General features: G+C 41.6%; 2 protein-coding genes across 2 annotated transcripts in view; both read left to right on the top strand.

The window, feature by feature from the left end:
* The first annotated feature begins 27,008 nt into the window (after window positions 1–27,008).
* On the top strand, window positions 27,009–50,146 carry LOC123590753 (cationic amino acid transporter 3-like). The gene is given in 4 exon segments (XM_045464212.1): window positions 27,009–27,093; window positions 47,375–47,440; window positions 47,928–48,731; window positions 48,733–50,146. Coding segments are annotated over 2 exon segments (1,770 nt in total). The 5' UTR covers window positions 27,009–27,093; window positions 47,375–47,440; window positions 47,928–48,186; the 3' UTR covers window positions 49,958–50,146.
* An 11,896-nt stretch (window positions 50,147–62,042) lies between these two features.
* LOC123590915 (cationic amino acid transporter 3-like) overlaps window positions 62,043–72,089 on the top strand; it is a 16,014-nt gene continuing 5,967 nt past the window's right edge. Inside the window, 1 exon segment of the mRNA XM_045464552.1 lies at window positions 62,043–62,516. The gene's annotated coding sequence lies outside the window, so the exon portion shown is untranslated.

Genomic DNA, 72,089 nt, shown 5'->3' with positions numbered 1-72,089 from the left:
TTTCAGGCTGTGGTATGGGGTAAAGGAGGTGGGAGGCCAGAAGAGAAAGGCTGGCTGTGCTTGGAGTGTGAGAGGTTGGGTAGCCTGGGCAGTCCGTGCCTCTGTCCTGCCAGGCACAGGGGGATGGCATCAGGGTCCCAGGTCTGAGGCTGGGTAGAGACTGTGTCCTGAAGCCTTCACACAGGACTTGCATTGGAAGCGCTCAGAGGCCCTGCTCTGACCAGGGAGGGACTTAAAGAGGTGGGGCCAGGAAGTGAGGTTGGCCAGACTGTGGAGGGTTCAGGCCTACTGTCTTCATACCCCCACCCTCAGGATTTGGGAATGATGTAACCAGGCTGCTATTCCTAACTCTAGGCTCCACCCATTCTGCCTAAGGGCCTTCGAGTCCCCAGAAGTCTCTGTGTGCCACCTCCTGAGGCTGGGATGACCAGAATCACAGTGAAGACTTCTGTCTCTGTCAATACTACCCAGACAGGTCCAAACCATGTCCTTGTATCTTAGAGGCCTTTGATAAAACCATATATGTATTCTGACTGAATTTCACACAAACTGAGGCTTCCATACCCCTTATGATGGGAAGTTCTTACTGAGTCTAACTCAAATCCTCTTGTTGTACTTCATGCCCTACAAGCCCAGACTGAGTTTTCGAAAATGGATCCCAGTGCCCCTCCCCCAAGCATGGAAGTAGTCATTCTGGATAGACAGACAAGTGAGTCAGAGTGTAGGGATATTGAGAAAATGTGGGGTGAAACTGGTGGATGACAGATGGGTCAGATCTTTCCTGGGAAGGAGGGCCATGATCAATAGGGCAGATTCAGAGAAGGGAATTTAGGGACCACCACTTTTCCCTGTTTCCCCTGTCACCCCATATAGTACCAGGGGAAACTGGAAACAGGCTGTGGTAGGAGGGACCAAGATTAAAATGGGAAAAGTGCTGGAGCACCTGCGTGGCTCAGTTGGTTAAGCACCCGACTCTTGGTTTCGGCTCAGCTGTTGATCTCATGGCTCATGGGTTTGAGGCCCACATTGGTCTCTGTGCTGTCAGTTTAGAGTCTGCTTGGGATTCTTTCTCTCTCTCCGTCTCTGTCTGGTCCTCCCCAAATTGTACTCTCCCTCTCAAAATAAATAAGTAAACTTAAAAAAAAAATGGGAAAAGTACTTCCTTGTCCGCAGCTTTGAGGAGCCTCTGGAAACACAGGACAAAGATCAAATGATGGATGAAGAGAAGTTCCTCTTGCAGCTCAGGAAGTAGGAGGAGAGGGGCAGGGACTGTGGGACTCTGAGGGGCAGAGGAGTGTATGTCCTGAGGGTGAGGGTGTGCACAGCACGGTGTTTGTGGTATACATGTCTGTGCTCCATGGTTAATAGTCCTGTGTGCACCAGCCATGTATGTAAACATATCACATGGGGAAGGGTTCAGCTTTGACCTAGGTTTTTTTATTTTTTGTTATTTATTTATTTATTTATTTATTTATTTATTTATTTATTTAGAGAGAGACAGAGAGAGAGAGAATGAGAGAGCCCACAAACAGCGGAGGAGCAGAGAGAGGGAGAGAGAGAATCCCAAGCAGGCTCCATGCTGTCAGCACAGAGCCCCATGTGAGGCTTGAGCCCATGAACTACAACATCATGAACCGCTATATCATGACCTGAGCCGAAATCAAGACTCAGACACGTAACCGACTGAGCCACCCAGTGCCCCTTGATGTGAGGGTTTTCTTGTTGTTGTTGCATTTTTTAAATTTTATTTTTTATTTTTTAAAATTTACATCCAGGGGCGCCTGGGTGGCGCAGTCGGTTAAGCGTCCGACTTCAGCCAGGTCACGATCTCGCGGTCCGGGAGTTCGAGCCCCGCGTCAGGCTCTGGGCTGATGGCTCAGAGCCTGGAGCCTGTTTCCGATTCTGTGTCTCCCTCTCTCTCTGCCCCTCCCCCATTCATGCTCTGTCTCTCTCTGTCCCAAAAATAAATAAACGTTGAAAAAAAATTTTTTTTAAAAATAAAATTTACATCCAAATTAGCATATAGTGCAACAGTGATTTCAGGAGTAGATTCCTTAGTGCCCCTTACTCATTTAGCCCATTCCCCCTGCCACAACCCCTCCAGTAACCCTGTTTGTTCTCCATATTTGTGAGTCTCTTCTGTTTTGTCCCCCTTCTTGTTTTTATATTGTTTCCCTCTCTTTATATTAATTTGTTTTGTCTCTTAAAGTCCTCATATGAGTGAAGGCATATGATTTTTGTCTTTCTCTGACTAAGTTCGCTTAGCATAATACCCTCCAGTTCCATCCACGTAGTTGCAAATGGCAAGATTTCATTCTTTTTGATTGCTGAGTAATACTCCATTGTATACAAATACTACCTATTCTTTATCCATTCATCCATCGATGGACATTTGGGTTTTTTCCATACTTTGGCTATTGTTGATGGTGCTGCTATAAACATGGGAGTGCATGTGTCCCTTCAAAACAGCACACTTGTATCCCGTGGATAAATGCCCAGTAGTGCAATTGCTGGGTCATAGAGTAGATCTATTTTTCATTCTTTGAGGAACCTCCGTACTGTTTTCCAGAGTGGCTTCACCAGCTTGCATTCCCACCAACAATGTGAAAGAGATCCTCTTTCTCCACATCCTCGCCAACATCTGTTGTTACCTGAGTGGTTAATGTTAGCAATTCTGACAGGTGTGAGGTGGTATCTCACTGTGGTTTTGATTTGTATTTCCCTGATGATGAGTGATGTTGAGCATTTTCTCATGTGTCAGTTGGCCATCTGGATGTCTTCCTTGGAGAAGGGTCTATTCATCTTTGTCCATTTCTTCACTGGATTCTTTGTTTTTTTGGGTGTTGAGTTTGATAACTTCTTTATAGACTTTGGATACTAACCCTTTATCTGATATGTCATTTGCAAATATCTTCTCCCATTCTGTCGGTTGCCTTTTTGTTTTGCCAATTGTTTCCCTCACTGTGCAGAAGCTTTTTATTTTGATGAGGTCCCAGCAGATTTTTGCTTTTGTATCCCTTGCCTCCGGAGACGTGTTGAGTAAAAAGTTGCTGTGGCCAAGGTAAAAGAGGTTTTTGTCTGCTTTCTCCTCAAGGATTTTGATGGCTTCCTGTCTTAGATTGAGGTCTCTCATCCATTTTGAGTTTATTTTTGTGTGTATGGTGTAAGAAAGTGGTCCAGGTTCATTCTTCTGCATGTCGTTGTCCAGTTTTCCCAGCACCACTTGCTGAAGAGACTGTCTTTATTCCACTGGATATTCTTTCCTGCTTTGTCAAAGATTAGTTGGCCATGCTTTTGTGAGTCTGTTTCTGGATCCTCTATTCTGTTCCCTTGATCTGAGTGTCTGTCCTTGTGCCAGTACCATACTGTCTTGATGATTACTGCTTTGTAGAATAGCTTGAAGTCTGGGATTGTGATGCCTCCTGCTTTGGTTTTCTTTTTCAAGATCGCTTTGGCTACTCTGGGTCTTTTCTGGTTCCATACAAATTTTAGGATTATTTGTTCTAGCTCTGTGAAGAATGCTGGTGTTACTTTGATAAGGATTACATTGAATATGTAGATTGCTTTGGGTAGTATTGACATTTTAACAATATTTGTTCTTCCTATCCAGGAGCATGGAATCTTTTTCCACTTTTTTTGTGTGTCTTCTTCCATTTCTTTCATAAGCTTTCTATAGTTTTCAGTGTATAGATTTTTCACCTCTTTGGTTAGATTTATTCCTAGGTATTTTATGGTTTTTTGTGCAACTGTAAATGGGATTGATTCCTTGATTTCTCTTTCTGTCACTTCATTGTTGGTGTATAGGAATGCAACCGATTTCTGTGCATTGATTTTACATCCTGCAACTTTGCTGAATTCATGAATCAATTCTAGCAGTTTTCTGGTGGCATCTTTTGGGTTTTCCATATAGAGTAACATTTCATCTGCAAAGATTGAAAGTGGGACCTCCTCCTGGCCAATTTGGATGCCTTTTATTTCTTTGTGTTGTCTGATTGCAGAGGCTAAGACTTCCAATACTATGTTGAATAACAGTGGTGAGAGTGGACATCCCTGTCTTGTTCCAGACCTTAGGAGGAAAGCTCTCACTTTTTCCCCTTTGAGCATGATATTAGCATTGGGTTGTTCACATATGGCTTTTATGAACTCGAGGTATGCTCCTTCTATCCCTACTTTCTTGAGGGTTTTTATCAAGAAAGGATGCTGTATTTTGTCAAATGCTTTCTCTGCATTTTTTGAGAGGATCATATGGTTCTTGTCCTTTCTTTTATTGATGTGATGAATCATGTTAATTGTTTTGCGGATATTGAACCAACCCTGCATCCCAGGTATAAATCCCACTTGGTCATGGTGAATAATTTTTTTAATGTATTGTTGGATCCGGTTGGCTAATACCTTGTTGAGGATTTTTGCATCCGTGTTAATCAGGGAAATTGGTCTGTAGTTCTCCTTTTTAGTGTGGTCTTTGTGTGGTTTTGGAATCAAGGTCATGCTGGCTTCATAGAATGAGTTTGGAAGTTTTCCTTCCATTTCTAATTTTTGGAACTGTTTTAAGATTATAGGTGTTAATTCTTCCTTAAATGTTTGGTAGAATTCCCCTGGAATGCCATCTGGCCCTGGACTCCAGTTTTTTTGGGAGATTTTTGACTACTAATCCAATTTCTTTACTGGTTATGGGTCTCTTCAAATTTTCAATTTATTTCTGTTTCAGTGGTAGTGTATATGTTTCTAGGAATTTGTCCATTTATTCCAGATTACCCATTTTACTGGCATATAATTGCTCATAATATTCTCTTATTATTACTTTTATTTCTGCTGTGTTGGTTGTTATCTCTCTTCTTTCATTCTTGATTTTAATTATTTGAGTCCTTTCCTTTCTCTTTTTGATCAAACTGGCCTAGTTGTTTGTCAATTTTGTTAATTCTCTCAAAGAACCAGCTTCTGGTTTCATTGATCTGTTCTACTGGTTTTTTGGTTTCTATAGCATTGATTTCTGCTCTATTCTTCATTATTTCCTGTCTTCTGCTGGTTTTGAGTATTTTTTGCTGTTCGTTGTCCAGCTTTTTAACATGTAAGGTAGTTTGTGTACCTGAGATCTTTCTTCCTTCTTTAGGAAGGCCTGGATTGCTATATAATTTCCTCTTATGAGCACCTTTGTTGTGTCCCAGAGGTTTTGGGTTGTGATGTTATCATTTTCATCGAATTTCATATACTTTTTAATTTCCTCTTTAACTGCTTGGTTAGCCCATTCATTCTTTAGTAAGATGTTCTTAGTCTCCAAGTATTTGTTACCTTTCCAAATTTTCTCTTGTGGTTGGTTTCAAGTTTCATAGTATTGTGGTCTGAAAATATCCATGGTATGATATTGATCTTTTTGTACTTAGGGCTAATTTGTGTCCCAGTATATGGTCTATCCTGGAGAATGATCCATGTGCACTGGAGAAGAATGTATATCCTGCTGCTTTAGGATGAAATGTTCTGAAGACAGCTGGTCCAGTGTGTCATTCAAAGCCATTGTTTCCTTGTTGATTTTTTTAATATGAAATTTATTGTCACATTGGTTTCCATACAACACCCAGTGCTCATCCCAACAGGTACCCTCCTCAATACCCATCACCCACCCCCCATCAACCCTCAGTGTGTTCTCAGTTTTTAAGAGTCTCTCCTTATTGATTTTCTGATTAGATGGTCTGTCCATTGCTGTGATTGGGGTGTTGAAGTCTCCTATTATTATGGTATTACTATCGATGAGTTTCTTTATGTTTGTGATTAATTAATTTATATATTTGGATGTTACCACATTTGGCGCATAAATGTTTACGATTGTTAGGTCTTCTTGGTGGATCGACCCCTTGATTATAATATAATGCCCTTCTGCATCTCTTGATACAGTCTTTATTTTAAAGTCTAGATTGTCTGATATAAGTATGGCCACTCCAGCTTTCTTTTGTTGACCATTAGCGTGATAGATGTTTCTCCATCCCTTTATTTTCAATCTGAAAGTGTCTTTAGGCCTAAAATGGGTCTCTTGTAAACAGCATATAGATGGATCTTGCTTTCTTAGCCATTCTGTTACCCTATGTGTTTTGATTGGAGCATTGAATCCATTGACATTTAGAGTGAGTACTGAAAGATATGAATTTATTGCCATTACGATGCTTGTAGAATTGGAGTTTCTGGTGGTGTTCTCTGGTCCTCTGGTCCTTTCTAATCTTTGTTAGAAAGATACATATATATATATACATACATATAGATATATATACATACATATATACATACACACATTTATATGTATATACATGTATATATGTATGTATGTGCATATATATGTGTGTATATATGTATATGTGTGTATATACATGTATATATGTATATATATATATGTATATTTGTATATACGTTACATGTGTATACACACACACACAGATATATATATATATATATATATATATATATATATATATATTTCATCTTTTCTCCCCTCAGAGAGTCCCTCTTCAAATTTCTTGCAGGGCTGGTTTAGTGGTCACAAACTCCTTTAATTTTTGTTTGTGTGGGAAACTTTTTATCTCTCCTTCTATTTGAATGACAGTCTTGCTGGATAAGCAATTCTTGGCTGCATATTTTTCTGATTCAGCACACTAAATATATCCTGCCACTCCTTTCTGGCCTGCCAAGTTTCTATGGATAGGTCTGCTGCAAACCTGATCTGTCTTCCCCTGTATGTTAGGGACTTTTTGTCCCTTGCTGCTTTCCTGATTCTCTCCTTGCCTGAGTATTTTGTGAATTTGACTATGATAAGCCTTATGGTCGGGTTTATTGAGTCTAATGGGGGTCCTCTGTGTTTCCTGGATTTCAATGTCTGTGTCTTTCCCCAGGTTAGGAAAGTTTTCTGCTATGATTTGCTCACATAACCCTTCTACCCCTATTTGTGTCTCTTCCTCTTCTGGGACCCCTATGATTCTGATGTTGTTCCCTTTTAGTGAGTCACAGATTTCTCTAATTCTTAAATTGTGCTCTTTTGCCTTAATTTCCTTCTTTTTTCTGCTTCATTATTCTCTATATGTTTGTCCTCTATATCGCTGATTCTCTCTTCTGACTCATCCATCCTTGTCGCTGCTGCATCCATCCATGATTGCAGCTCAGAGCATTTTTAATTTCATTCTGACTATTTTTTACTTCTTTTATCTCTGCAGAAAGGGATTGTGATTTACTTTCAACTCCAGCTAGTATTCTTATTGTGATTCTAAATTCTGGTTCAGACATCTTACTTGTGTCTGTGTTGGTTAAATCCCTGGCTGTCATTTCTTCATTTTCTTTCTTTTGGGGTGAATTCCATCATTTTGTCATTTTGAGGAGAGAAAAGGAATTAATGTAGAAAAATTGATATTAAAAAATTAAAATTAATAAAAATATTAAAATTAAAAATTAAAATCTTACACACACAGAAAATCGAATAGATGATGTTAGATCCTAGGTATGTTATGGTCTGTGTGTTGAAAGTGGTTTGACAGATTAGAGGGGAAAAAAAGGGGGGTAGAAAAAAAAGGAAATCGTTTGAGAATTTGAAAACATGAATAAACTGAAGTAGACTAAAATGAGATGAGGAGGGTAAAGTAGAATTTGAAAAAAATATACACAAAATTAAATAATATAGTAGAAAAATATTAAAGAATAATACTTTTAATAAAAATTAAAAATAAATATGAATTTTTGTTTTTCTGTATTTAAGAAAAAAGAAATGAAAAAGAAAAAATATAAAAAAAGAAAGAAAAAAAGAAAAAAGAGAAAATCATTTGAAAATTTGAAAAAGTGAATACACTCTAGTAGACTAAAATAGAATGATGGAAGTAAAATATAATTTGAAAAAAAATTACATAAATGCAAAAAATATAGTAAAAAATTAAGTAAAATATTTTAATAGAAATTGAAAGTAAAAATGAAGTTTTTCTTTTTCTGCATTCAAGAAAAAGAGAAAAAAAAACAAAGAAAAAATAAAAAAGGAAATTGTTTGAAAAGTTGAAAAGGTGAATACATTGAGGTAGACTAAAATAAAATGATGCAAGTAAAATAGAATTTGAAAAAAAATTGCACAAAAGTAAAAAAAATAGTAATAAAAATTAAACAAAAATGTTTTTATTAAAAATAGAAAATAAATATGAATTTTTCTCTTTCTGTATTCAAGAAAAAGAAGTGTGAAAGAGAAAAAGAAAAAAGAAAGAATGAAAGAAAATTGAATAGATGAACCTGCTAACAGATTGAAGTAGGATTGAAATTTCGTTTCCCCTAGAAGTCAGTCTATGTAGTGCTTTCAAATCCATAAGCTAAGCTGGCAGTGAGACTTGTGTTCTTTAACAGCGAAGTTGGCCCAGTTGGGCGGGGCTCAGTGTAACAGCTCTGCTCTCCACTAGATGGCGCTGCTAGCCAACGGGGTGGATTGTTGCAGTGCTTGTAGGTGTGTATGCGCATGCGTGGGAGTGGGCGGGGCGGGGGGGGGGATGGTGCCACCCAGCTATCCAGTCTGTTCTCCCAGATCAGCAATCGTGCATCCGTCCTGTCTTCAGCTTTCATCCATTCCCCCACTTTTTCACTCTCCGTAACCAGGGCTTAGGCAGTACCTCTCTCCAGAGTTTTACCTCAGATGCGGTGTATTCCCCCGGCCCCTTACTTCTGAAGGACTGTGGCTTTGACCCATTCCGCCCCTCCGTGGGAGGGTCTCACCAAGCAATGGCCCAATGAGCAATGGCCGAATGTCGGCTGCACCCAGAAACGCTTGCTGGACCCTGCTGGTTCCCCGAGACTGTGGCCAGGTACCAGCCCACTCAGAAAAAGTTTGTGAGATAGTGTAGCAGCAGCATTTCAGGGATTATGGGAAATCACAACACACATCTGGCACCAGGTTTCACCCTTAACGACCTTGTTCCAACACCAGCGAATGTGGCTGCCTTCTGGGGTCTGCTGGGACCAGGTGGCTTCAACAGTCTCTACCAAATGTCCGTCCAGCAGTGGAACTGCTTTTCCCTGTGTGACCTGAGAATCTCCCGGACCCCATTCTGTTCCTGGGGATTCGCCTTTCCCACCAGAACACCACCAGGTATCGAGCTGTGGAGTTGCAGCCTTTGCTCTCCCCTTGTTTACACTCTTAATGGAATTTAAACCCTCTCCTTTCTCCCCTTTTAATTTAGTCCCTGCGTCTGTTTCCAATTTTCCACTTTCTCTCCAGCTGCTTTTGGGGAGGGGTGCTTTTCCTGTATTCTCCCCCCACCCAGTCTCTGTCCTCTCTCCTCCCGCAAAAGCCGTTCCCTACCATCAGTGGCTTCTTGCTCCCCAAATTCACCTCTCCGCGCCACGTACCTGCTGAATTCTGTGGTTCAGGTTGTGCAGATTGTTGTGTTAATCCTCCAATCAGTTTTCTAGGTGTGTAGGATGGTTTAGTGTTGGTCTGGCTGTATTTCATGGACACAAGGCACGCAGAAAACTTCCATGCTGTTCTGCTATCTTGGGTCCTCTCTTGATGTGAGTTTTTTAAACCAAGTGCTGTGAGCTGGCTTCCCCCTGGTATCTATGAAGTATGCTTTTTTAGGAGTAGCAGCACCAATTGGAAGACCCCTGGATTAGGAATCAAGAAAACATAGTTCCAATTCTGGTTCTAGTTATCAGCTGGGACCTTGTGAAGCATCACTTGTGTGAGCTGGCATGTCACCTGCTGTGCAACCATAAAGGAAAAGCCATTCTGTTTGCCATCAGCCCAAATACTGGGGACCAATAAAATGAAGGGAACTGGAGTGGGTGATGGCATTTTAGGAGCCAAAGGTAATAAAGCATGCCAGTGGTAAATGCTGAAGGAGGGTTTTCTGAATTAGAAAATCATGAGAATTTGCTGGTACCAAGGATTACCCAGCCTGGGCAGCCCTGCCCTATCTCAGGACCCAGGGCCCAGGGCTGGCTCTGCTTGGAGAGCTGTTCTATGCTGCCCTCTTGTGGCCATCAAGCCCTTCGCAAGTCCTGCTGAGAAGGTTCCCCTCAAGTGCTCAAGGCCCTGTTCCTTGCCACCTGGTGGAAATTACATATGAATCAGGAGAAGTGATCTTTAGTCCTCCAAGAGTGCCTTTCCCCCTCATGTACCCTGGTTTCTGGGGGCATTCACAACCTCTTAAAGGCTGGGGAAGTCTTCCTGAGATTTCAGCCTCTTTACTATTGCCAGATTTTTAACTTTGGCTTTTGGGGATATGTGGTAGAGACAAGTAGCTGAGATCAAGATATTGAGCAGAAAGCAATTTCTCTTCCTCCCTGGGTTCCATCTATAACCTTAGCTACACAGGGTCATTGGGAGTTTTCAAAGAAAGACAATATGGTCTAGTGACATTTCTGGAGAAAATGGGTCTGGAGCAGACCAGGAATTATGTGTCTAGGCCTCTGAGAATTTTCACCTGAGCCCAGTCCCTCAGTCTCAGCAGGGAGATGGATTGGCAGGAGCCAGGAGGCAAGAGATAGGGATGCTGGAGGGAGATGACGTATTTGACAGATGCTGATGGGACTCCTTATCTGCTAGCTCTGGAGTCCCCTCCCACCCACCAGGCTGCCCTTGACCCTCCCGTTCTAGTGCTCAGTGCTCATTAGTGACTGCCTGTCTTGGGGGAGACATCCAGGGAGCAAAGTTGCATTGGGTGGGTAAGGGGGTGAGGAGGAGGGAGGGACATAAGGTAAGTGATGGGGAAAGAGGGGTTGGAATGACTGGGATTGTCTCTGTGATCCCATGATCACTGGGGTGCTTGGAAGGCTTGGCAGGGGAAACTGTCCTGGGGACAGATACTGACTTGCTGGGGGTGAGTGAGTGGGTGTGGGGCTGGGAAGGAATACTGAAAGGGATTGAGTTCCATTGATTTAGGCACTTATTTTGGGAAATCTGGTAAAATATGATCCAAGGACTTTATTGAGTATTCTTATGTACAAGGAAGTTACAGGTGTCATAGGGGATTTTAGAGGGACACACATTTTCTGTTCCCCTTCCCTTATTTGAAGACCATCCACATCTCCTTCCTGGACTCATTGCCCCACATGTGCCTGTATGAGGGGTGCAAGGAGCAGCTGGGCAGTTCTCACCTGGGATGCAGAGGCAAAGCTCTCAGTATTTCTGTTCTACACACACCCTCCCCCCCCTAGGCAAAGCATCTGCAATGGGCCTCCTGCCTCTCCTCATTCCTCTTCTCACAGAATGTTCCAGACTCATAGATACCTGGCCTATGGGGACCTTAAGTGCCCTCCCAGAATTTCCAGTGGCTTATAGTGGATAAACTGGGGAGGGTGAAGGCCAACTGTCAGGGAGGTGAGGCGAATCTCAAGTTCTGGAGAATATTTGATGAGGAGCAGAGGGCTGTATTCAGAGCCTGTGCTGCATCCTAATTTTCCAGCCTTTCATCTTTCACATGAAGGGCTGCATACACAGTCCTCTCTGCTCCCTCTGAATAGCTCACCCTAGGAGCTGCAGGGCAGCACTGGGAGGCAGAGGAGAGGGCAGACAGACACAGGGACAGGGAGAGGGACAGCAAGGCCCAATAAATTCAAGGCAGGACTGACAGAGTGGGACCAAGAAGGCAGAGACAGTCTGGGCACCCTGGAAAGTCCAAGAGACCAAGACACAGAGTCAAGAGAGGTAGACAGTCCAAAGTGGAATAGAGAGATAGGGAGATAAACTCAGAGACAGGAGAGAGGAAGAGAGGAACATCCAGGGAGCAGATTGAAAGATCCAAGACAGACACAGAGAGACACCCAGAGGCCAGAGATAGTGGAAATACACATGGTCACAGATACATGAGTAGGCCCAGGCTCAGGAGGTGGGAAAGCCATGAACCCAGATCCAAAGACAGATCCATGTACATGGGGCCAGGGCTGAGGCGATAGAGAAGTGCACAGAGAGGGAGGGAGAGGGAGACACAGAAGGGAAAGGAGGTGGGGGCCAGAGGGGGAGGCAGTGAGAAAGGGAAGGTAGAGGTTGAAGAGAGTGGGATACAGACTCTGAGTCAAGGTCTCTTCTGCCGGTGTGTGTGTGTGTGTGTGTGTGTGTGTGTGTGTGTGTGTGACAGGAACACAACAATTTAGAGATCCATACAATATGACCTAGTCCTGTGGTGCTGAAGGAGACCCCACACCTTCCCTCTGCAAGATTGCTCTGAGCAGTGGAGGTGGAGGGGGGAGAACAGAAACAAGATGTGAGTTAGAGAAAGACTGAGATGGAGAAGAATTGGCAGAGCCCTGACTGAGGTCAGAGGCAGAGAAACTGAAAGTGGAACGGGGAGTAGAGAAGTGGGCAGAAGACAGAGGGAGACAGATCAGGAGAAGGAATGTGATGGAGGCTGGTGTATAGAGACACAGGGAAAGGGAAGGAACCTCTCACTGCATGAGGGAGAGAGGGGCAGGGAGAGAGAGGCTGTTGAGAAGCAGATGAGGGGAAAGGGGGAGAAAGCAGGGCACCTGTCTTCCCAGAGAGGCTGGGTTTGGATGAAACAACCCTGTGGGAGGTGGGGAGGTGGGCAGTGAGTGCTTTTTAGGGTGACCTTCTCTCTCTCATGTTTTAAGTACAGTGAACCTATTCCACACAAGCATCTTCTTCACGGGAGCACTTACAACTGCTGCTACAGGTGCCTGGTCACCTGGTATCCTCTGCGGGGATTGGCTTCACAGCCTGCAGCACAGCCCTGAGCATCCTCACCAGAGACACATGTTTGTCCTTGGGGTGGATCTGATTTTTCAGAATTGCCAAGTTTTCTCCGGGGCTGGAGAATAAGGTGAGGACCCAGCTGGGAAGCCATATTCTAGTTAAAAACCAGGTGAATGTGGGAAGACAGAGTGGAGGATATGCCCTCCCCCAAAATGGCTCTGAAAGGTCATTGTGAAGGAGACACTTGCAGCATGTGACAGAGGGAGACATTCCTGGTGGCTGCTGGAGCCCAGATTAATGTTCCTGTCCATTTGTGAAGTGCTTCCAGGAACATTCCCAGCTTGGTACTGGAGGGTGAGAACTGCATTTGCCTGAAATACTGGGTCTAGTGGTCCTGCCCTTTAGGAGCTTACAGTTCCCTCCCTGCCAACTGATATGCAAAGTTACCTAATGACAGTCAGCACAGACCAACAAATGCAAAGGACAAAGACAAATTCAGAATCAAGGCCAGTTAGTTCATCAGGGAAGGCTGCCTGGAGGAGGGGACTCTAGAGTGGGGTATAGAAGGAGAAACCTAACAGGACATTGGACAGAGGGGGAAAAGAGGAAGAGAACTTCTCTCTGTTGATTCTGAAGCAGGATGAGCAAACCATAAGGCAAGTAGAAGATTGTATTGGTGGTCTGGAATAAATTGGATTGGGAACCAGCATGAAAGGGAGTGGAGAGGCACAGATCTCATGGCTAGGCTAGAGGTTCTGAATTTGCTGGGAGAGGTGTTGGGGCACCCTGGAGGGTGCCCTAAGATGTGTATTGGCACAATGGCGTGGAGGAGTACCCAAGTTTGTATGTCTTCTGTGTGTGTGTGTGTGTGTGTGTGTGTGTGTGTGTGTGTGTGTATGTGTGTGTTGGGGGGTGGGGGCAAGATATACATCAGGTCACTTTGTGCCTAGTGGCTTTGTGTCCCAGGTGCCTGTCTTTCCATCTGTGTGGGTGTTTCGTATGTCTGAGTGCCTTTGTTCATTTGTGTGTCTCCTTACGGTAACATGTGAATGGTATGTCAGGTGCATCTTGTGTATTTTATTTGGCTGCACGCAGTGGAGGGAAGCATGTGTGCATGGGGGTATGTTGTGTATGTGTTTGTGTGTGTGCATGTGTCTGCAGGAGATGGGGGAGCCCTGGCTGCCCAAGCATCACCTTCTGTCTCTTTCCTTCCACTGGTTCCATCCATCCCTGCTGAAGTCCTGACAAGGCAAACAACAAAATGGGAAACAGTGATGTCCAGAGAGGCCAGAAAATTGTACACCAGGTACAGAGTTCCCCTGGGGGGAGAGGGGGCTCAAGAAGACCCAGGTGGCCAACAGGCAGACAAAGAGTCCTGCAGGCACAGGCTGCTCCTTGGAGCAGGTGCACTCACATGCACACACACTCTCAGGTACCCACAGGCCTGCCAGGCACAGAAGGACATACACACATTCATGATGTCCCTCTCCCCACCCTCCACCAAGCACTGTGGCCCTGCCTTTCATCACCTCCAAAAGCCTCCCAGTGTTTAGGGATATGGGGCTGGGGGTGCTCACTGGGATTTAGAAGCCAATTGCTCCTTTCTTGGAAGGGTGTGTGTGTGTGTGTGTGTGTGTGTGTGTGCACGCCCACCCTCACCTTCAAGCCTTCCCACATCCTCACCTTCCCCAGTGCTCTTCGAGGCTGACTCCTGCTCCCCCGCTCTGAGCACTGTCTCTAACCCTGTGTCTCAGTCCCACATCCATCCCACAGGGTCTCTGCTCCCTGCTCTTGCTTTTCATCCTTTTACATGGACTTTACCTTTGTCACCCATGCCTCTACTGTAACTCTCTACCTAGTGCCCTAGACTCTATAGCAGAGTTCCTTCTGTGACCACCCTTCTGCTCTGTCTACACCTGCCTTGGCCTCCCCCCACAGGTCCTCTGTCCACCCTACTGCATTCTGCCCATGGTTGCCACTACCTACAATTCTGGTCAGAGGCTTGGGTGTGTCCCTGCCCAGGTTCTTCCTTAGATTGCCCTTTTTCATGTTGGTTTCAGGTGTGATCTCTGGGCTTTGCCTCCACTCCTTCCATGGGGGCTCTTCTGCCCCCTCCAGAGTTCCATTTTGGTCTGTTTCCTCCTCCCCCTTCCTGTTGTGTAGCTGCCTGCATTGCCTTCTGACTCCCAGTCTCTGCCAGGACTCCCCTGGTTGGTGGGGGGCTGTGGTAAAGCAGGAGGTCCTGGGCTGAGCTGGAATCCCAGCCCTGTTCCTCCCCATTAGCCTCTTCACCTGGACTCACTCACCTGTAAAAGGTGGGAAATAATTGCAGGGGCAACAGGAAATAATTCCTGGGACTGTAAGGAGAATTAGCGCTGTGGTCAGGATGCAACATACTTGGCACATAGTAGGCACTCAGTAAACATTAGCTTTTGTTATTTGTCCTTCCTCAGTCTGCTCCCCTGTCGCCTTAGCCTGGAGTCAAAAAGATATTAAGAAGAGAGAAAAGAAAAATTGATAGACAGTATAAACCAAATCCAACTAAATATCAGGAATTTTGTATGGTTCAGCCTAACAAGTGCTCTAAGTTCTGAACACAGGAAATGTCCATGAGTGTGGACAAGAAGGGAGGGTGGGTACTGGACTGAACCCAGAACACAGGAAGCCATGTGAATTGTGGACTGGACCAAGCAAAGTCAATCCCAGGGAGGATGGAGGCTGCCCAAAGTCCAGCCTGCATTTACCTGTGGTGGTAGTGCTGGCCACCCTCTGTCCCTGCAGTCATGGGCTTTGTCTGCTGGGGCTGCAGGGGATCTGGGAGTACATCTCCCCCAATAGTCTTAACTCCAGACAGAACCTGGACTTCTGAAGCCTCAGACTCACATCTTCCTCTCTACTCCCTGCATATCAGGTACACACACACACACACACACAGGGCCCCTGATATTTCTTTTTTTTTTTTTTTAAATGAGTTCTTTAAAGCCTATATTTATTTATTTTTTTAATTTATTATTATTTTTTTAAATTTACATCCCATTTAGTTAGCATATAGTGCAACAATGATTTCAGGAGTGAATGCCTTAATGCTCCTTAACCATTTAGCCCACCCCCCCCCCACAACCTCTCCAGTAGCCCTCTGTTTATTCTCCATATCTAAGAGTCTCTTATGTTTTGTCCCCCTCCCTGTTTTTATATTATTTTTGCTACCCTTCCCTTATGTTCATCTGTTCTGTGTCTTAAAGTCCTCATATGAGTGAAGTCATATGATATTTGTCTTTCTCTGACTAATTCTGCTTAGCATAATAACTTCAAGTTCTATCCACGTAGTTGCAAATGGCAATATTTCATTCTTTTTGATTGCTAAGTAATACTCCATTATATATATATATATGTATATATGTATATATATATATATATATATATACATATGTGTGTGTATATATATATATATACACATGTGTGTGTATATACATATATATATATATATATATATATATATATATATATATATACCACATATTCTTTATCCATTTATCCATTGATGGACATTTGGGCTCTTTCCATACTTTGGCTATTGTCGATAGTGCTGCCATAAACATTGGGGTGCATGTGCCCCTTCAAAACAGCATACCTGGATCCCTTGGATAAATACCTAGTTATGCAATTGCTGGGTCATAAGGTAGTTCTATTTTTATTTTTTTTTTTGAGGAACCTCCATACTGTTTTCCAGAGTGGCTGCACCAGCTTGCATTCCCACCAACAATGAAAAAGAGATCCTCTTTCTCTGTATCCTCGCCAACATCTTTTGTTGCCTGAGTTGTTAACATTAGCCATTCTGACAGGTGTGAGATGGTATCTCATTGTGGTTTTGATTTGTCTTTCCCATTCATCTTTGATGATGAGTGATGTTGAGCATTTTTTTCATGTGTCGGTTGGCCATCTGGATGCCTTCTTTGAAGAAGTGTCTACTCATATCTTTTGCCCATTTCTTCACTGGATTATTTGTTTTTTGGGTGTTAAGTTTGGTAATTTCTGTATAGATTTTGGATATTAACCCTTTATCTGATATGTCATTTGAAAATATCTTCTCCTATTCCATCAGTTGCCTTTTAGTTTTGCTGATTGTTTCCTTCGCTGTGCAGAAGCTTTTGATTTTGATGAGGTCCCAATAGTTAATTTTTGCTTTTGTTTCTCTTGCCTCCAGAGACATGTTGAGTAAGAAGTTTCTGTGGCCAAGGTCAAAGAAGTTTTTGCCTGCTTTCTCCTCGAGGGTTTGATGGCTTTCTGTCTTACGTTTAGGTCTTTCATCAATTTTGAGTTTATTTTTATGTATGGTGTAAGAAAGTGGTCCGGGTCTATAGTTCTCCTTTTTAGTGGAGTCTTTGTCTGGTTTTGGAATCAAGGTAATGCTGACTTCATAGAAAGAGTTTGGAAGTTTTTCTTCCATTTCTATTTTTTGGAACAGCTTCAGGAGAATAGGTATTAACTCTTCCTTAAATGTTTGGTAGAATTCCCCTGGAAAGCCATCTGTCCCCGGACTCTTGTTTTTGGTCAGGGTTTTGATTACTAATCGATTTCTTTACTGGTTATGGGTCTGCTCAAATTTTCTTTCTTCCTGTTTCAGTTTTGGTAGTGTATATGTTTCTAGGAAGTTGTCCATTTCTTCCAGATTCCCCATTTTACTGGCATATAATTGCTCATAATATTCTCTTATTATTGTTTGTGTTTCTGCTGTGTTGGTAGTGAACTCTCCTGTTTCATTCTTGATTTTACTCATTTGTGTCCTTTCCTTTTACTTTTTGATCAAACTGGCTAGAGGTTTATCAATTTTGTTAACTCTTTCACAGAACTAGGTTCTGGTTTCATTGATCTGTTCTATTTGTTGTTGTTGTTGTTGTTGTTGTTGTTTATTTGTTTTGATAGCATTGATTTCTGCTCTACTCTTTATTATTTCCTGTCTTCTTCTGGTTTGGGGTATTATTTGATGTTCTTTTTCCAGCTCCTTAACGTGTAAGGTTAGGTTGTGTATCTGAGACCTTTCTTCCTTGTTTTGGAAGGTCTGGATTGCTATATACTTCCCTCTTATGACCACCCTTGCTGTATCCCAGAGGTTTTGGAATGTGGTATTATCATTTTCATTGGATTCCATGTTCTTTTTCATTTCCTCTTTAACTTCTCGGTTAGCCCATTCATTCTTTAGTAGGATGTTTTTTAGTCTCCAAGTATTTGTTATCTTTTCAAATTTTTTCTGGTAGTTGATTTTGAGTTTCATAGCATTGTGGTCTGAAAATATGCAGGGTATTATCTTGACTTTTTGTACTTTCTGAGGGCTGATTTATTTCCCAGTATGTGATATATTCTGGAGAACGTTCCATGTGCACTGGAGAAGAGTATGTATTCCTCTGCTTTTGGATGAAATGTTCTGAATATGTCTGTTAAGTCCATTTGGTCCAGTGTGTCATTAAAAGCCACTGTTACCTTGTTGATTTTCTGTTTAGCTGATCTGTCCATTGTTGTAATTGAGGTGTTGAAGTCCTCTACTTTTATACTATTACTGTCGATAAGTTTCTTTATGTGTGTGATTAATTGATTTATATGTTTGGGTGCCATCACATTTGGAGCATAAATGTTTACAATTGTTAGGTCTTCTTGGTGGATAGACCCTTTAATTATGATATAATGCCCTTCCACATCTCTTGATACAGTCTTTATTTTAAAGTCTGGATTGTCTGATATATGTATGGCCACTCCAGCTTTCTTTTGTTGACCATTAAGCATGATAGATGGTTCTCCATCCCCTTACTTTCAATCTGAAGGTGTCTTTAGGTCTGAAGTGGGTCTCTTGTAAACAGCATATAGATGGATCTTATTTTCTTACCATTCTGTTTCCCTATGTCTTTTGATTGGAGCATTTAGTCCATTGACATTTACAGTGAGTACTGAAAAATATGAATTTATTGCCATTATGTTGCTTGTTGAGTTGGAATGTCTGGTTGTGTTCTCTGGTTTTTTTCTAGTCTTTGTTGCTTTTGGTATGTATGTATGTATGTATGTATGTATGTATGTATGTATTTTCATCTTTTCTCCCCTCAGAGAGTCCCTCTTAAATTTTTTTGAAGGGATGGTTTAGTGGTCGCAAACTCCTTTAATTTTTGTTTGGGAAATTTTTATCTCTCCTTCTGTTTTTAATGACAGCCTTGCTGGATAAAGAATTCTTGGCTGCATATTTTTCTGATTCAGCACATTGAATATATCCTGCCACTCATTTCTGGCCTGCCATGTTTCTGTGGCTAGGTCTGCTGCAAATCTCATCTGTCTTCCCTTGTAGTTTAAAGATTTTTTTTTCCCTTGCTGCTCTCATGATTCTTTCCTTGCCTGAGTATTTTGTGAATTTGGCTATGATGTGCCTTGTTGATGGTCGGGTTTTGTTGGTCTAATTGGGGTCCTCTTTGCTCCCTGGATTTCGATATCTGTGTCTTTCCCTGGGTTATGAAAGTTTTCCATTATGATTTGCTCACATAACCCTTCTACCCCTATTTCTCTCTCTTCCTCTTCTGGGACCCCTATGATTCTGATGTTGTTCCTTTTTAATGAGTCACTGATTTTTCTAATTCTTAAATCATGCTCTTTTGCCTTAATCTCCCTATTTTTCTCTGCTTCATTATTCTCCATAAATTTGTCCTGTATATTGCTGATTTGCTGCAGTGGCTCTTCCATCTTTGCCGCCATGACATCCATTCGAGATTGTAGCTCAGTTATAGCATTTTTTATTTCATCATGAATACATTTACTTTTTTTAATCTACACAAAAAGGGATTCTAATCTATTTTTGACCTCAGCTAGTATTCTTATTATCATGATTCTAAATTCTGGTTCAGACATCTTGCTTGCATCTGTGTTGGTTAAGTCCTTGGCTGTTGTTTCTTCCTGCTCTTTCTTTTGGGGTAAATTCCTTTGTTTCATCATTTTGAAGGGAGAAAAGGAATCAATGAGGTAAAACCAATTAAAATTAAAAACTTAAAAACAACACACACACACACACACACACACATCAAATAAATGATGGTAGATCCTAGATGTGTTTGGTCTGGGCGTTGAAAGGAGCTTGATAGATTAGAGAACAAAAGGGGGGAAAAAGGAAAATGAAAATTTGAAAAATAAATGAATGCAATTAAGTAGAATAATATGGAATAATGGAAGTAAAATAGAATTTGAAAAATTGACAAAAACAGTAAAAATTAAGGAGAAATATTTTTAATAAAAACTGAAAATAAAAATATTTTTTTCTATTTCTGTATTCAAGAAAAAGAAAAGAAAAAAAATGAAGAGAGGGACCACTGAACAGACTGAAATACGATTGTATTGCATTGTTTTCCCCTAGACGTCAAACTATGAAGCACTTTATAGTCCATAAATGAAGCAGATGGAGAGACTTATGGTGTTCCTGAAGTGTGAGGTTGACCCCATTGTGCAGGTCTTAGTGTAATTGGCTCCATTCTCTAAGAGATGGCGCTGCTTAGCTTATTGGGGTGGATTGTTGTGGTGCTTGTAGGTGCACATGGCATGCATGAGAGGGGTGAAAATGGAGTCACCCAGCTACCCATTCTCTAGTATCAGAACTCTGTTCTCCCAATCAGCAATCGGACACCCATCCTTTGTCTCTGGCTTTTGTCCACTCCCCACTTTTACACTGTCCATGACCAAGCAGTCAGACTCCCAGGCAGCACTTCCCTCCTGAGTTTTTTTTCAGAAGCAGCTGTTTTTCCCGCCCCCTTACTTCTGAGGGACTGTGGCTTTGACCCATTCTGTCCCTCTGTAGGAGTGTCTCACAGAGCAATGGCCAAGTGCTGGCTGCACCTAGGAACTTTCACAGGCCCATGCTGCTGCGAATCCCGAGACTGTGGCTGGTGCCAGCCACTCCAGAAAAAGTTTACATGATCATGTAGCAGCAACATTTCAGGGATTATGGAAAATCACAAGACACATCTGTCACCAGGCTTCCCCCTTAATGTCCTTGTTCCAGCACCAGCTGATGTGGTTGTTCTCTGGGGTTTGCTGTCATCTTTGCCTGTGGGGTAGCTACCCAGCCTCTACCAAATGTCCTCCCAGCAGAGGAGCCACCACCTCTCCCTGTGTGACCCAAGGACCCCTCGGACCTCACTTTCTGCTCCTGGGGATACACCCTTCCCTCCAGAGCACACCATGTAATGAGGTGTGGTGTTTCAGACTCTGTGCTCCCCTGTTTATAGAGTCTTAATGGAATTTAAACCTTTTCCTTTCTCCTTTCTCCATTTTTAGTTCAATCCCTGCAGCTATTTCCACTTTTCCACTTTCTCTCCAGCTGCTTTTGGGGGGGGGGTGCTTTCCCCATACTCTCCCCCATCTCCATCCTCTCTCCACAAAAAACAACACTCTGCCCTCTGTGGTTTCTCTCTCCCCCAGTTCACCTCTCTGTATCACATGCCTGCTGAGTTCTGTGGTTCAGGTTGTGCAGATTGTTGAGTTTATCATCAAATTGGTTTTCCAGATGTGCAGGATGGTTTATTATTGATCTGGCTGTGTTTCATGGGTGTGAGACACACACAAAAAAACTTCCATGCAGTTGCGCCATCTTGGCTCCTTCAGGGGCCCTGGGATCTCTAAAGGAAAGCACTGCCCCGCTAAAGATGGATTCCCTCCAGCTGCCTGCTTTCCTGACACTAAACCTCACAGTACAGTTTAGGTTCAAATGATGTCCCTTGGGTTTCTTTCTTAGTTCCCCACAGTCCCACAGGGGCTGTGGACCACCCTGGAGGCTGTGAAGTGGGTAGAGGGCTGGGCTCCTCCCCACCCCTCTGGCCCTCTCTGGTCTGACAGCTTCATCCTTTTCTATGTGGCCTTCATTCTGTTGCTCTATGTCCTGTCCTCTACACTTGGCTCTTGGGTTCCTAGGGCCTGAAGTCACCCTTTCCTCCATCTTCTTGACCTATTTCTAAGTCTCTTATGCAACCCCCATCCCTACCAGTGGTGTCTTCAGCCCCTACACTAATGAACCCTCTCCCCTCACACACACTGATCTCAGAGGCTCCCTAACTGTCTTCCCCCTGTTATGGGGAGATAAATTGCCTATATTTTGTAGATATACCTATATTTTTAGGGGATGCAGGATCCCAGGCTTGGTCCCTGTCTTGTGCATAAATTGTACAGATCACAAAAAAAAAAAAAAAATACAGTGAGTCACACACTCTACCCTTTATGTGTGCTGCACACTGAGTTGAAACCCAGATGGAGGAGCAGAGTCCTGTCCTGTGGGAGGCCCTGGGCAGCTAGTAAGATGAGGCTGAGAGCCAAGACAGAGAGGTCCAGTGCTCTGGGCTGGGAAGCTAGGCTGATGTCTCTGACCTCATAGACTGTGAGGATGGCTGAGTCTGGACTGCATGGGCTAGTGAGCCATGGTAGGGAGAGACAGTTGCCAGGGCCTAGACAGTGGGGACAGAGGCTCCTGGGGGTCAGGAGACAGAAAGAGGGAGAGGGAGACAGGATTGGGGGTGGGGAGGGGTAATGGGAATACTGAAGTCTTTGAGACCTTTATCCTGGCTATCCCCTTACCCACCCCTTCCATGGACTGAATTCTGTGTTTTAAAGCTTAAAAGTCTTCAATAAATGACCTGGTTTAGTCTTTCATCTTCAGAGGGTAAAGCATGACTTCCCCATTTCCAAGATGAGGCCTCAATTTGGCCAAGCTCTCCTGGGCAGAACATGTTGATAAGGGCCCCAGGAGGCAGGTCTTTTGCCCTCTGGGGAGTAACTTCTCCCTCACACAACAGGTCCCAATCCTGGGTGCTTCCCAGTGCAGAGCCTGCAGGAGGGGGTACCACAGTACAGTTATTTGATTCTTTGATCCTCCCTTACCAGTTCTGTGACTTGAGGCAAGTTATTTAACCTCTCTGTGCCTTAGTTTCCATATTTGTAAAATAGCAGCTCTGATACCTGCTTCTGTAGCCTGTTATTGAGGATAAAAATAAATTTATGCCAAAGACCTGTGTACATTTATATTTATAAATTTGAATTCATTAGGCATTTTAAACCATCATCATCTTCATCTTTGATGTCTTCTTAGTGTATTCTCTCCACACTTGCTGAACACAGCAGCCTCTTGTCTGCCTAGTATTTTGCACGCCCCCATCCTCAAAATCTGGCATTTCCTTTCCTCTGATCTTGTTTTGTGTTCTCAATCTCTATTTCTATCCTCCTTTCCATAGGTACCTCAGTACTGGTAGAATCTGACATACTCTATCAATCTATATGCATTTTTCTCTGCCAGGATTTCTTGTCTTGTGTGTCTTTCTTCTCACATCCCAGAATAAAGGGCCTTGTGTTCTCTTTCCTTGGGATGCTTTGCTTCCCTCTGTGCTGAGTCACAGTGTGAGTCCAAAGAATAGACACTACAGGGAGCAGAAAGATTGTGATAAAACAGGAGAGGGAGGTCTTGGGGGTATATAACAGCAATCTAGGCATCTGCATGTGTGGTTCCTACCTATAGGCTGTGTGATCCTTCTTCAGAGTGTTTTCCATGACTGGGGGAGGGAAACAATCATCTCCCTCCAGGAACTAAGGGTTAGAAGGGAATTAATTTCCTAATGTTTAGGGAGACTATATTTTGTTCCCTGATTGGGAAACACCATCTGGAGGTAAATACCACAGAAAAAGGAATACCAGTCAAGAGACGGTTTTCCTTATACTGGATACTGTGTGTGTGTGTGTGTGTCTGTGTGTGTGTGTGTGTGTGTGTGCGCGCGCGCACACATGTGTTTCTCTGGTTCTAGTATTTTCCAACCCTAGGTCTAAGGAAATACTTTCCAAATTGTCTTGTAAATTTCTTTGCTGAAATTAAGACCATCTCTCTAGTGGAGGAAGTTTTTAAAGTCCAGTTTCTGGTTCAATGTGTTCTATAGAAGATGTGTGTCCATGGGTGAGGTGGAAGGTAAAGGGTAGAACTTGGAGAAGAAATATAATTACCCATTTCTGGGCTTTCATTAAATGGAAACCCTGGGTATTTTGAACTTTATTAAACTTATAAGTGTCCATGTGGTGGAATGGACCTGGTAGATTTTGCTCCCTGGTCTTTTCTCTGCAGGATTCTCCAGAAGTTTCCCTCTCAACCCTCCCTCCTGCTGCTAAAGAGCCTTCTTGGACTCTAGTTATAATCAGATATCTGGGACCTTCAAATATGGCTGTCAGGGATGGTGACTGGGAGAACAACTCCCCTTTAGATTGCTTGAGTTAATGTTGTTAGGGTCTCCCCTGGCCCTGAGAGGAGATGGAGGACCCAGTCTTTGCAGAGCCCCAAGAAAGCCTGGGGAAAAAGGCAGAGGCCAGCCTGCCATGCTAAGTCTTGCATCTTCACACAGTTGGATGGTTGTTCATCACTTGTCTCTTATAACCTAGATTCAGCATGTACATTGGCCTCAAAGTCTCTATTATCTGCCTGAGTTTCTTCTTTTGTGGATTTCATGTGTATGTTTGTGGGAGCCCTTTAGTTCAGAGCTGCTTGAAGACATTGATCCTGACTGCTCAGAAGTGTCTACATTGTTGACTCCACATTAATGGACGGTCTCGAATATCTTATTTTGCTTATACTGTGCATGGTGCTTATTTAGTTCTCAATACAGACATTGTCCCAGTCCTTAACCTCTCCTCACTTTTCTCCATGGGATCCATGACTAGTCTGTCCCCAGCACTTACTCCAGAGCTTGTCAGCATGACTTGCATGCCTGCCTCTGTTTCTCCTTCTCATTGGCTCAAACTCTCCATTTCTATGGTTGTGCCAGGCTGCACTTATTCTGAGAAATTCAGGGCTGAGCTTCAGGCCTCTTTTGATTGCAATATATATATATATATATATATATATATATATATATATATACACACATACATACATACATACACATATACATATATATATAGTATATATATATATATATATATATATATACACATATATGTGTGTGTGTGTATATATATTTGTGGAGAGGGTAAGGGAGGCAGTTTTCACATCCATGTAGGGACCTCTGGGATCCCCAGGTTGGCATTGGGAGGGAACCTGGGGCAGTGATGGCAGCAGCTTCACCCTCTCAGCTTTCTGGGCACAGCCACCACCCAGCAGCACCTGAGAGGGGACTGGGCTAAGCAGGGATCAGGTGCAGTGGAAGAGGATCATAAAGCAAATATACATCCCTTCCCTGGCCTGGCTCCCTTCTCCTGCTTCACACTTGCCTCCTTCTCACTCTTTGTCATTTTCCCTCCTCAATCCTTCTTGCAGCCCTGTCTTCTTCCTTCCTACTTTGCCTCCTTTACCTTCACCTCTGTCAGGCAAATCTGTCTGTCTGTGGGCCTTTCTCTTTGACTCCATATAGTTTGTGCTGAGATTTACCAAGACTGAGTCTGCCCTTAGCTTTCCTTCTGGCTGTTTCCCTCCCTGCTTCCCTCTATCAGTCTCTGAAGGTGTCTCTTCCATCACATCTTTGTGAGTTTTACCCTGTGTGCCTTTCAGTTTCTCCACCCACATCTCCTCCTATCTGTCTCCTTTTGCTGTCTCTCCATCCATGTTTTCTCTCTTGCCCTCTAATCCATCTCTCTTCCTTGCTTCTCTTATCTCTGTGTCTTTCATCCTCTTCCCCTGTCTCTGACTCACACCCCTGTCTCTTCTCCTCTTCCCTCCTCTAACCCCTCAAAGTTCAGACACTTCATGTGAAATCACCTGGATGGGCTCTAACTTCTAGGTTCCCCATTTTGTCCCCCCCCCCCCAGGAGACACTTATGGCACCAACTCTGCATGCTCTGCACTCCCTCAGCCCTGGACAAGTTGTCTTACTTCTCTGGTGATTGTCTAGGGCCCTGGTATTTCCCCTAGCCTCTACTGAGGAGGCAGTGTGTAGCATAGGGAGAAAGTTGAAAGGATTGTGTTTGTGACCAGATGCAAGGACAAAGAGACCCTCTTCTTATACCCTTCTTTCCCTCAAAGCAGATGCACATCTGGGAAAAATCGCAGTTTGGGGCAGGGGAAGACAGCCTAATATTGTAACAGACACAAATCAAATACCCAGGTGCCCCTCCCCTACTGTTCTGTCATGACAGCCATCCTTCCAAATCCTGCCTGTCTCCTTTGCCTCTAGGAATCTTGGCTCTGTAGTCTGGCTGGGCCACTCATCCACCACATAGTATAGCACCTGGAACAAAGGAGGTGCTCAATTAGCACCCTTGGTCTTGCCTACTGGAGATGTGTTAGGGCAGGGCCAATGTGATTTGTAGTTTTTTTCTCAGTTGGAGACTCATCGTGAGATCTGGAACAATTTTTTCTGATTCAGTTTTAATGATCTGTCTTAGTATATTTAATGTAGACTTTAGGGACCTGAAGTTACTCTTTTTGCCCCTCCTTCCACTTCCACCCAATTCTTTAAGGAACCTAATTTAGGGTTTAAAGACATCTCAACACTGTCAAGTAGAGGAATCAGTGCCCCTTTTCCTTGACATCCATGCCTTCTTGGTACCATCACTTTTGCATTCATCCTTTGTTCTCTAAGTAGGCCCCATCTTCTCCATCTCTGACAAACATGCCTCTGTTTGAAGGTTACCATCCTGGAAAGGAGGTGGCACCTTCCTTCGGTCACTGTTTCAGGGTCTTGGAAGCACTATGTTATGATTGTCTAGAGCAAGAAGCTCTGTAGCTTGGAACTATATATTTTTCTTTACTTTTTCCAGCACAATACTCAATGCATGTTCAGTTAGAATGTGCTATGAATGACGAATGAGTGACTCAGGAAGTCCTTCATGATGAAGCATAAGCCAATTCCTTTTAGTTTTATTCCTGGAGTTTTGAGACATGTGGGTGAGGGTGCTGGGATGGATGGTGCTGGTAGAGGAACATAGTGAGAGATTGTTGGAGAGGTGGCTGGGGAATGTGACTCTATCATTGTTTATAGGGGTGCTCTTTAGCTGCTCCTGGAACTGGCCTCCAAATCCCACAGGCTGGGCTCCACCTGGCTCCTCACACTCTTCTCCTGCCAATTAGGACCTTCTCTATACCTAGAACCCTGGGAAACTTATTTACTTCTAAATTCACATCTTGCTGCAAATAAAGTCTCCAGCAAAGTCCAATTTGAGCCCTCAGTCCACCTCCTCACCCAGACAGCATCCCACTAGTCTTCCATTGCCCAGCTCCAGCTTTCCTCCAGGATTCCATCTGAGGTACCTCCTTCACCCTTTCCCACCCTTCCCAGGCTGTGACCTCCCCCATGGCCCTGTCTCCTTATGGCCCCGCGTCCCCATAGGCCCCACCTTCTTGAGGGCACCCTCCAAGTTCCACTCTTCGTTCTGACTCTCCTTGGCCAAGCTCCTTCCCTGTATCTGGATTTGACTTGCTTTTTCTTCTCCTATCTTATCCTCCAAAAAGCCTATGGGTAAGTAATTTCTCCTATTTGTAGAGTTGGCAGGAAAGCTGAGACAGAGCTAGAGAGGAAGAAGGCTGAGCTTGGAGTGCTGCTGGGTGTCCAAGTGCTCTGGGGTTTGAGCAGAGATTATTTCATGGCTAGATTGTGAATTGGGGGTGCACACTAGAGGCCTTGTGAGTTTGGGAAGAGCAGGCAGGTTTGCTGGGGTCAGAGTGATTTGGAGGCCTACACTCTCTTCTCTTCCAGACCGAAAATGTCTCAGCTCTGCTGAATAAGATATGAGTTAAGGGAGGTTATTTCTTGGTGCTTTTCCTCCAGGGTCCTTCTCACCTCTTTGCCCTGCCCTTCTTCTTGGCTTTCTTTTCTGACCTGGTTCAGAGCTTGCTTTATTCATCTTAGTCTTTCCCACAGGGCCTAGCACGTAATATGCTAGACATGTTCTTTGAATGAAGATTCTTCCACCTGTCTCTGCTACGTCCTTCATGTTTTCCCACACTTTGCCACTTGAAGTTCTGAAAATGTCTGTGTCATATCTTTTTAGGGAAGACATTGGTGTGGACTTTGTAGAATGGCAGGTCCAGTATGATAAGGTGCTCCCCCTGACCATAATGATTTGAGGTACTTCCTCCATGCTCAAAGAGACATATCTATTTTTACAGCTGCAGAAGGTATCTCACTCCCTTTATCATTTAATTTTTAAATAGGGTGTGTTGGGGATTGCTTGTAGGGTAGGTCAGGCTGTAAAAGCAATAATTACCATGTTTCCCTAGGGTTTGTCTTCCCAATGGTCTTTAAAACACTTTATGAAGGATTCTCTGAGGTCCCAAATGTATTGTAAAGGAGCCAGTGTTAAGTTAGCCTTGAAACTTGATGGCTTTGTTCTTTCTCTTAGAATCTATCAAATTTATGCTCATGATAGGCATATTTATTGATTGATAAAGCCTTGAAGGATAAGCCTAAAATAGGTATGGCTCTCTGGGTCTCCAAAAGGTAATTTGATATTATTGAAAAACGTATTTGCAACTCTTTAATTTTAAAGGCCCTTGGAGTATTAAATTGTTGTTCATTCTCCCTGCCACTGCACTGCCATGTACACCGTACCCCAACACCAGAAGTCCAGACAGCACTCATCCATGTGTGACACCTATTTTATTGCTTATAGGTGGCAAATGTTTATTTCTGGGTTGTCTTTCTCTGCCCTCTACATTTCCTGGGCAAATTTTCTCCATTGTCAATTGATATGTGGAAGTGCCTCTAGAAGACAGATTCATTTTTTTCTTTACCAAACACATCCAAATTGATAAATATAATTTTTGGATTATATTCTTTTGGTTCGTCCTTGTCCCTTGTTTTTTTATTATCACAGAAATCATAAAGCCAATTGTAAGCTAGAAAGAACTACGGAAGAGGGATATACAGTATCCCTTAAATAGTGGTGGTAGAGTCTCTTTGTTATAATTTGTGTTGCTTGAGCTGAGTTGAGGCAGATGATCTTCGTGGAAAAGCCATATTGATCTATATTTAGCTAAGAACTCAGGAGTTAGAAACATAATACAACTTTCATATGAACCAGATTATCTGCTGTCTTTACTACAACAAAACAAAACAAAACAAAAACAAAACAAAACAAAGCAAAACAAAGCAATGAACTTGATAAGGGAGATGGTGAAGGTGTGGAACAATTACCTAGGGCTGTGAGAGGAACCAAGCAAAATCTGGTGAAAGAAGACAGAGAGGAGAAGACATGTAAGTCCTTACATGGAGGACAGGACACATTTAAGACATGAAGGAAGATAACCAGGGAGATAGTCTTTCCTAAGCCACCTTGTGTGCCCTGTATTATTGAGGATGTATATTGGGAGGAGGTACATAGAAAAAGGAGCCATGGGCTCTGACCACTCACAAATGCTTTTCTAAATGTGGATATAGAATATAGTGATAAATGGGACACTAGATGGCTTTCTGGATTCTGTGCATAAAAGGAAGGAAGGATTTGAGGGGGAGGGGGGAAGCTGTTTAACAAGGCTTTTTTTTGGAAAAAAATGAGTGTGGATCGCTCCTTATTGTAGGTAAATGTCATCCTACATTATACTTGTAGTTTGGAAAATAAAATGGACAGGAAGATGGGTTTCCTTCTACTGCTTTCTCCTGAGGACTTCTTTAGGTATTCTGTGTTGACAGGATTGAGGGTTGAGAAAAAAAGGATATAGAATTGTAGAGAGAAATGGAGAAGAAATGAATTTTTACTTTTGACATCAACGTATCACATTGCTTTCTAATCCCTTAATTTTACTCCCTCCCTGGATTTTCCCAGCTCTCTTTAATGATTCCTGTTTGGAAATTGTAATTCTGATTCTTCCTGGTATCTGATAAAGTTTCTGAAGATCTCTGGAATGAGAAGCTCAGGTTTTTTCTGATTTACCAGGTTGATCATCTTGTTTTGGTGTGATAGAACTGTTAAGAATTTCCAAAACTGGATTCTGACTAAAACTTAAGATTTGGAGCAATTATCACTACTCTGATTTTAATGTCCTGTCTCAGTGTAGTTATTATAGACTTTGTCACTTTAGAGACATGCCACTACCCTTGAATCCTTCCCTCCACCTCTACTCCAGTCTTTAAGGAACCTAATTTAGGGTTTAGAGGCATTTCAGCACTACTAAGAGAAGGCAGTAGTTCCCCTTTTCTTTGAGACCCATTCCTTCTTGGGCCATCACTTGTGCATTCAGCCCTCAGTCTCTAAGTAGGCCCCATCTTCTCCATCTCTGAGAAGTCTTGCCTCTGTTTGAAGATTATCATTCTGGTAAAGAGGTGGTACCTTCCTTTGGTCATGTTTCAGGGTCTTGGAAGCCCTACATTTTGAATGTCTAGAGCAGCAAGCTCTCTAGGCAGAGAGTACATCTTTTTCTTTACTTTCTCCAGCAGAATTTCAATGCATATTCAGTTGGAATTTTCTATGAATGCTGAATGCCTGTTTTAGTAAATCCCTTGTGGTAAAGTTTAAGCCAAATCCCCTTTAGTTTTACTTCTGGAGTTATGGGAAACATGGGTGAGGGAGCTGGAATGAATAGTGGTGGTAGAGGAACCCAGTAGGAGTTTCTGGGAGAGGCAGGTGACTGGTGGTGCTTCTATGCTTGTTTAAAGAGCTATTCAGTGGGCTTTTTAACTGGATCTGTAACTGGCCTCCAAATCACCACAGGCTGGGCTCCACCTGGCTCCCCACACTCCCTTTGTGCCAACCAGGACCAGGGGAAGATTGTTGACTTCTAAATGAACAACATCTTGCTGTCCACAAAGTCTCCAACAAAGTCTCATTTAGGTCCTCAGTCCACTTGCTCACCCATGCAAGGACACACTGGTCTTCCATTGCCCACTTCTAGTTTTCTTCCTAGTTTCCCTCTAAGCCACCTCCCTCCCCTTTCCCACCATTCCCATGCCCTGCATCCTTGAAGGCTCCAACTCCTAGAAGGCCTGCTTCTCCCAAGGGCCCGAATCCCTGAGGGTCCCCTGCTAACCTCCACTCTAAGCCCTGACTCTACTTGGCTAAGCCCTTTCCTCTCACTGGGTTTTGATTGCACTTTCTTCTCATGTTTCTCTCTTCATTGGCAGAAATAGCCCATGGGTAAGTGGTTTCTCTTGTTTATAGAGTTGGCAAGAGAACAGACAGAACCAGAGAGGAAGAAGGCTGTGATGGAGTGCTGCTGGCTAACTTTATGGTGTTTGAGCAGAGGGTATTTAATGGCACTGGAGCTAGACTTTGGATTAGGGAGTGCAGATTAGAGGCTTGTGAGTTTGGGAAGAGCAGGCAAGTTTTCTGGGGTCAGAGGAATTTGAGTCCTGCACTCTGTTCTCCTCCAGACCAGAAAGGTTCTCAGCTCTGTTGAGGAAAATATGAACTAGGGGAGGTTTTTCCTTGGTGCTTCTCCTCCAGAGTCCTTCCCGCATCTTTGTCCTGCTGTCCTTCCTGGTCTTTTCTTTCTGACCTGGTGCAGAGCTTGCCTTACTCATCTTTGTCTTTCCCACAGGGTCCAGCACTTAGTATGCTTAGACACATTGTTTGAATGAATGAAAATTCTTCCACCTGGCTCTACTGCTTCCATGTTTTGCCACACTTTCTCACTGGAGATTCTAAAGTCTCTGTGTCCTATCTTCTTAGGGAGGACACTGGTGTGGACTTCAGGACAGCAGGTCAAGTTTGATAAGGTGGTCCCCTGTCACCATGATGATTTGAGGGGCTTCTTCCTCCATGCTCAAAGAGACATATATCTATTTTTACAGCTGCTGAATGTATCTCCCTACGTGTACTATCTAACTTAAAAAGTTGTGGTGAGTATTGATTATAGGTCAGGACAGGCTGTAAGAAGAAAGATTACCAAAATCCCCTGGGGTGTGGCTGCCTAGAAGTCTTTAAAACATTTTATGAAGGCTTCTCTGAGGTCCCAAGTATTTTATAAATGAGTCAGTTCTCTCAAGGTTTGAATAAACCTTGAAATCTGATGGCTTTGTTATTAATCTATAAATTTTATGTTCATGATAGATGTTTATGTTTATTTATCAATAAAGGTTTAGAGGAGAAGCCTGGAATGGGTATGCCTTCCTGGATCTCTAAGAGGCAATTTGCTCTTATCACAAAACATATTTCCAACTTTTTAATTTAAAGGCTGTTATAGTCTTAAATGGTTGTCTGCTCAACACTCCCTACCCCCAACAGGCATGTACGCTGTGGGCAGTAGCCCAACACTAGAAGCCCAGACTACCCTATACATACACAACACCTGTTTAATTGATTATATGTAGCAAATGTTTATGTCTATGTTGTTTTTCTCTTGCCCTCCAGCAGTTCTTGGGCAACTTCTGTCCATTATCAATTGACATGTGTTATTACCTCCCAAAGGCAGATTAATTTTAACCTTAGTTTAAGCAAAATCATGTGGAAAAGCAAATTTCCTTTACCAGTATATTCCACATTGATAAAATATGAGTTTTGGATTATATTCTTTTGATTTATCTTTGTCCTTTTTTCTTTTGTTATTACAGAAATCACAAAGCATCCTGGGGATTAGAAAGAACAAGGGGATAGGGATAAAGGGTGTCCCTTAAAAAAAGTGGTGGCAGAGGCTTTTTGTTATACACTATGATGCATGAGCTGGGGTGAGGCAGAGGGGTTTTGGTGGAGAAGTGATATGGATTTATATTTGGATAAGAACACAGGACTTTGAGGCATGATGCAACTTTCATATGATCTGATTTCTTTCCTACAAAAAGAAAACAAACAAACAAACAAAAAAAACCCGATTAATTTTCCTAAGGAGCAAGAAGCAGAATGGAGCAGCTCCCTGGTGAATGAGAGGAAGCAAGCATGGGGTGTTGTAAGAAGACAGAGAGAAGGAGTTAGCTGAGAACATCCATGGGGAGGATAGAAGGACACAGTTAACGATATGAAGGAAGGTAGCTGAGAGATAGTTGTCCTTTCCTAAGCCACCTTGTATGCTGTGTATTACTGAGGGTGTACATTGGGAGGAGGTACATGGAAGAAGGAGCAATGGGCTCCCACCACTAACAACTGCTGGTCTAAAAGAGGACACGGGGTTTGGTGATAATGGGGCCACTGAATGGATTTCTGGATTCTGTTGAGAAGGAAAGAAAGGATTTGGGTGTAAATACAGATGTTAAGCAAGGCTTCTTGGGAAAAAAAAGTTTGGATTGGTTCTCATTGTAGACAAAGACTGTCCTACATTACAGTTGTAATTTGGAAAATAGAGTGGACAGCCAGTTGGATTTCCTTCTACTGCTCTCTCCTGAGGACTTTATTAGGTGTTTTGTGTTGACTGGATTCAGGGTTGAGAAAAGGAGTAGGGAACCATAGGGGGAAGTAGAGAAGAAATAGATTTTTACCATTAAAATCAATATATCACATAACTTTATAATCTCTTAATTGCACACCCTTCCTGGGTTTTCCCAGCTCTCTTTATGATTCTGTTTTTGGAAATTCTATTTCTGATTGTTCCTGCAGCCCATCTAATTTCTGAAGACCTCTAGAAGTAGAAACTAAGTCTTTTCTGATTTCTCAAGTTCATCATCTATGTTGTTTTGGTGTGATGGAAATATTAAGAAACTCCAAAACTGGATTCTAACTGAAATTAAACCTGTAACTGTGTCAAACCATGAATGAGAAACATTGTATTTAACTCTGTCTTCTCTGAAGTTACCCAGAGAGACTCAGAAAAGTCTCTTTGTTCACAACCATCGCAGAATGGTAGTAGATGATATGGAGTCTATACAGCCTCTGGAGAAGCTCTGGTTATCTGCTTTTTACTCAAATAATGGTTCAATGTTACTAGTGTGGTGTGTGCATGAAGCAGTGACTTCATACATATTGTGGGAAGGAAGCAAAAATGCTTTGTTTTCCATCTACATAGATTTTTTTCTATATCTACATAGATTTTGGTCTACATTTGGATGGATGGATTTGGTCTACATACAGTTGGTATGGAGTGTGTTAGTTTGCAGCAGGATGGGTTTTCAGTGACTTGGAATTCATGGTCTGCCAGACTGGAATGAATTTCAGGCGTGGATCTGGGGGTGGTAGGGTAGGTGGGTGAGTTGGACGAGATGGATGTGTTTCTGCTTGGTCTAAAGAGCATACAGTTTGGAGGTTGCCATCCCTTCAAGTTTAAGTCTGGATTGCACCTTGTATGATTGGCTTGCAGAATTCGGGTTTCTAGCTGTATTCAGAGACCATGAAAGAGGTTCTACCCTATGGAACTTTTATCCTACAAACTTAGAGAATGGTTTCTTCCAAGTAACATGCAAACAGAATATAGTGCAAAGTAAGATTATAGGTGGGAGGATGCCTGGCAGGTGATCCATTTGGTGAGGTTGTTCTCAGGAGATTCTTGAGAGATAAGTTTGGATATTTATTTTCTTTAGCATGAGTTGAGTTTGGTTACTTCAGCTTCTTTCCAACATTTCAGGGAAGCTATCTGAGCTGTACTTCTCTTTCCCCAGGGAATAACTTACACCTTTGTGGTTTTTCTCTCTTTTCCTTTTCAGCACAGAAAAAAACGCTGAGAATTATTATTATATTAGTAGTAGTAGTAGTAGTAGTAGTAGTAGTAGTAGTAGTGGTAGTATTACTATTATTATATCTCAGTATCTATATCTGTATTAATATCTGTAGCAATTATTTAACTGGATCTGTTAAATCCAGTTAAAGCTGGGCAAATTGGATTTACTGGCTCAGGGTGTGGTGGAGTTTGTTTTATATTTTTTTCATGGGGGTCATGGAAAGAAGGCCTAAAAGAGGCTGTATTTATAGGATCATGGTTAAAGCAAAACATGTAGCTTGAAATGATAGTTTCCCAGTGAAAAGTTATGCATAATGCCAAGATAGACTAATTCCCACCTCTTTCATGAGGCCTCTCAGGCTGACTCACAGTGCACACAAGATACTCACTTTCTTGCCAACACTGGAAAATGAGGTCCTTACTATTCTTACCTTCTATTGACTAGGAAGCCATCTGGGATCTTGACATGCCCTTGCCTCAACTGTTCGTTATGATTTAGGAATACTCTTCCTGGTTCATAATTTATGTATCTTTACATATTTTAGAAAGTTGGAGTTGTTTATGAAAAGCTCTTAATTATTCATTCCCAGAGAGGAGAATTCTCTATTCGCCACCACTGTCTTTCACTTTGTGTAACTAAGTGCATGATCATTTGGGGATAATAATGTTGGTATGATAGTTTAGGGGGAAGAAAAATGTTGCTTTTGCTTGAGTTCTTTTGCAGAAAGAATTACTGTGGTGCCTGAATTATCTAATTTGGAAATTACCTTTGTAGTGATTTATGCTTAATTGAAATCTGATCTTTAATAGATTGAATCCAGTCTTTCTCACTTAGAAAACTTGTGATTTCTATTTTATTTTATTTTATTTTATTTTATTTTATTTTATTTTATTTTATTTTATTTATTTTATTTTATTTTAAAGTTTATTTATTTTGAAGGAGAAAGAGCACAAGCAGAGGAGGAAAAGAGACAGAGAGGGAAAGAGAGAGAATCTCAAGCAGGCTCCACACTGTTAGTGCAGAGCCTGAAGCTGAACTCAAACTTATGAACCATGAGATTATGACCTGACCTGAAATCAAGAGTTGGAGGCTTAACCAACTGAGCCCCACAGGCACCCCCCCCCACTTTCTCATTTTAGGCATAATCCAAACTACCCAGAAGCCATCTATGTAGCCGTTTACAGAGAGTACACCAACAATGGTAGCAAAGAGAGAAAATTATTTTATGTGGGAGCTTACAACATAAAGGCATTTGATGGGTACTTCCCCATCCTCCTGAAAAAAGTGAAATCCTATTCTCCATACCTCTCAGTCTACTGCCTTTTGCCGCACTCCTCCCTTCTGGAGGCCAGCCTTAAATATAGTTGTGCATTTTGAGTATTGTGTCATGTTGCCTAATGCCAAAGCATTAGGTGACTTATTTTCCAAACAAATTAAATCAATGAAAGTAATAAAACCGTGTGTTTTCTGTCTTGTTCAGTTGTCACATGTCAAGGGGATGGCACTGGAGCAAATCATAAATGTCATAGGTACTGTGCTTTGTCTGAGCTGACTTGGGTTACTTCCTTTGTACTTTCACTTGTTGTGGTGAAATGGACTTGGGCTTCAGTTCTTGTGTCAGATCTCTGACATCACCAACTGATATGTAGAGCCTGGGGTACTTCCTTGGCTGTGGCCAGTTAATATTCTCAGTTTCAGCTGGGGAAGGAAAGGCAAGCTGGAAGTATCATCAGGCAGAACCTTTGCTCCTTGGCTCCACCTCATCACCTACTACTCCTACTCTCTTCCCTAACTGGGTGCCCTCCCAGTAGAGAATTATAGTTCAGAGAGTTATGCCACTGGATATTAATGAGGGGAGAGAAGGGCAAGGAGAGCACAATGGAGAGATCAGATTTCTATCTGTAGGTGTGACCAAATAAGCTTCCAGGAGGAAGGTCATGTTGAACATGGTTTGGAAACAGTGTGTTCTAGGCAAAGGGATGGTCTGTGTGAGGGCTAATGTTAATGTTAAGATGTGCATGTGTGAGGAAAGGCTTGTCCTGTTCAAGCAGGAGCCACAGAAAAGGTTAATATAGTAGTAAGTGGTAGAAAAACAGTGAAAAGTAAGCCATATATATATAATCTTAGAAGTTTGGACTCAATAGAGAGCAGGAAACTGTGGGTCTGGTTGGAAGTGTGTGTGTGTGTGTGTGTGTGTGTGTGTGTGTGTGTGTGTGTGTGTATCTTTTTAAGACTTAAAGAAAGTGTCCTTTTCCAGAAGGAGGAGGTTATAGAACATTCACACTTCAGTTATCTGATGCAGTGTAGTGATCAGGTAGAATGTGATTTAGGGCTTTATCCAGCTTCAAGTGCAGTACTCTCTGAAGGCTTCTGGGTGAATCTGAGTTAGACCCAAGAGTTAGACCTAATCTTATTGTTTAGAGTTACCAATTTTAAGGACCAGCAGTGTGGTCCAGTAAGTATGGCAGGAGGCTGGCTCTGGATATGCTATATTTGTAAAGTATAGGAACCTACTAGGTATAAGTCTAGTATGGACAAGGTGCTAAATGTCTAAGTGACTTCATGTCAGCTGAATTGAATTGAGGGCTAGGTTGCTGATCCCCAAATATCTGAAACCAATGAGTTCAGTTGGAATTTCTTAGATTTAGTCCAGATTTTTATGCAGTTTCCATGAATAAAGTCAGGATCCTTAGAGACTACTTTGTGAATTCTTTTGTTTCTGGATGTATTTGTGGTTTTCTTCCTTTTGAATCTAAAATGGAAAGGCAATCCTTTCTCTTTTTTGTTGGTCTTCTGTTGACTAATAGCATGCCCAGAATACCCATTATTTCTTAGCTCACATCCATATTCATTGATAACTTTAAAAAAATAATGAGCTTCAAAAATAGACAAAGAGGTCTGAACTGATGCCTGAAGCCCGTTGGTCTTTATGTTTATTTCCATGGATGATTAATAAATACTAACAATGCTCTAGGTGCTGTGAACTCAGTGTTGGTCACAGATATGGCTCATGATAGAGAATGCTAATGCCCATTTTATGTATTCTACTAGGTCAGATGTCTGGTTGTCAACAAGAACCAAGCAAGAATGATCAATCTAACATAGGTGATGTCCGTTTTCCCAGCATCACCCTGACATTTTAGCTATGAGATGGGGTTAGTCATATTTTGGAGTGACTGGAAAGCTGACATTTTTCTGGCACTGGTTCTTTGGATTAAGGATGAAAAGGATATTTTCATTCCATGGCAAACATTCACAGTCTGCTCCCAATTGGCAGCCCAGTCTGGGAGCAAATAGCCATATGAATTAGGAAGCTTAAAAAGATGTTTTGTTAAACCATCCTTGTTAAACTGGTGCCATCTGCCTTCCTACCTGCCTTTGTAGCATTTGGGGCAGTCTCTTGTGACAGGTATTTCCTAAATGTTTGTGCAGGCAGCATCTGGAAGCCCTGTATGATGACTGAGGTTTGGGAAGTCCAATCCTGGAAGTATTTAGGTTGTTAGGGAAATTGCAGCCATCTTCCTGCCACTGGGCTCCCATTTTAGATAATGTCTGCTACCCACCCCCATCTTCCTTTACTCATGAAGCATGCCTGACAGAGCAGGTGATTTACCCAGGCCCAAGGCTCATTCCAGGAAGGGCAAGTCAGGATATATGGAACTCAGTTAGGAAGAAGGTGATGGGCCCGAGGGTAGAGGGAGAATTAAGGTGGGGGTGTGACAGCTGGGTCAGAGAGTCTGGACTGAATATAAACTATTGGAAAAATCACAGATTATTGCATTGAGAAAGGGAATTTCTGAATATGGTGCATAAGGGCGATGTTTCTGTGCTGTTATCAGCTGGATTTGTGGTAGATTCTCTCAGAATTCCCAATCATGGGTTTACTTTCTCTTCTGTATGTTTATTTGTTCATTTGTTTGTTCGTACTGCTTCTGTTTGAGTCACAAACTATAATTATTTAGTTCCCAGATGTTTTGTTCTTTCAGTTGCTTCTCTGGTATCTTCACACCTTGTAGCCCACTTTCCCTCATCTTCAGTAAAAGTGGGAAGAGCGCAAGGACCACCCTGCACAACACAGTTGAGGGAAGCAGAAGTTGTCAAAAGCATTACCCCTCTCCCACCCTGCCATTCAGATGGTCGTCCTCTGCGATTCCTACTTAGGGTACATGGATGGGATTAAGTAGAGTGGAGGACATTTCTTTGAGGTGACCAGTGTCAGCGAGGTCTGTGATTCAACAAATGTGAGGAACTACAGTTGTGCCTTTGTTAAGAGGTAGGTGGCTGGAGACAGTTCCCAGAGAGAGAAAAATGGTACAAGCATTCTTAGTGTCCATTAAGGAGCCTCCAGAGACAGTTGAAGGACTAAAGGAGAAAGAGGAATTAGGGAAAGGGAGATGAGTTCAGAGTAACTGGTAAGAGGTATGCCCGATCTTCAGTTGTTCTCCACCCTCCTCTAGCACCCTCCTTCCTTGTATTCTCCATGTCCTGGAGATTATAGGATTCCGGTTTCCTTCCATTTAAATCTGTTTAGTGCCTGACATTTCTCAGGCTCTGAACCTCATCCTCTCACATCATCATCTCATGAAATTCCTTTGTTGAACCTGAAATGCACAGAGTGGAGTCAACCTTGCCTTAATCATGGATTATTAGCACGATTGCTTCCTGTCAGGCCTTGTATCAATGGATTTTATTTCCCCCTTTCATTATGATCTATTCTCGTATCCCCTCCCAAGGGGGGTGACAATTTCTTTAGCCTATGTATAAATGCTCTTCCAATCTATGATCTATATGTGTATTTAGATACATTCATCCACTCAAACAAATTCACAGTGTTGACTCTGTGTCAGGCACAGTTGTAGATGCAGGGAATACAGTCAGGAGCAAAACAATAAAAAAAATCCTGTTTTCATGGAGCTTGCATTATTTTTGAATGAGAAAAATCATGAACAAATATATAACATGTAGTACCTTAAGTAGTGATAAGTACCATGGGAAAAAAAAAGGGGCGGGGTGATAAGGTACCTTGTGGGTGGTTAGTGGGAGACTGCATTTTTTTATGGGTTGCTTAAGGAAGGATGTGCTACAAATGTGCTATTTCACCAAATGCAGTTAATGAATCAACCATGTGTATATGTGAGCTAGAAGTGGTGCAGTTATAGAGACAGCAAGTACAAAGGTTTTTATCTGGTATGTTAGGAGGCCAGAATGTTTAGGAGGCCAGTGGCTAGAGAACAATGAGTGGGGGCAGAGAGAAACAGAAGGCTGAAAGGTGGCTGGGTCAGTTACAAATACTGTCGGATTTGGGGGCCATTATAAGTTCAGACTTTGGCTTATACTATGAATAAAAAGGGAAAGTAGTTGAAGGTTTTAAGCAGAACAACGATGTGACGTTTTTAACAGATACATGTGTATTCTTGAAAAATGTACAGAATTTTTTTGCTTGTTTTTAAATGTACATAAATAACATTGTGCTATACACCTCATCCTGCTTTTACTGTTGCTACCTAACATTGTTTCTGAAATCTGCCCAAGTAACGCTCTATAAATCTATACAGTATTATTCCTGACTGCTGTGTAGTATTTCATTATGCATATACAGCACATATTACTTATACATTCCTCTAGTAACAGATGCTGGCAAAGCTTCCAACATTTTGCTTCCACACAGTCTTGTAATGAACTCACTCATAAGTCTCCTTATGGACTCAGGAAAGACTTTCCTTGGGGTGTTTACCTGGGAGAAGTAGGAGGGTGTGTGCATTTATAATTCCACTAAGACTGTGCTTCAGGATGGTGGCATTCCCACCAGCAGTGTCAGATAGTTTATATCTTCTTACAGAATTTTCATGTGGATCCAATAAGGGAAGTCAGGTAAGCTTCCTTGTGGATAAGGAAACTGACACTTAGATTAAAAAATCACCCTAGTTTATGTTATCAAACAGAAGAGCCATGTCTGGAATCCAAAATTTCTGACATAATGTTCATTTCTCTTACCTCTAATGTCCCCACCACTGCCCCTGAAATAAGATGAGGCATCTGTAGGCAAAGTTGTTGTTGTTGTTGTTGTTGTTACTGTATTTGAGCCTTGAATTTTTCAATCATGGTTTAACTCAGCCAGTCTAGGACCAAGTGTTTAGCACCAGCATGTATAAAGGTATCTAATTAGAGCCCTTAGAGTTTCAAGGAGAAATATATGGAATAAAACTCTTTCATTTTCTCATGAGGGCTAGATGACAGGGTTGAGTTTTAGTGGGTGATTTTGATACTAGACATTTATAAAGACCAATTAATTATCAGATTTTTGGTACTTTGGATCAGATTTCAATATTAAACATTAGGTGGATTATATTAAGTACATATTGTATGTTAGGCACAGAACTAAGTACTTTACAGGCATCATTTCACTTACTCCACACATAAACCCTATGAAATATTTACTTTTACTCTCTTTTGACTGAGGCTTTTGATTAAGTTGTGGAAACTTAATCCCTGAGAGGTGAACTAATTTGTCCAGAGTCACCAGTGTGAGGTTGATGTGCGATTTGAATCTGAACACTCTACTTGCAGAGCCTTTGCTCCTAACTCCTAAACTGTGTTGCCTTCCTGTGATCAAAGAATTCAGAATCTCTTTCTTCCCTTTAATGTACTGTTGAACTCGATTTGCTAGTGTCTTGCTGACAATTTCTGCATCCAGTTTCATAAGAAATATTGGCTTGTAATTCTCCTCTTTAGTGGTGTCTTTGGTTTTGGAGTCAAGGTAATGCTGGCTTCAGAGAATAAGTCCAGAAGTTTTCCTACCATTTCTATTTTTTGGAAGAGTTTGAGAAGAATAGTTATTAATTCTGCTTTAAATGTCTAATAGAATTGCCCTGAGAAGCCATCTGGCCCAGGACTCTTACTTTTTGGGAAATTTTTGATAACAAGTTCAATTTCTTTGCTGGATATGGGCCTATTCAAATTTTCTATGTTTCCCCGTTTGAATTTTGGTAGTGTGTGAGTGTCTAGAAATTTGTCCATTTCTTCCAGGTTATTCAGTTTGTTGGCATATAATTTTTTATAGTATTCTCTTATAATTGTGTTTCTGTGGTGTGTTTGTGGTCTTTCCTCCTTTGTCATGATTTTATCTATTTGGGTCCTCTCTTCTTTTTGAGAAGTCTAGCTAGGGGGTTATCTATTTTGTTTATTCTTTCAAAACACCAGCTCTTAGTTTCATTGATCAGTTCTACTCTTTTTTGTTTGTTTCTTTTTGTTTGATTCTATATCATTTATTTCTGCTCTAATCTTTATTATTTACCTTCTTCTGCTGGCTTTGGGATTTATTTCCTGTCCCTTTTCTAGTTCCTTTAGGTATAAAGTTAGATATATTTTAGGTATTAAGTTAGGTATAAAGTTACGTATATTTGGGAACTTTCTTCCTTCTTGAGATAGGCCTGAATTTCAATGTATTTTCTCTTATGACTACTTTTTATAAATCCCAAAGGGTTTGTATTGTCATGTTTTCATTTTCATTTGCTTCCATGTACAGTATTTTTAAATTTATTCTTTAAGATCCTGGTTAACCCATTCATTCTTTAGTGGGATGTTTTTTAATCTCCTAAGTATTTGAGGTCTTTCCAAATTTTTTCTTGTGGTTGATTTCAAGTTTCATAGCATTGTGATCTGAAAATATGCACTGTATGATCTCGATCTTTTTGTACTTGTTGAGGGCAGTTTTGTGACCCAATATGTGATCTATTTTGGAGAATGTTCTATGCGCACTCGAGAAGAATGCATATTCTGCTGCTTTATGGCGAAATATTCTGATATATCTGTTATGTCTATCTGTCCAAAGTGTCATTCAGAGCTGTTTCCTTGTTGATTTTCTGCTTAGATGATCTGTCCATTGATGTAAGTGGAGTATCAAGATATCCCACAACTATGGTATTATTATCAATAATTTTGCTTATGTTTGTGATTAATTGATTTATATATTTGGCTGTGCTTAAGTTGGGAGCATAAATTTTTACAATTGTTATTTACCATGATCATGTAGGATTCATTCTGGGCTGTAGGGCTGGTTTAGTACTCACAAATCAATCAGATGATACACCACATTAATAAAAGAAAGGATAAGAACCATATGATCATTACTATGGATGCAAAAAAAGTATTTGAGAAAACACAGCATCCTTTCTTGATAAAAACCCTGGAGAAAATAGGGATAAAAGGAATATGCCATAACATCATAAAAGTCATATATGAAAGGCCCACAGCTAATATCATCCTCATTGGGGGAAACTGAGAGCTTTCCCCCTAAGATCAGGAACATGACAAGGATGTCCGCTCTCACCACTGTTATTCAACATAGTATTGGAAGTCCTAGCCTCAGCAATAAGACAAAAAAAGATAAAAGCCATCTGAATTAGAAAGGCAGAAATCAAACTTTCACTCCTCACAGATGACAGGATGCCCTACATAGAAACCCTAAAGTCTACACCAAAAAAAAAAAAAAAAAAAAAAAAAAAAAAAAACCACTAGAGCTGATACATGAATTCAGCAAAGTTTCAGGATATAAAAACAATGTATAGAAATTGGACACATTTCTATATACCAATGATGAAGCAACAGAAAGAGATATGAAGGAATCAATCCCTTTTGCAATTGCACCAAAAATTATGAAATACCTAGGAATAAACCTAACTAAACAGGAAATAGATCTATATGCTGAAAACTATAGAAAGATTATGAAAGAAATTGAAGAAGACACAAAGAAATAAAAAATTATTCCACGCTCATGGATTGGAAAAAAATATCGGTAAAATGTCTATGCTACCCAAAGCAATCTACATATTCATTGGAATTCCTATCAAACTAACACCAGTACTCTTCACAGAGCTAGAACAAACAATCCTAAAATTGGTATGGAACCAGAAAAGTCCCCAAACAGCCAAAGTAATGCTGAAAAAGAAAGCCAAAGTTGGAGGTATCACAATTCTGGACATAAAGCTGTATTACAAAGCTGTAATAATTAAGACAGTATGGCATTGGCACAAAAGCAGATACATAGATCAATGGAATAGAATAGAGAACCCAGAAATGTACCCACAGATATATGGCCAACAAATCTTCAAAAAAAGCAGGAAAAGAGTATCCAGTGGAAAAAAGACAGTCTTTTCAGCAAATGGTACTGAGAGAACTGGACAGTGAAATGCAGAAGAATGAAACTAGACACTTTCTTATGCCATACACAAAACTATATTCAGAACAAATGAAAGACCTATAAATAAGATGAAAAACCATCAAAATCCTATGGAAAAAAAAAACTGGCAACAACCTCATTGACTAGGCAGCAGCAACTTCTTACTTGACATGTCTCCAAAGGCAAGGCAAATAAAAGCAAAAATAAACTATTGGGACCTCATCAAAATAAAAATCTTCTGCATATGAAAGGAAACAATAAAAAAAACTAAAAGGCAGCCAACAGAATCGAGAGGAGATATTTACAAATGACATATTGGATAAAGGGTTACTATCCAAAATCTATAAAGAACTTACCAAATTCAACGCCAAAAAACAAATAATCCAGTGAAGAAATGGGAGGAAGATATGAATAGACACTTTTTCAAAGGAGACATCCAGATGGCTAATAGACACATGAAAAGATGCTCAACATCACTCATCATCAGGGAAATACAAATCAAAACCACAATGAGATATCACCTCACACCTGTCAGAATGGCTAAAATTAACAACTCAGGAAATGAGGATGTGCAGAAAGGGGAACACTTTTGCACTGCTGTTGGGAATGAAAACTGGTGCAGCCACTCTGGAAAACAGTATGGAGTTTTCTCAAAAAATTAAAAATAGAACTACCCTACAACTCATCAATTGCACTACTATGAATATATTGAAAGGATACAAAAATGCTCATTTTATGGGGCACATGCACCTCAATGTTTACAGCAGCACTATTGACAATAGCCCAAGTATGGAAAGAGCCCTAATGTTCATCGGCTGATGAATGGATAAAGACAATGTGACACAGACACACACACACACACACACACACACACACACACACACACACACGGGAATACTACTCAGTGATGAAAAAGAATGAAATCTTGTCACTTGCAACAATATGGATGGAACTAGAGGAAATTACAGTGAGCAAAATAAGTCAGTCAGAGAAAGATATGGTTTCACTCAAATGTGGAATCTGAGAAAGTCCACATAAGGGAAGGAAAAATTAAAAAGAAAAAACAGAAAGGGAGGCAAATCATAAGAGATTCTTAAATAATGAGAATAAACTGAAGGTTGCTGGAGGAGTAGTGGGTATGGGGATGGGGTAAATGGATGATGAACATTAAGGAGGGCACTTTTATGGATGAGCACCTGGTGTTATGTGTAAGAAATGAATCACTAGGTTATACTCCTGAAGACAAGACTACACTTTATGCTAACTGACTTGAATTAAGAAAAAGAGAGAGAGAGAGAGAGAGAGAGAGAGAGAGAAAGAAAGAAAGAAAAAAAGAAAGAAAGAAAGAAAGAAAGAAAGATTGATTTTACTCTGACATGCATGGCAAGCATGACAAACTCAGTCATCATGACTCAGCAGGAAGTTTTGGGCTTCTTTTCTTAACTGCCTTTCAAAATGTCAATTATTAATACAAAAGTAAATTTATTATTGTGTGATAAATGTATCATGCTATATCTTGCTATGCCAGAATGAACAGATCACTTGTAAATAACATTTTATATTAAATAAATTAGATATCTTTGTCATTAAAAATTTTTTATGTTTATTTATTTTTGAGAGAGAGAGAGAGAGAGAGAGAACTCACAACCAGTGAGATCATGACCTGAGCCAAAGTCAGATGCTCAACCAACTGAGCCACCCAGGAGCCCCAAGAAATCTTTGTCATTAAACAACAACAACAACAACAACAACAACAACAACAAGAACAAAACTTCAATCCTTTCCTATCACCAGATATCCCAGTGTGTGGCATACCTCTTTAGAGACCATTTGCCCATGCTTTTGAATATACATCTATAACTATATACTTATAGAGATAGATTTCATGGAAATTATGTAATATTACATAGAGTTGTACTGTATATATAATTTTGCAACTTCTTTTTTTCTCTCAATAATGTATATTGAATACATATTAATGTTACTTTACATAGATTTAACACGTACCTTTTAGTATTAACATAAAAAAAATCTCTTCCCTTTAAAATTGAGGACCATTTCTTGTCAGTTGGGTGGTTTAGAGCAATCATGGGAACTACTGGACAAGAATCTTCAGAGGGAGAGGATATAAAGTTTGAAATGTCTCTAGGTGTCTCCATTATGCCTCCCTCTGTCCCCTGAAGTGAGAACCTCTGCCTTAGGACATCTATCCTAGATTATAGGTCCTGAAAATGATGCCTTCAAAAAATAGGAATTTTATAACAGGGTGTGGGTGTTGGCTGCCTATAACCCAAGGCAGCCTGGTATTTTTAAAACAAGTCTTCTGGCAAATAATGGTTATCACCTATGTGTGGCTTATACCTTCCATGAATGATGTGTGGTGAAGGTTATATCAAAGTTGGTTTTCACATTATATTTTCATTTTGCTTTCCTTCTACAAGTAAGATAATACCATTTATATCTTTACCTGAGCCATTTTATAAAGGCTGCTTGGCTACAAAGTAGTTATCTCAAAGTCAAGAGATAGGAATTTTTGATTTTGTGTTCTTTCAGGTTTCTTTTCTCAGTTTACACATTTGTTCAACAGATATTTATTGAGCACCTGACTCACAGTCTAATGGAGGAGGCAGGCACCTGACTTGGAATTTGGATACATTAGGATAAATGGCACATGAGGAAAATTCAGATTCTATGAGAGGTCACAGGAATGGAAGCATAAGGATCAGGGGAGGCTTCCTGGGGAAGCAACTTCTGAGCTGGGAACTGAAAGAGAAGTGGGGATTAGCTAAGTGAAGGGACAAGAGGATATTACAGACAGGTAACAGGGTGAGTGTGTAATTTCTCAGCTGGAGCAGGAACTGGGCAGGGGGTGAGGCTGGAGGAACCAGCACAGGTCAGATGATGAAGGAAGGAAAGACCATGAAGGAAGGACAGCAGGAACCACTGAAGGGTGTGAAGCCTGGGGATGGGTGGGAGACACGTCAATCACATTCATAGTGTAGTGTCCATGAGTTAAGAATTGATACTCCTTATTTTTCTCCCATGCTGAGAGTAAATCATAAAATGGAATTGGTGAGGGGCACTTGGGTGCTTCAGTCAGTTAAGACTCTGACTCTTAATTTTGGCTCAGGTCATGGTCTCATGGTTTGTGGGATGGAGCCCTGCATTGGACTCTGAGCTGACAGCATAGGGCCTGGTTGGGATTCCCTCCCTCTCCCTCTCTCTCTCCCTCCCCTGCTCTCCCTCTCTCTCTCCAAAATATTAAAAATAAATAAACTTAAAAAAATTTTAATTGACCTTTCATTCTTTTGAAAGCTTTACCAACATTTCCTAAAACTCTCTTAAATTCAAAGCTTGAGTAGGAAGGAGAGAGGGGAGTTAATGGCTTTGTTTTCTTTGTTCTCCCCTACTCATTTCTGGGGAATTTCTGTGAATTAATTGTTCATCTAAAGTTTTGCTCCTCTTGAGGTAGAGACCATTTGAATAGGAGCAGGGAAGTAGGGGTAAAAAGGAACCACATCCAGGTTTCTTCATTGGGAAAATATATTTGGCCTCTTCAGACCACTGTTTGAAATCCAGTTAAAAATAACTCCTTTTGAAACATTAGTAAGCAGTTACAAGTAAGTGTTTCAACAAAAGCTCACAGAGCAGGGCAAATTCTCCAGGCTCCTGGCAGCTGACATCACAGATGGCCCAGGGTGTTTACAGAGCACAGTGTGGTCAGCAAGGAGACTGTCTGCATAAGTGAACTCACCTTCTCTCCAGGACCCAGATAGGGAGGAGACAGAAGAAATTATTTTGGCTGGGAGCTACTGTGATGTAGGTGACCTAACTTTTTCCTCCCTATCCAGCACACTTTCATAACTGTAGACATAAATATTGAAGTAAATTTTGTCTGATTGTTTGGGTGAGGTTTATTCAGTGTCAGAATTCCTAAAATGACCTTTCAAACTCTTCAACTTTCTTAGTAATGGACCTTTGAATGACTGCTGCACCTGTTTCTTCAGTGTTTCCTTACACAACCTGTCACTCTCCTTTTTGCAGGTAGTTATGAAGGTCCTGTCGCTTTCTCCCTCTTCCTCTCTTCTCACAGTGACCCTGTGGGCCAAGGTGGGTAAAGCAAAGGGTTGGACTGTATATTCTTTGCCATCAGTACAGCTAAATGGATGATGCAGAATGTGGAGAAAGGGGGGCAAAGTAACATTTGTCCTTGGATAATTGATTTTGGGGATAAATGTTTTAAGGCCAGGGACCAATATTTGTATTTTAAACTCAGATGATATTTTTAAAAATGGTTCTGCAATTGCAACGAGGCTGTCTAGTCAATGAATTAATGTGTCATAGCTCATGCTCATCATACACACCACAGAAACAACCCACATGTGAATTATTGCACAATAAATTCATGCTCTCTTGTGTATTACAGCTTAATTAGTCAGCTACATGAGTTAGATGAACCTAAATGGGATAATGTCATGTGATGTATAAAACAGGACAATATTGGGAGGTATTTGACACATTTTCTGCAGGGAAAGCAGGGTTGATTTGTCTATGATATCTTTTGATATCTGTTTCTGTGATATTTGTTTTGTAACAGGTGACATGAGATATCTGAGCTGCATTGGTTGGTTGAGCATCATTGTTCAAGAAGTATTTATTGTTTATTTAGATATTATGAAGGGATAGGACATACCAGATGAAAGATGATGCAGCAGATTTGAAGCGCGAGACTTGGAACTTGGCAGCCCCAAATCAACTTGGGTTAATTCAGTTCTCCAAACCCTATCTGAACACTCTCAGTTCCCTGGCCTTGTTGCAGCTCTCTGACCCTGGAATCCTCTTCAGTTGCAGCTAAAATGCTGCATCAAGTACTTTGCAGATTTGGTCAAAAGCTGGTATGCAGATGTAAGCTGGAACAACCGGTGGCTGAGGATGACCCATCCAGAAGCCTGAGCACTCTGGATTTAGTGGCCCTGGGTGTGGGCCGCACAGTAGGTGTAGGTGTATATGTCTTAGCTGGTGAGGTGATCAGCAATCAAGCAGGACCATCCATTGTGATCTGCTTCTTGGTGGCTGGCCTATCTACTGTGTTGGCTGGGCTGTGCTATGCAGAGATTAGTGCCCGTATTCCCCATTCTGGCTCTGCATATCTCTACACCTATGTCACTGTAGGTGAATTCTGGGCCTTCGTCACTGGCTGGAACCTCATCCTTTCCTGTGTTGGTGGTATAGCCAGTGTGGTCCGAGCCTGGATCTTAGCTTTTGCTAGCCTGATTGGGATCCAGATCTTTCAGAAACTGCATGAGAGCATTGCACCATATGTTCCCCAGGTCTTTTCAGAATACCTAGACTTCTTTGTTGTGGGCCTTGTGTTGTTGCTCATTGGATTGCTGACTCTGGGTGGATGAGATTTTCCTGGTTAACAAAGTGCTCACATTGGTGAGCCTTTTGGTTCTTACTTTTGTCATCATCGCTGGCTTCATTAAGGGGGACCTGCACAACTGGAAGCTCACAGAAGAGGACTACGTAAAGGCTGGACTCAATGACACCTCAAGCTTGGGTCCTCTGGGCTCTGGAGGATTTGTGCCTTTTGGCTTTGAGGGGATTCTCCGTGGAGCAGCTACCTGTTTCTATGCATTTATAGGTTTCAGCAGTATTGTTACCAAGGTTGACAAAGCCAAAAATCCCTGGAGTTCCATACCCACGGGCATTATGATTTCACTGTTCATCTGCTTTTTGATGTATTTTGGTGTTTCTGCAGCACTTACACTCATGGTGCCTTACTACAAGCTTCAACGTGGCAGCACCTTGCCTGAGGCCTTTCTTAATATTGGCTGGGCCCCTGCCTGCTATGTTGTAGCTTTTGGATTTATCTGTGGTTTTCCTGTCAGTATCTTAGGCTTTATGGTCCCCATACGTCAGGTGATATACAGGATGTCAGAGGATCACCTCCTGTTCCCTGTCCTTGCCAGGATCCAAACAGGCAAATACACCCCCATCATGGCCACTGTGATCTTGAGCATTATTGCACCAATCATGGCCTTCTTCTTTAGACTCACTGATCTTGTGGACCTCTGGTCACTTACTTTCCTGATAGCTTACTCCCTGGTGGCTCTTTGTGTTCTCATCATCAGTTATCAGCCTGAGAGGAGGAATGGGGGAAATGAAGCAGAGATGCAGGAGGAGAATAGACCTGCAGAAGACAGGCTGACTCTACAAGGACTACTTTTTCCAGGCAGCTACTCCCCAACTCCATTCTCTGGCCGGATTGTCCATGTTTGCTCCTCACTCCTTGCTCTGCTTCTCATTCTTCTTTGCCTGGTGCTGGCCCGGTGGCCAGTTCTGCTTTCTGGAGACCCAGTGTGGATTTCAGTGGTTGTGCTGCTCCTGGTGCTCATCACTGGGATCACTGGGGTCATCTGGAGACAGCCACAGAGCCCCAGTCCTTTTCCCTTTAAGGTTCTTGCTCTCCCTCTCCTCCCACTACTGAGCATCTTCATGAATGTTTACCTTATGATGCAGGTGACAGCTGACGCCTGGATCTTATTTGGTATCTGGATGTTGATTGGTTTTGCCATCTACTTTGGCTATGGGCTCCAGGGCAGCCTGGTCGCTAACCCCACTTAAGTTACTTCCAAAACTATACCTTGAACTCAACAGTTCCAGTACATATTTGGTTTAACGTCATCACACTGAAATGCAGTCTTGTCCCCTGCACAATTATGTAGGGTACTCTTAGCACACGGAAATCTAGGTTTGCCATGGGATGTTGATGTGGGGGAACACTAATAGAGCTTGTAGTTATCGTGAAGTGAAGAGTGTGTCTTTGCTCTTTCTCCTTTTTTTTTTAATTGTGTACTTTTTATTTGTCTCTGTAGCTCTATACTGGATTAAAAAAAAAACGATTATTAAAATAAACTAAAAAGTATTTTGCTTTCTTTGTGGTAATATCCAGTGGTGGAAATACTGGATCATTTGGCAGTTCCATTTTCTAATTTTTGAGGAACTCCCATACTGTTTTCCATAGTGGCTGCACCAATTTACATTCCCAACAAGAGTGCATGACAGTTCCTTTTTTTCTACATCTTCACCAATACTTGTTATTTTATCTTTTCAATTTTAGCCATGGGGCAGATGTAATGTGATATCTCATTGTAGTTCTAATTTACATTTCCCTGATGATGAGTGATGCTGAGCATTTTTTCATGTGTGCTTTGACTTCTGTTTTTAATTTTTTAATGTTTATTTTTTTTGAGAGAGAGAGAGAGAGAGTGAGCGAGCGAGCAGGGGAGGTGCAGAAATAGAGGGAGACACAGAATCTGAAGAAAGTTCCAGGCTCCAAGCTGTCAGCACAGAGCCCGACACGGGGCTCAAACTCACAAACTATGAGATCATGACCTGAGCCAAAGTCAGAAGCTTAACTGACTGAGCCACCCAGGCACCGCTCTTGACCTCCATTTTTAAAATGGATTATTTGTGTTTTGGTGTAGAGTTGTGTAAGTTCGTTATGTATTTAATATATTAACCCCTTATTACATATATCATTTGGAAATATCTTCTGTAATTTTGTAGGTTGTCTTTTCATTTTTGATGGTTTCCTTTGTTGTGCAAAAGCTTTTTAGTTACATGAATTTGAAAACATATGTACATCTATGTTTATTGCAGTGTTACTTGACAATAGCCAGGATATGGAAACAACACAATGTCCATCAATTGATGAATAGATAAAAAAAGATGTGATACACACACACACACACACACACACACACACACACAAATGGAATATTATTCAGCCATAAAAATGAAATCTTGTCATTTGTAACAACATGGATGGACCATAGGGTATTATGCTAAGTGAAATAAGTCAGCCTGATAAAGACAAATACCATATGATTTTATTCATATGTTGAACTTATGTCTTAAAACATAAAACAAATGAACAAACAAACAAAAAGAGACAAGAAAGCAACCTCCCCCAGACTCTTAAATACAAGGAACAGACTAGTGGTTGACAGAGGGGAGGTGAGTGGGAGGATGGGTGAAATAAATAAAGGAACTAAGAGCACACTCATCTTCATGTGCAGAGAAATGTGTAGAATCATAGAAATATTATATAGTACACCCGAGAATAATAGAATGACACTGCATGTTAATTAATACTTCAAAAAATAATAAAGGGGAGACAAGAGGCCAGAAAGAGATGAAATACGGCCCCTGCCCTTAAGGAGCTTAAATTCCAATACAAAGGGTAAAGCCTAGCTGTAGCATAAGGTAGAAAGTGTTGTCCTAAGTAATATGCAAATAAAATGTCCTGGGAATTCAGAGTAGAGGATGGTCATTCGTGGATGACACAGTAGTGAGGATTGATCCGTGAAATCAGAGTAGACTTTGTAGAGGAATGGCATTTGAATTGGCTCTCCCCAGGGACACATAGGATTTTTGCCACACATGGGAAGCAGGGAGAGATTGTAGGAAGAGAGAACAACTCTAGGAAAAGCATGGGAAAAGGAAGCAGTGTTCAGAGCACACTGAGCATGTAGTGTAGCCTGAGCCTTGGCTGTAAGAGGGGGCAACAGAACATGCACAGGTGGATTGGAGCCAGGGCTTTCCTCTGACCACAAAGCACTTTGGCTTTAAACCTACTACCCATACTGAAAATCCCTGGGGCTGGTTCTTCTACTTGGCAATATCTGCATTCTTGGACTTGAAAGTTTCTCTACAATTGTCAGCTTTTGTCCACCTGCTCAGAAACACAGAGCTGAGAACCAAGTGTCCTGGGTTCTGGTCTTGTTTCCACCACTAAGTAGCCATGTGACCTTGAGCAAGCCTCCCAGTTCCCTCAACACTCTGCTTATTTATCTGTAACATGAGAGGTCAGAACTGATCATTTCTAAAGTTTCATTTACTTAAATAATTCTAAGATTTCCTCTGGTTCTTGTGTCCTCTCATTCTCTGAACTAAGTCTCTAACTGCATGTGATTTGAACCAGCATTCTGTCCACTTTCCACTACAACCCATTCTTAGAGCTGTAGAGGTCTAATAAATCATACCCCATCTCTCCCTCTTATGTTTGGAACCTATTGATAGAGACAGATAATTAAACCTTCAGCTTTAGATCTGCAGCCTAATTGGTTTGCTAATACTGCATCCCTAAATAAGCTAGACTTACTCCTCATCACAAATAGTGCTGAGCACCCCCGCCCTACACCATAGGAGAGAGCCTGCATTTATTAGGTTTTCTCATGTATGAACAGCTTGGAATGAAAGTGTCCTGTAGGCATGTTGTCTCTGGATAAAACACACACACACACCACCACCACCACCACCACCACCACCACCACCAACAACAACAACAACAACAACACAGACTGGATCATGTTATGGTCTAAGCTGGTTATTCTCAGTTGCTGTCTTTTCAACCCACTAAACAAAGTCAAAGTGTGGGCGAGGGGAGGGGAGAGAAGCCAGGAATAGTACTCTGTTCAGGGGTGCTCAAACTTCAGCAGGTGTCACCTCACCTGGAGGGCTTGTGAAAACAGACATTGCTGGCCCTCACTCCTAGGGTTTACAATTCAGTAGATCCGGTGGGGCTTAGAACTTTTACTTCTAACAAGTTCCCAAGTGATGCTGATGCTTCTAATACAGGGACCCCACACTGAAAAGCAAAGCTCCAGCTGAAGCCCCTCACATGTATGATGAAATGTTGGAAATAAAGTCGCCCTTTGGACATTTACCTTTATTTAATCAAGATGTAGGTTAGTATTTCATCCTTAATACCTTCATAGTGGAGAAATCATGGTGAATCATTTCAAAATGTATATGTTTATCAAATCACCGCAATGTATACTTAGATATCTTATAATTTTATATGTCAATTATACCTCAATAAAGCTGAAATAAAAAAAATACCACAGTTATCTGGGTGTCTTTATTTTCTTCATTTTGTTGGTGATTTATATCTTAGGTAAGGAGTGTATCTTGTTCATTCCCTCAGAACATCCAACTGGGGGCCAGGCATATAAACAGCTTTTAATAAATTCATGCTCAATTGACTTGATCCTTACACTGTTCTTTGATACAGAAAATGCTCCTTCCTTTCAGGCTAGCACTGTGCTAACCCTTTAAAACTATCTTCAGTTTTAGAAGACTTCCTTAACAATCATCATTTCTCTCCATTCAGAACTATCTCTATCTCTATCTCTATCTCTATCTCTATCTCTATCTCTATCTCTATCTCTATCATCTCTATCTCTATCTCTATCTCTATCTCTATCTCTATCTCTATCTCTATCTCTATCTCTATCATCTCTTCATCTCTATACCTATCATCTAGAACTGTGCCCAGGCACTTTTGGTTTTGCCTTTTTGTGACTATGCTTGAGTTCTGCTGACTGTCCTGTCTGTTCCATCACAGTGGAATCTTACTCAGGGAAGGAGGTTATTCTTCCCTTCTCCCAGGCCCAACAGTAAGAACAGTGCTGTTCATTCAAAGAAAAACTATTCCTATGGGATTGGGGAAGGGTCCTGAAGTAGTAAAATTGATAGAAGGCCCACCTGCTTTAACCTGACTCAAGGGAGTCCCTGCAGATGAACTGGCTCAAGAATTTCCCAAAGTCATCTTTCTTTCTTTTAAAAAAAATTAATGTTTGTTTATTTATTTTATTTTTTTTTTTACTTTTCTTTTTTAAGAATTTTTTTAAATTTTTTATTTTTTTAAAGTTTACATCCAAATTAGTTAGCATATAGTGAAACAATGATTTCAGGAGTAGATTCCTTAACGCTCCTTACCCATTCAGCCCATCCCCCCTCCCACAACCCCTCCAACAACCCTCAGTTTGTTCTCCATATTTATGAGTCTCTTCTGTTTTGTCTCCCTCCTTGTTTTTTATATTATTTTTATTTCCCTTCCCTTGTGTTCATCTGTTTTTTCTCTTAAAGTCCTCATATGAGTGAAGTCATATGATTTTTTGTATTTCTCTGACTAATTTCACTTAGCATAATACCTTTCACTTCCATCCACGTAGATACAAATAGCAAGATTTCATTCTTTTTGACTGCCGAGCAATACTCCATTGTGTGTGTATATATATATACACACACACACACATACCACAACTTCTTTTCTTTTTTAATTTTTGTAACGTCTATTTATTTTTGACAGAGAGAGAGAGAGCATGAGCAGGGGAGAGGCAGAGAGAGAGGGAGAAACAAAATCCCAAGCAGGCTCCAGGCTCTGAGCTGTCAGCACAGAGCCCAATGCGGGACTCGAACTCACAGACTACGAGATCATGATCTGAGCCGAAGTCGGATACTCAACCGACTGAGCCACCCAGGCACCCCTATACCACAAATTCTTTATCCATTCATCCATCGATGGACATTTGGGCTCCTTCCATACTTTGGCTATTGTTGATAGTGCTGCTATAAACATGGGAGTGCATGTGTCCCTTTGAAACAGCACACCTGTATCCCATGGATAAATGCCCAGTAGTGCAATTGCTAGGTCATAGAGTAGTTCTATTTTTCATTCTTTGAGGAACCTCCGTACTGTTTTCCAGAGTGGCTGCACCAGCTTGCATTCCCAAAACAATGCAAAAGAGATCCTCTTTCTCTGCATCCTCACCAACACCTGTTGTTGCCTGAGTGGTTAATGTTAGCCATTCTGACAGGTGTGAGGTGGTATCTCATTGTGGTTTTGATTTGTATTTCCCTGATGATGAGTGATGTTGAGCATTTTTTCATGTGTCAGTTGGCCATCTGGATGTATTCCTTGAAGAAGTGTCTATTCATGTCTTCGCCAATTTCTTCACTGGATTATTTGTTTTATGGGTGTTGAGTTTGATCAGTTCTTTATAGACTTTGGATACTAACCCTTTATCTGATATGTCATTTGCAAATATCTTCTCCCATTCTGTCGGTTGCCTTTTAATTTTGCTGATTGTTTCCTTCGCTGTGCAGAGGATTTTTATTTTGATGAGGTCCCAGTAGTTCATTTTTGCTTTTGTTTACCTTGCTTCCGGAGACGTGTTGAGTAAAAAGTTGCTGCAGGCATGATCAAAGAGGTTTTTGCCTGCTTTCTCCTCAAGGATTTTGATGGCTTCCTGTCTTACATTGAGGTCTTTCATCCATTTTGAGTTTCTTTTTGTGTATAGTGTAAGAAAGTGGTCCAGGTTCATTCTTCTGCATGTCGCTGTCCAGTTTTCCCAGCACCACTTGCTGAAGAGACTGTCTTTATTCCATTGGATATTCTTTCCTGCTTTGTCAAAGATTAGTTGGGCATAGCTTTGTGTGTCCATTTCTGGGTTCTCTATTCTGTTCCCTTGATCTGAGTGTCTGTTCTTGTGCCAGTACCATACTGCCTTGATGATTACAACTTTGTAGTATAGCTTGAAGTCTGGGATTGTGATGCCTCCTGCTTTGGTTTTCTTTATAAGATTGCTTTGGCTATTCGAGGTCTTGTTCCATACAAATTTTAGGATTATTTGTTCTAGATCTGTGAAGAATGCTGGTGTTATTTTGATAGGGATTGCACTGAATATGTAAATTGCTTTGGGTAGTATCAGCATTTTAACAGTTTTTTTTTTTCTTTCTATCCAGGAACATGGAATCTTTTTCCATGTTGTTGTGTCTTCTTCAATTTCTTTCATAAGCTTTCTATAGTTTTCAGTGTATAGATTTTTCACCTCTTTGGTTAGATTTATTCCTAGGTATTTTATGGTTTTTTGTGCAACTGTAAATGGGATTGATTCCTTGATTTCTCTGTCACTTCATTGTTGGTGTATAGGAATGCAACCGATTTCTATGCGTTGATTTTATATCCTGCAACTTTGCTGAATTTATGAATCAATTCTAGCAGTTGTTTTGTGGAATGTTTTGTGTTTTCCACATAGAGTATCATGTCATCTGCAAAGAGTGAAAGTTTGACCTCCTCCTGGCCGATATGGATGCCTTTTGTTTCTTTGTGTTGTCTAATGGCTGAGGCTAAGGCTTCTAATGCTATGTTGAATAACAGTGGTGAGAGTGGACATACCTGTCTTGTTGCTGACCTTAGGGGGAAAGCTCTCAGTTTTTCCCCATTGAGGATGATATTAGCATTGGGTCTTTCATATATGACTTTTATGATCTTGAGGAATGATCCTTGTATCCCTACTTTCTTGAGGGTTTTTATCAAGAAAGGATGCTGTATTTTGTCAAATGATTTCTCTGCATCTATTGACAGGATCATGTGGTACTTGTCCTTTCTTTTATTGATGTGATGTATCACATTGATTGTTTTGGGGATATTGAACCAGTCCTGGATCCCAGGTATAAATTCACTTGGTCGTGTTGAATAATTTTTTTAAAATTTATTGTTGGATCCAGTTGGCTAATATCTTGTTGAGGATTTTTGCATCCATGTTCATCAGGGAAATTGGTCTATAGTTCTCCTTTTAGTGGGGTCTTTGTCTGGTTTTGAAATCAAGGTAATGCTGGCTTCATAGCAAGAATTTGGAAGTTTTCCTTCCATTTATATTTTTTGAAAAAAAAAGCTGTTTTTCGCATATTTTCCGCCCCCCCCCCCCCGCCATTTCCATCCTCTCTCCACAAGCAAAAATAGCTCCCTGCCCTCGGCGGCTTCTCTCCCCCAGTTCACTTCTCCACGCCATGTACTTGCTGAGTGCTGTGGTTCAAGTTGTGAAGATTGTTGTATTAAGCATCAAATCAGTTTGCTACGTGTGCAGGCTGGTTTAGTGTTGACCTGGCTGTATTTCATTAATGTGAGACACAAAAAAACTTCCATGCAGTTCCACCATCTTGGCTTCTCCAAAATCTCAGAAAGTTCTAAAGCAAACACCTAAATATAACTACAGACCTTTGCAAAAACTTAATATGTAATTATTTACTTAAGCTGGCAATAAGATTCTACAGAAGGTCATAGTTGTTAGAAAAACTTAGTTTCTTTAACATTGAGAAGTTTTAGTTCTCTTAAGTAACCAAAGACCTGATAAAGATAAAACACGGAAACTGGTTTTCTGGGCAAGGAAAAGAAGAAAAAAAAAACCCGTACTTTATAATTTCTTATACAGAGGAGACCAAAAATCCAAATAAACTTTGTCCTCTAATGGAGAGAAGAGCAGAATTTCCATTTTATACAAGCGTGGGGCTTGTATAAAAGTTGTGGTGGGCAGGGCATTCCCCAGGTAGGAATGAAGTGCCTGCCAGGTTTTCTCCTGGTCACCCTGTTCCTCTGTGAGCCCCCACTCATCACTTTGCTGATGGAGAGATATTTCTTCAGCTCTCCTTTACACCTGACAGGGTCTGCCTACAGGAAGATGGGGGGGGGGGGACAGCAGGCAGAGGGCAGAAGGAGAGAGAAGGGACAATGTCCTTCCTTTCATTGGGTTCTGAGCCCTGCTCTTCTCCCTAGATTCTGGAGGGTGGGAGAGGTGTGAAAGCAGATGTAGAAATGACTTGAAATGGGGCAAAATGGTTGGATGCAGTGGGTTGGAGAGATGGAGGTAATTGGAAAGTGGAGCTCACTTAGGAGTTGGGGTTTTCTGGGGGAGGTGAGCAAGGAGGGGAGGGAGGCAGGCTGGGTCAGGTGGAAGGTTGTAAAAGTGGGAGGGATATAGAAGGAGGTGGGCAGTGCAGAGGGTCAGAGGGACGGGAGGTGGGTAGGGCAGGGAGGTGGAGGAACCAGGATGGGACAATGCCAGATGGAAACTCAGAGATGGTCAGGGTGGCAGGTTGCTGGAAGGACTGGAGGAGGATCCCACTGGGAGGAGAAGGCAGACAGCAGTACAGAAGCAGTCAGAGCCTGGGAGGATTGTAGAGAGTAAGCCTGTGTCATGGAAACAAGGATGTTTGTGGGTTCTTGGAGGATCCCAAGAAGGTGAGGGAAAGACCTCCAGAGACACTTCCCACTCAGACTGAGGCCTGACTCTGAATGGACTTGAGGAAACCACCTGAACAGCAGGGGAAGGGGTGAAATTCATGCTCCCTTTAGCCCAAGAAACCTACAGGTATTGCCCATCAGGTTGGGGGTGGGCTGGGCTGCTTCTCAGCTCTGAGCTCAGAATCCAGTGGGGTTTCTTTGGAACAACTGTTTAGTATTCATGAGTTTAAGAAATCTCTCCCACATCTGCTTGTCACAGCTAGTCTTGTCATATAACTGTCCATAGTACTGTCCATGAAGAATGTTTCAGAATTGGAGTAATCAGAGAAGGTAATGATGACTTTCTACAGGAGGGCTCCATGCGGGATGATTAACCCTTCATGTCCATCTCATGCATTGGCCCAGCACTCCATTTGGAACATTTGAGCTTTTGTCAGTCACTTTAAAGGTTATTATGGAATGGGATCAGAAGTTTGAAACTCAAGAGGTCTCACTCAGTTCTAGTACTGAATGTCCACCCTGCTATGGCTTGTGAAATGATGTTTTTACTCTTTAGAGAGTTACAGAGATATATAATTTTTATAATAAAAGATTTACTAATGTCTAATAACTGCCAACATGTACAGATACACAACAATGCTGTATGCTGATTACAGAAACAATATGCAATCAAAGGGGAGTTTCAGTTGGATCCATAATGCTAAGTATCTAAAATATAGATCTGATAGCATGTTCATATTTTCAACTTTTAGGTGTATGGGTGTTACATTATTCTTTTCTCTTTTTTAAATTTACATAAATAATCAATAAATCATTATGATGTTAAAAAATAAAATAAAGACGGGGTGCCTGGGTGGTTCGGTCAGTTGGCCGTCTGACTTCGGCTCAGGTCATAATCTCGCAGCTCATGGGTTCGAGCCCCACATCAGGCTCTGTGCTGACAGCTCAGCTGTGCTAACAGCTCAGAGTCTGGAGTCTGCTTTGCATTCTGTGTCTCCCTCTCTCTCTGCACCCCCACCCCCTTCTCACGCTCTGTCTCTCTCCCTCTCTCAAAAATAAACATTAAAAAATAAATAAATAAAATAAAATAAAGTTTATTATGGAAAACACAATCTGCAAATGAGCAAGAGACTGATGGAACAAGAGGAGTGGGGGCTGGTGTGGGGAAAGGGGAATGGGATAGAACCTGCCAAGTTGAGATCAAGTTTCCCCAGGTGTGAGGACTTGGTGGTCTTTGGGGACACATCCAATGGGCCACATTGCATTGGATGGGCAAGAAGGGTGAGTAGGGAAAAGGGGACACCAGGTAAGTGATGGAGGAGGAGGGGTTGAAATAACTGAAATTTGAGCTGATATCTGAGGATCACTCGGGAGCTTGGAAGACGTGGCAGGGGAATCTTTCCTGGGGGCAGATGCTGAGTTGCTGAAGAGGAGTAACTGGGGTGAGGGTGGAGGTGTGAAAAAATACTGAAAGATATTGAGTTCCACTTATTTTGGGAGACCTGATAAAAATTAGCCATGATTTTATTGAGAGCTTCCTGTGTACAAGGAAGGGTTATAGCTGCCATGAGAAGATAAAAGAGGGACACACATTTTCTATTCTCCTTTGAGTATTGAAGACCTGCCTATCTCCTCCAGGTAGAGGTTGCAGAGGTTGGGATGCAGACTCTGCTTCAAGGGTTCTACTGCTCTCTCAGGATCTGGGAGTACAGTGCGATAAGAGCCTCGTGTGTGTGTGTGTGTGTGTGTGTGTGTGTGTGTGTGTGTGTGTGTATGCGTGTGCACACACACACACACACACAGACACACACCCTCTCTCTGTCTTCACTCCTTCCCAAATCCTATGCCTCTCCCCTGTGCTCTTTGAGGCTTATTCCTGCTTCCCCCTCTCTGAGCACTGCCTCTCACCCTGGGTTCCTCTACCTGCCTCAGTCCCACATCACTTCCACATGGTCTCTCCTTCACTCAGGCTTTTCATACTTTTGCCTGGACTTTATATTTCTCCCCCATTCTGCTGCTATCACTCCCTCCCTGGCACCCTAGACTCTGTAGGCTGGTTCCTCCAAGTCACCTCTGCCTTGGTCTCCCCCTGCAGGTCCTCCTTCCACCCTTCTGCACTCTGCCTGAGGCTGATGTTGCCTCCCAGTCTCAGTCCCAGTCCTAGCTGTGTTTCTGCCCTGATTCTTTATCAGATTCTCTCTTTTCTTGCTCAGTTTCAGGTGTGGTTGCTGGCCTTTGCCCCCACCCTCTTCCATGGGGGCTCTTCTGGACATGCCAGAGCTCCAATTCGACCTATTTCCTCCTCTCCTTCCTGTTGTGAAGGTTCAGGTGTTGCCTTCTGGCTCCCAGTCTCTGCCAGGACCTCCCTGGTTGTGAAGCAAGAGGTCTTGAGCTGAATTGGAATACCAGCCATGCTCTTCCCCATGTAGCCTCTTCACCTGGACTTACTCACCTGTAAAATGTGGGAAATAATATAGGAGCTTCAGGATATAATGCATGGTAATGTAGTGAGAATTAGCACTGTGGTAAGGAATACAACAAACTCAGAGACTAAAGAGATGGTGACCTGAGCCAAAATCAAGTCAGATGCTTAAGTGACTGAGCCACCCAGGTTCCCCTCAAACCATTATAAACACCTAGGAAATTGACCTGAGAATTAATGCAAAATCTGCATAATTTGAGCCAGAGAACACGACAGCTTTGTGGTGTGGAGAGGTGAATTGGAGGAGAGAAAAGCCACAGAGCTGCCAAGTGTAGGAAGCCATTTTCACAGAGGACAGAGAGAGAAAGAGAAGGGGGGAAAGTGAGGTGCATTGGGATCATGCAAGCAAAGCACTATCCCTGAAAGAGGCTAGACAGAAAGAGTGAAAACACTTGCAGGGAACTGGAAGTTCCCCAAACCATTGTTCCCCAAAACCATTGTTAGGGAGAATGGAAAGGGTTTCATTACTGCCAGCATTCTATAAACAGTGGAGCACAGAGTCTGAAGTTTCAGAGCTCAGTGTCTGGCTATGCTTTGGTGAGGAAGGAAAGTGAATCCTCAGGAGCAGGCAGCTTGGTATGAGTGGTCTGTGTGCCACATGGGGAGAAGTGGTTCCCGTGCTTGGACTGCATTTGGTAGAGGCCATACAGCTTCCCTGTGGACAAAAGTCACAGAAGACCCCAGACAGCTGCCACATTTACTGCTATAGTGAAAAGGTACCAGCTGAGTGCAGCAAAGCCTGGCACCAGATGTGTGTTGTGATTTACCATAAACTCTGAGCCTTTGTCACTGCACAATTGGGTGAATGTTTTCTGGGACAAGCTGCTACCAGGACATTGCTCAGCAAGATACACAATGGAATATTACTCAGCGATCAAAAACAATGAAATCTTTCCTTTTGCAACAACATGTATGGAAGTAGAATGTATTATGCTAAGGGAAATAAGTCAGGCAGAGAAAGACAAATAAGGGGAATGAGATGGCACCTTCTTTTGGTCACCATTCAGGGTCTTGGCAGCCCTAGTTTTGATTACTTAGAGCAGGAAGCTCTCTAGACAGGGAAGAAAAAAAAAATATATATATATATATATCTCCAGCACAATGCTCAATGTATATTCAGTTAAAATATGCTACAAACTCTGAATGACTATCTCAGAAAGTCCTTTATGGTGAAGCCTAAGCCAGATCTCTTTTAATTTTATTCCTGGAATGATGGGAAACATGGGTGAGAGGGCGGGGATGGATGGTGATGATAGAGAAACCTAGTAGGAGATTCTGGAACAGGCAGCTTTAGGGGGTGCTTCCATCCTTTTTAAAGAGCTGCTTAGAGGACTCTTTAGCTGGATCTGGGAGTGGCCTCCAAATGACATAGGCTGGACTCCACATGGCTTCCCTCACTCTCCTCCTGCCAACCAGGACCTCCTCCAAACCCAGGACCCTGGGAAGCTTGTTTCCTTTTAAATTCCATCTTGCCTCCAAAAGTCTCCAACAAAGTCCCACTTAAGCTCTTAGTCCACCAAGTCACTCATGTAGGGTCCCACTAGTCTTCCATCACCCTCCTCCAGCTTTCCTCTAGATTTTGCCTAATCTACTTCCTTCACTCTTTACCATTCCCTTGTGACCTCCTCCTGAGGGCCCTGCCTCTCTAAGGCCCTGCCTCTCATGGGCTCCACCTCCAGAAGGCCCTGCCTTGGGATGTCCCCAACTCCCTGTGGGCCCAGCTAAGCTCCACTCCTGGTCCTGACTCTGCTTGGGTAAACTTCCCTCTCCCTGGGTTTTACTTACCCTTTCTTTCAGGTCTTCCTCCTCTGGGGTAGGAAAAGCACCTGGTAAGTGATTTCTCCTATTTACAGAGTTTGGCAAGAAAGTGCAGACAGAGCCAGAGAGCAAGAAGGCTGGCCTGGAGTTCCACCGACTGTGGACTTGGGCTTTAGAGCAGAGGGTATTTTATAGCGCCAGAACCAGACTCTGGATGGGGGGAGGGCAGTGCAGATCAGAGACCTTGAGAGTTTGGGAATGGCAAGTAGGTTTGCTGGGGTCAGAGTGGTTTAGAGGCCTGCACTCTCTTCTCCTCCAGACCAGAAACCTTCTCAGCTCTGCTGAGGAAAATATTAATTAGGGGAGGTTATTCCTTTGGCCTTCTCTGGCATCCTTCCTACTTCTTTGCCCTGTCCTCCTCCCTTGCCTTTCCTTTCTGACCTGGTGCCAAGCTTGTTTTATCCATCTTTGTCTTTCCCACAGCGCCCAGCACATTGTATGCTTAGACCCGTTCTTTGAATTAATGAATATTCTTCCACCTGGCTTTGCTGCTTCCTTCGTGTTTTGCCATGCTTTCTCACTGGAAATTTTAAGTCTCTGTATCATATCCTCTTAGGGTGGACATTGTTGTGGACTTTGCAGAGTAGTAGGTCAGCTGTATAAAGTGTTCCACCACCATGACAGAGGATTTGAGGGACTTCTTCCTCCATGCTCAAAGAGCTAGATATCTATTTTTACAACTGCTGAATGTCTCTCCCTGCCTTTCTTATCTAACTTTCAAAAGTTGTGGTGGGGATTGATTATAGGCAAGCTCAGGCTGTAGCAGGCAATTTTACCAAGTTCCCCTGGGGTTTGGCTCCCTATTGGTCTTAAAACACTGGGTCTCCTAAAGGCAGTTTACCGTTATCCCAAAATATATTTGCAACTGTTTAATTTTAAAGGCGATGGGAATATTAAATTGTTCTCCACCCTCCTCCTGACTTCCATGTACATGTGGACAGTACCCAAACACCAGAAGCCTAGATAACACTTATCCAAGCACAGCACCTGTTTTATTGATTATATGTGGCAAATGTTTATTTCTAGGTTGTCTTTCTCTTACCCTCTGGCAATTCTTGGGCAACTTCTGTCCATTATCAACTGAGACATGTTATGTGCTTCCAGAAGGCAGATTCATTTTAACCTTAGTTTAGCAAAATCATGTGGAAAGTCCATTTTTCTTCAACAAGTATATTCCAAATTAATCAAAATAGTTTTTCAATTATATTCTTTTGGTTTATTCTCATCCCTTTTTTCTTTTATTACTGCAGAAATCACAAAGCAGAGTGGGGATTAGAAAGAACAAGGAAAAATAGATAGAGTGTCCCTTGAAAAGTGGTGGCAGAAGTTATTTGTTGTAGATTATAATGCCTGAGCTGGGGTGAGACAGATGGGTCTTGATGGAGAAATCATATTGACCATTATTTGGATAAGAACACAGTACTTTGAGTCATGATACAACTTTCATATGACTCAGATAATCTGGTGACATTCCTAAAACAAAACAAAGCCAAACAAATTAATATTACAAGGGAGATATTGAAGATGTACAGCAGGGCTATGAGGGGAAACAAGCACAGTCTTGTGAGAGTGGATAGAGAGAAAGAGACAGTTGAGTCCTTACATGGGAGGACAGAAGGACACATTTAAAGATATGAAAGAAGATAACCAGAGAGATAGTTGGCTTTCCAAAGCCACCTTGTGTGCAGTATATTATTGAGAGTGTATATTGGGAAGAGGGACACAGAAGAAAGAACCAGTGGTTCTGACCACTCAAAATGACTAGTCTAAAAGTGGAGACAAGAGTATAGTGATAGATGGGATTATTAGATGGATTTCTAGAATCTGTGCCTTCAAGGAAAGGAAGGGCTTGGGGGAAAAAACAAAGTATTCAACAAAGCTTCTTGGAAAAAGTGTTTTTTGATCAGTGCTCACTGTAGATAAAGGCCATCCTACATTAAGTTGTTTGGAAAATAAGGTAGACAGCCAGATGGATTTCCTTCTACTGGTTTCTCCTGAGAACTTTTATTAGGTGTTCTGTGTTGACAGGATTTGGGGCTGAGAAAGGGCATGGAGAAGCATAGGGGGAAGAAGAGAAGAAGTTGATTTTCACTGCTGACATCAATGTATCACATCCCTTTCTAATCCCTTAACTGCATGTGCAGACTCACATTCTCCAGATCTCTTTCTTATTCTTGTATGGAAATTCTAATTCTGATTCTTCCTGGTAGTGCATCTAATTTCTGAAGACCTTTAGAAGCCGAAGCTCAAGCTTTCTGATTTGTCAAGTTGATTATCTTGTTTTGGTGTGATTGAAATATTAAGAATTTCAAAACATGGATTATGATTGAAATTAAACCTGTAAATGTGTCAAATCATGAATGCGGAATGTTGCTTTTAACTTTGTCTTCTCTGCAGTTATCCCAAAATGAATATGAAAAGGTGCCTTTTCACAACCATCCTAGAATGATACTAGAAAATATGGAGTCTACACAACCTCTAGAAAAGTTATGGCTCTCTGATTGTATACCCAAATAATGGTTAAATGATACTAATGTAGTGTGTGCATGTACCAGGGACTCCATTGTCATTGTGGGAAGGAAGCAGACATGTTTTGTTCTACATCTACATAGATTTGGGTCTATATTTGGCTGGATGTGTTTGATCTACATAGAGTTTGTTTGGATCATGTTAGTTTGCATCAGGATGGGTTTTCACTGACTCACAATTCAGCTTCTGCCAGACTGGAATGGTATTTGAGGGGTGTAGGCCTGGGGGTGCTAGGGTAGGTAGATGAGTAGGTGGAGGTGGATGTGTTTCCTCCTGGTCTAATGAGTTTGGGGGTTGCCATGCCTTCAAGCTGAAGTCTTGGTTGCACCTGGTAATATTTACTTGCATAATAAGGGTTTCAAGCCTTATGAGAAAAAATGAAGCAGATTCTACCCTAAGGAATTTTTATTTTAGAGAGGGAGACAAAGGCTGCTTTCAAGTTACATGCAAAGTATACCACAAAGTGAGATTACAGTTGGGAGGATGTCTGGTAAGTGATCCATTTGGTGAGGTTGTTCTCAGAAGACTCCTGGGAGATTAGTTCGGATATTTATTTTCCTTAGTAAGAGCTGAATTTGGTTACTTCAGCTTTCTTTCCAACTTTTCAGGGAAGCTACCTGACCTTTACTTCTCTATCCCCAGAGGAGAAGAAACACACTTATTACTATTGCAATGGGTTCTCCTTTCCTTTTCTGCACAGACCAAGAATGAGAATAATTATTTTTATATTATTCTTATATTTTAGTATCTAGATCTTTACTAATATCTGTAGCAAATATTTATCTGGATCTGTTAGGCAAAATGGATTTACTATTTCAAGATGTGATGAAGTTTGTTTTGTGTTTTTGGTGGGGGGGGGGTCTATTTATTAGAGTAAGTCCAAGGCTGACAATGTAGCTTGAACTGATGTTTTCCTGGGAAACAGATATACACAAGGCCAAGATGGGGGCAATTCCCCTCTCTTCCATGCAGCATTCTCAGGTTGACTCATGGTGCACAGAACATACTCAGTGGTCTTGCCAACACTGGAAAATGAGGTCCTTACTACTCTTACCTTCCATCAACTAGGAAGCCATCTGGGATCTTGACATACTCTTGCTGTGACTGAGGGATACCCTTCCTGGTTCACAGTTTATGTATCTTTCACTTATTTTGGCAGGGTGGAGGTCTTCACGAAATGCCCTTGGTTGTAAGTTCCCAGACAGGGGTATTCTGTGTTTGCCACCATTGTTCTTGCACTGTGTGTAACTGAATGCATTATGATTTTGGCATAATAGTGGTGGTGTTGATAATTTAAGGGGAAGAAAAATGTTGATTTTGCTAGAGTTCTTTTGCACAAAGAATCAGTGTGGTGCCTAAATTTTCTAACTTGGAATTTTCCCTTGTATTCATTTATGCTTAGTTGAAATCTTATCTTTAAAAGATTGAATCCAGTCCTTCTCACTTAGAAATTTTATGTGGCTTCTACTTGAGGAACGATCAAATTTCTCACTCAGACCCAGCTCAAAGTACATTGAATCCATTTGTGTAACTATTTATAGACAGTACAGGAAAAATGGTAGCAAATAGAGAAAATTCTTTTCTCCAGGAACTTAGAATCTAAAGGAATTTCAGACATACATTCCTAAAATCCTGAAACAGGTGAAATCATGTTCTACACACCATTCAATCATTTGAGCATTGTACATTCCTCCTTTCTTCAGGCTAGCCTTAAATGCAATTATGCAGCTTCAGTCTTATGTCATGTAGCCTAAGGCCAAAGCATTAGTTGGCTTATTTTCCAAATAAAGTAAAGCAGTGGAAGTAATAAAACTCTGTGTTGTCTATCTGTTCAATTGTCAAACATCAAAGAGATGACACTGGAGAAAATCATAAAGGTCACAGATAATACACTTTGTTTCAACTGACTTGGGTTACTTCCTTTGTACTTTCACTTTGTTATGGTGAAAGCAACTTGGGCCTCAGTTGTTGTGTTGGATCTCTGACATAACCAAACTGGGATGTAAATCTTGGGACTTCCTTGGATGTGACTGTTTAATTCTCTGTACCTTAGGCTTCAGCTGGGGAAGGAAAGGCAAGCAGAAGCACCGTCAGGCAGAAGCTCTGCTCCCAGTACCACCTCACCACCCACTATTCCTACCCTCTTCCTTAACTGGGTGTCTACTTAGGGCACAGTTCTCGGCTAGTGGACATTAATGAGGGGAGATCAGGGGGCAAGGAGAGCATAGTGGAGAATACTGGAGAGATCAGGTATCTCTGTGTAGGTGTGCCTAGAGAAGCTTGGGGATGGAGGGTCATGTTGAGTAAATTTGGAAAAAGCTTGTTCTAGGCAGAGAAAGGCAGTCTCTGTGATGGCTGATAATAATGATAGCAAGATGTGCATGTGTGGGAAAAGATTTGTCCTGTCCAAGCAGGAGCCACAAAAGTTAACAGTAGGAGTAAGTGGTAGAAGAACAGTGAAAAGAGAACGTTGGCAATACAATCTTAGAAGTTTGGACTTAATAGAGAGGAGGAAACTGCAGGTTGGTTGCGAGTGTGTGTGTGTGTGTGTGTGTGTGTGTGTGTGTGTGTGTGTGTCTTTTTAAGACTTGAGGAAAGTGTCATTTTACAGAAGGAGGGTAGAGAGAACTTACACTTCAGTTATCGGCTGCATGTAGCGATCAGGAAGAATGTATTTCAGGGCTTTATCCTGCTTCAAGGGCAGCAGGGTGAATCTTAGTGAGAGCTGAGGGCATCTCATTGTTCAGAGTTACCAATTTTATGGAGCAGGAGGGTGAACCAGAGAGTATGGCAGGAAGCTGGCCTTAGACATGCAGTATTCGCAAACCATAGGAAGTTACTAGATATAGGTCTACTGTGGACAAGGTTCTAAATGTCTAAGTGATTTCATGTCATCTGAATTGAACTGAGGTCTAGGTTGGTGATCCCCAAATATCTGAAACCAATGAGTTCAGATGGAATTCCTTAGATTTGTTCCAATTTTTTATGCACTTTCCCCAAATAAGGTCAGGATCCTTAGAGGCTGCTTTGTCAATCCCCTTGTTTCTGGATATATTTGAAGTTTTCTTCCTTTTGAAACTAAAATAGAAAGGAAACCCTTTATCTTTTCTGTTGATCTTCCTGTACCAATATCATGTTCATAATGCCCATTATTCCTTATCTCAAGTTCATATCCCTTAATAACTTAAAAAAATACTGAAGAGATCCAAAAACAGACAAAGAGGTCTTACTGGTGCCTGATGTCCATGGGTGATTAATAAATACTAACTTTTCTTTAGGTGCTGTGAGCTCAGAGCTGGTCACAGACATGGGTCACAATGGGGAATCCTAATGCCCATTTTATATTTTCTACCAGATCAGGTCTCCTGTTTTCAACAACAACCAAGTCAGAATGATCACTCTGAAATAGCTGAAGTCCTATTGCAGCAACACTCTGCCATTTTAGCTCTGAAAGTGGTTAATCAAATTTTGGAATGATCGGCGAGCTGACATTTTTCTGGTACTGGTTCTTCTGGGTTAAGGATAAGAGGACATTTCAGTTTCTGGCACACATTCCTAGTCTGCCTGATTGGCAGCCACATCTGGGGAGCAAATAGCCAGGTGAATTAGGAAGCTTAAAAAAATGTTTTGTTAAACTATAGTCATTAAACTGTCACCATCTGCATTCTAACCTCCTATGTTCCAGTTGGGGCTGTCCTTTGTAACAGATTATTCCTAACACTATGTGCCAACAGACTGTTGTCTGGAAGACTTGGGTGATGGCTGAGGTTTGGGATCCCAAACTAGAGACATTTAGGTTGTCCAAGAAATTGTAACCATCTTCCTGCCATTGGGCTCTCATTTTAGAAAATGTCTGCTCTCCATCTTCCTTTACACAATGAGAGTCAAGGTTTCATTTTCTTCTCCAGCGCTCCCTAACTGCATGAATGTGGGTTTATTTCATTTTAATAATGAGGTAATAACTAGAAAAAAATGGATAAAAGAATAGGATGATGAAAGAAGTCGTGGGAGGACAATTTATATTTGGCATCTAGAGATCTATTACCCTGTATTTCCACAAAAAGCCAAGTGAAAGGAGATGGGCTGAAGTTGTGGGTAGGAATTACAATTATCTGTAACATCATATCCCAGAACTATTGGAATAGCTACATGGATGCTTTTAAATCTTACTTGGTGTCTAAAAGCATAGTCTGGAGACCATTTGACCCTAGGTTAGGTTTGGAGTTTAGCAAGATAAGATTTAATTGTAGTTCTCAGATTTGATGGTCCCAGTACTTGCAGCTCTGGCTGATCAGTATCTATTTGTGAGGAAAGGGAAGAGATTAGCAGAAGGTAACCCTGGCACAGACAAAATAACTGGCTCAAATACTCCTTTAATAGTTATTCCCTGAAGTCTTGACTCTTTGTGGAGGTAGCATGCTGCATGCAGTAGAAAGACTATCATCTTTGAACTAATAAAGAACAAAATTCAAATTCCAGCTCTTCTTTGTACTGGCTATATGAGCCTGGGACTGTTGTCTAACCTCTCAGTCTGTAAAATGAAATAATAATACTTATTTAATTGGGATGTTATGAGGGTTAAATGAAATAGCATGTGTACATTACTTGCAGCTCAACAAATGTTGGTTCTCTTTGTCCCCCTCAATGTATCCCTAAATTTTGCACATATACCTGGTACCCCTATTTGCCAGATCCCATTGTTCTCTGCCTCATGTCCATGCACATGTTTCCCAATGCCTCTAGAGTTGAAGTCTAGGGCCCTGGCTTATTAGTCTGTGTTCGCCCTACAAAATGACAGTAAGGATATGGAATTTTAAAAACCGTGCTAACATGAGCCATGGTTGTGGTTTTGTTCCAGTAATTTTTGCTGTTGAGTTTTGGTTGTAAATCAAAGCCAAGAGAGTTCTATCTTCCCACCCACTCCTCTCATCTAAAGTTCCTGATTTGGGGCTAGATCATTCAGGGTGGGATTCGATTCCAAACAAGTATAATGGCAAGGTTGTTTATAAAGGGCATTCAGGGAAAAAGAATCCATAACGTTTACTATGGGGACATTCTTGTTTTTCTTCTACCCTTTTAGTTTGAAAAATATCCAACTTACAGAATGTTGCAGGAATAGTATAATTAACACCCATTTATATTTTACCAAGGTTGAGCAATTATTAATATTTTCCACATTTGTTTGCTATCTCGAGTGTGTGTGTGTGTGAATAAAATATGACCCATATTCAAAGTTTACTAAATGTCCAGTTTTTCTATAGCAGAATGTTTCTGCCTAATCCCTGTGCAGTCCAGCATTCTGCATTGCATTTGATTGTCATGTCTTTTTATTCTCCTTTAATCTGCAACAGTTCCTCAGCCTGTCATTCCTGACATGGACAGTTTTGAACAGTACAGGTCAGTTTTATAACAAATCAATATTCTTTGGAAGGTTGCTTTGTACACTGATCATTTTTTATCATTAGATTCAGGTTACACAATTTATATAAGAACATTGTTGACAGCAATGAGTGCCATGTCGGCAGGGGGCACATCTTTTTCTTCCCTATTGTATTTGTAGCATCATGCACTAGGACTGGCGTTTATAAGGTGCTTAATGTTTATTAAATGAATGAATGACCTAAGATGTTCACTGCTACTTAGGTCCATTATTTTGCTACTTGAGGGCTACTCCCATTTTTATTATACATGTTTGAAGTCTTAAAGATAACACAGGACCTCTGTAATGATCCCAGAGAGAAGGGAAATGAGATTGGGACTATGATGTGAGGCAATCTGTGGAGTCTCTTTACCCTAGAACTGGGTGGTGATCATAGTGTGTTGAGAGTGGAGGATGAGTAGATGGTCCTTAGCTGGGAAAACACAGCACACAGAAACTAGGAGTACATGGCATGTTTCCTTGCCAAGAGAAATTAGTTATTTACATTTCCAGATTTTACTATATTTCCCTCCCCTCACCCCCATTAGAATCCTAAGAATGCCGGGGCGCCTGGGTGGCGCAGTCGGTTAAGCGTCCGACTTCAGCCAGGTCACGATCTCGCGGTCCGTGAGTTCGAGCCCCGCGTCAGGCTCTGGGCTGATAGCTCAGAGCCTGGAGCCTGTTTCTGATTCTGTGTCTCCCTCTCTCTCTGCCCCTCCCCCGTTCGTGCTCTGTCTCTCTCTGTCCCAAAAATAAATAAACGTTGAAAAAAAAAATTTAAAAAAGAATCCTAAGAATGCCATAGTGAAAACGGACTTCTGTCTCTCCTACTTTCCCAGCTGGGACAACCCCATAATTCTCTCCTTCTCTACACTTCATCTCTCCCCCACCCACACACAAGTGTGTATTTTTTTAACATTTATAAATGGTGGTTGGGTGGCCATTCTTTCTTGATTTGTGTTAAGAAAATATATAACTTTTTGGATTTACCATTTGGATATAGAAGCTTTCATCCCTGTTTCCTGGGGGGAAATGAGGTTATGACAGTTACTCTTTACTTTTCAGAAATGTGTATTCAGGCTTCCATTTGGAGCCCTTTCTCTCTCCAGCTCTGAGCATCTCAGACATTTCTGACAGTTCTTCCTGAGGCATCTGGGACTTGGGACTGGATTCATAGATGTAATTCTTCAAGGCTTGCAGTGCCTGATTCACATGATTCCTACCCTCTTTCTGAGAGTCTACCTACCCTTATCTTTGCAGTCCTTATTTTCACCAGGTTACAGAAAGACATCTTTTTATCTTCATGTCAGCTCCTGATTATCCACAATAATGCTAGAGAATAACATTAAATAGTGAGTGATGCTAAAATGACTTTTGTTTGATTTATAAGTGATGGAGTCCTGTCTAGAGATAATCCAGAAAGTGAACAGCTTCAGTCAAGTCAATTCATCATGTTATTCTCCCATGCTGGTGAATGGAATCTCTTCTTTGGCATCTAGTCAGGGAGGTGGATGCAAGAACACAGCATGTTCAACCCTCATTTTGTTTCAGACCCACAAGTTATCTATTGAGAGCTCTGCAAAACTTATTTTCATGCCTTGTTTAAAACTGAGAACCCAATACTTAGCTCACAAAA

The sequence above is a fragment of the Leopardus geoffroyi genome, chromosome B4 (assembly GCF_018350155.1).
Source record: "Leopardus geoffroyi isolate Oge1 chromosome B4, O.geoffroyi_Oge1_pat1.0, whole genome shotgun sequence".
In the NCBI taxonomy this organism is placed as follows: Eukaryota; Metazoa; Chordata; class Mammalia; order Carnivora; family Felidae; genus Leopardus; species Leopardus geoffroyi.
Note: the sequence above shows the minus strand (reverse complement) of the source record. Positions and strands in the feature narration are given on the sequence as shown.